Source organism: Gadus chalcogrammus, chromosome 6 (genome assembly GCF_026213295.1).
Source record: "Gadus chalcogrammus isolate NIFS_2021 chromosome 6, NIFS_Gcha_1.0, whole genome shotgun sequence".
In the NCBI taxonomy this organism is placed as follows: Eukaryota; Metazoa; Chordata; class Actinopteri; order Gadiformes; family Gadidae; genus Gadus; species Gadus chalcogrammus.
The window spans coordinates 12,145,932-12,217,388 of record NC_079417.1 but is presented as its reverse complement, the minus strand read 5'-3'; the positions used below and the strand labels follow the sequence as shown (position 1 = coordinate 12,217,388).

At 43.2% G+C, this 71,457-nt stretch overlaps 4 protein-coding genes across 10 annotated transcripts; 3 read left to right on the top strand and 1 right to left on the bottom strand.

Annotated features, from left to right (window-relative positions):
• The first annotated feature begins 42,762 nt into the window (after positions 1-42,762).
• LOC130384322 (glycerol-3-phosphate acyltransferase 2, mitochondrial-like) lies at positions 42,763-57,466 on the top strand. Its single transcript, XM_056592445.1, has 14 exons — positions 42,763-42,828; positions 44,048-44,115; positions 45,663-45,743; positions 47,099-47,217; positions 48,903-48,973; positions 49,333-49,493; positions 49,776-49,879; positions 50,681-50,865; positions 51,928-52,005; positions 52,602-52,724; positions 54,167-54,287; positions 54,493-54,558; positions 54,859-54,914; positions 56,658-57,466. Exons 1-14 carry the CDS (start codon positions 42,763-42,765, stop codon positions 56,772-56,774), a joined length of 1,416 nt encoding a protein of 471 aa, XP_056448420.1. The 3' UTR covers positions 56,775-57,466.
• fahd2a (fumarylacetoacetate hydrolase domain containing 2A) lies at positions 57,068-61,498 on the bottom strand. 7 transcript variants are annotated; one of them, XM_056591978.1, is made up of 9 exons: positions 61,238-61,332; positions 60,636-60,895; positions 60,318-60,534; positions 59,681-59,740; positions 59,407-59,569; positions 59,102-59,210; positions 58,938-59,025; positions 58,572-58,658; positions 57,068-57,343 (listed from the first exon to the last, which is right to left on the bottom strand). In XM_056591978.1, the coding sequence occupies exons 1-8, from the start codon at positions 61,247-61,249 to the stop codon at positions 58,596-58,598; spliced, it is 972 nt and encodes a 323-aa protein (XP_056447953.1). In that variant the 5' UTR covers positions 61,250-61,332; the 3' UTR covers positions 57,068-57,343; positions 58,572-58,595. The 7 variants fall into 7 exon arrangements, with proteins under 7 accessions (XP_056447953.1, XP_056447952.1, XP_056447957.1 ...); XM_056591977.1 differs by lacking the exon at positions 57,068-57,343 and having other exon boundaries at positions 57,362-58,658; XM_056591982.1 differs by lacking the exons at positions 57,068-57,343; positions 61,238-61,332 and adding an exon at positions 61,376-61,498 and having other exon boundaries at positions 57,363-58,658; positions 60,636-60,919.
• Positions 61,499-61,786: 288 nt separating this feature from the next.
• zgc:152830 (uncharacterized protein LOC767682 homolog) lies at positions 61,787-66,399 on the top strand. Its single transcript, XM_056591971.1, has 16 exons — positions 61,787-61,857; positions 62,364-62,405; positions 62,491-62,581; positions 62,853-63,001; positions 63,135-63,243; positions 63,366-63,493; positions 63,594-63,693; positions 63,815-63,890; positions 63,986-64,071; positions 64,249-64,353; positions 64,572-64,647; positions 64,788-64,906; positions 65,087-65,170; positions 65,346-65,403; positions 65,544-65,725; positions 65,910-66,399. Exons 1-16 carry the CDS (start codon positions 61,847-61,849, stop codon positions 66,036-66,038), a joined length of 1,545 nt encoding a protein of 514 aa, XP_056447946.1. The 5' UTR covers positions 61,787-61,846; the 3' UTR covers positions 66,039-66,399.
• Positions 66,400-66,970: 571 nt separating this feature from the next.
• pcna (proliferating cell nuclear antigen) lies at positions 66,971-70,000 on the top strand. The gene is made up of 6 exons (XM_056591988.1): positions 66,971-67,381; positions 68,225-68,322; positions 68,411-68,478; positions 68,657-68,851; positions 68,944-69,067; positions 69,177-70,000. Exons 1-6 carry the CDS (start codon positions 67,161-67,163, stop codon positions 69,251-69,253), a joined length of 783 nt encoding a protein of 260 aa, XP_056447963.1. The 5' UTR covers positions 66,971-67,160; the 3' UTR covers positions 69,254-70,000.
• The last annotated feature ends 1,457 nt before the right edge of the window (positions 70,001-71,457 follow it).

The window sequence follows — 71,457 nt, the reverse complement described above, 5'->3', positions numbered from 1 at the left end:
ACCTCACCGTTATCTCATGTGTTGCTCCTATCTTATCCATCCCATCATATTCTCATTTCCATGTCATCATTTTATATACTCTCAGTGGGTTTCTATGACTTTCCTCGTCTCCAGCTGTCATGCATTTGGTTTTACCGCGGCCTTCTAACTGTGTTTTTCCCGCCTTCCCCTTTTCGCTTTATTTCCTGTTTAGTTTTTCCCCTCCTTGTGTGGATTTCAGTAAACTGAGCTCAGATCTTCAGCTAGATTAGTCTCTTTGTACAGGATACCGCTCGTTTGCTTCTTCTTCCTCTTTGCCCACCCTCCCGCCCCACAGCTGTCACATTTATGTTTATATCCCGCTCCTACATTTTCCCTGAGGGTTTCTCTATTTCTTCCGCTGTCTGTTTAATGTTGCCTTTGGTGTGTTGCAACTGCCTTGCTGAGCCTTCTCCTCCCCCTTTTCTCTCCTTTCAAATGTTAAAGACTTTCATCCATCTTTCCAACATCGCAAGGGCTACAAAAGGAAGACTATAGGACTCGGAGTTGTTGAAGACTGTAAATCCTCAACCTGAGAAAGACCCTGTATTTCTGTATTCTGCAAAAGACCCCTCTGTTAAAAATGAAAATCGAACGCTTTGTTGAAAGACAGTGATGGTTACAGGCTTAGCTGAACTTTTTCAAAGATGAAATTAGATTATTTTGGTGGAGCTTGAATACATGTTCCATCGTTGGGGGTCTGCTCTCACTGGTGTCTTAGAAAGTTAAAAGATCTCTTTAGCTTTGGCAAGTGACCCCTCAGGGTAGGAATGGACCAGGGCTATTGATTTCAGAAACAAAGGGAGACCTTGCCTGCTTCACAACATCCCTCGCTACACCCACTTTGGGCAGATAAAGACCCCATGCCTGTATCATTATACCCACTCACAGCAGGAGACCTCCTGTGTTCAGCCCCCAAACAGCCGTGGGCGATATTGAATGATGGAGTGATTCATGTTTTTGATCCATACACGGATGCGGTGCCCTAAAGCCCTGTTCCCCATTTGCACGGGAAGGAGGAACTTTGTTTTCCAAATATTCTCCCTCCTCTGTCCAGACACTCATACACTCCAAAGGGATACTTCTGGAGTTTATGTAAGCAGATCCATCCTATAGCCAAGAGCCACACTTGATCTGGCTTGTTTATGTTCTCCATATATCTCGATAAGTAGTGCACTTTACATCAGACAAGTACAGCATACTATAGCCTCTTCTGGTTGCAGAGCACGGAAAAAATAATTGATACAATCTCATATAATAACCGCACCTCTACATGCTGGACAGCTATATCTCTTTAAACAGGTCAATTACTATTTCTAGAAAATACGAGATAAAAAATACTGTGTACAGAGATATGTAGCATAAGGGGATCAATGTTAAATCTACGACAAATTAAAAGATCGTTCGAGTTTTGCATAAATGTGATTGTCAGGGGAAAAGGTGCTCACATTGTGATCCTCGGTTTTATACATTATTGTTGGTTTTTCTCAGGTCAGAGATCCCTCAGGCCAATGAAACTATCCCAAATCCAGCTCTCCACAAATCCTGACTCCTTTAGAGATTTCACCCTCTTTCCCTGTCCAAAAACCAACCCTATTTAAATGCAGCTTTGTTATATATCTTCTGAACCCTCCCTTTCAAACAGTCAAACAGGGACGTTGGCATCATTGCTTTTGTTTTTCTGCTATAACTTTGGTCTGTGCAAGGGAAAGCATATCAAGAAAATGCCCATGACGTGTTAAATGTTGCAGGTTAAAAGATCTTCTACTTATTCAAAAGCATGTTATGTACTATTTGTGTTATCTCCAATTTAAATTTATAATTAGGCAGACACTTATCTGTGTTCTGACTGAGAATATGCCATGGTATTGTCATCCCCTTGAAGAGCACAACAGAGCTAAATTAACCAGAGTGCATCTCCTCGATAGAACCAACCTCTTCAAAACAAAGATATCAAGAAAAGAAACACTCAATTGTTGCTTGAGAGGTAGAGCTAGCTATTTCTACAATAATGTTGTCACACTACCGATTAGTCATTGGAGCAGTGTGAAAATCACCAAACTATGGATGTTTGTACATAAGCTTCAACAACCTATAATTTAAAATGTAAGACAGGGTAAGGCTTGAAAATAGGTAACTTGAAACCACACAATCCCCTGCATTGTGTTAACCAATTGCATGGTGGATGTTCCCTCCCCTGTTCCCTTTCCAGCGCTTGACAGTCTGTTTGATACTTGTGACTTTTCCCTGTTGTCGGTTGGATAAAGTTTACTCTGCTGTGACTCTGGGGCAGGGTGGCAGTGTTTCCACAACACACAGAGAAGACACAAACACTCTTGGTGAGAGAAAGAGCTTCTGTCTAAGTGGAGAACTCGTGCCCGTCCTCCACACGGCTCTAATTGCTTGTTTTCCATCTGTGCTATCTGGCAGTAACAGGGCTCTCTCTCATCTTTAACCTTTTCCCCCAATTTCTCTCCACTTTTCTGCCTGGCCAGACCTCAAACAGAAGCTTCTATTGGAATTGCAGATGTGGCACTTGAAGCGACCAATGGCCGGTCTTTAAGTGGTCACATCAGCTATATAAATAGCCAGCCAAGAGAAAGCTGAATGCTCCAGGCAAGACTTTTTAAGATGCCCTGGTTACATTAATTTGTGCTCTGTGCACTGGAAATAAGATTAACAGTCCTACATTGTGCTTGGATTCTAAATAAGTCATAGCTTCCTGTTAAAGATGTAAAGATTTAGCGCTTTTAACTTTGTAATGGTGTATATTAGCAAGTGTGTGGTGGCATTTGTCAAGGCAAGCATATCTGAAAGGGCTGCATTTTTTATGCATGAAAGAATTGTTATAATTCCTCACTTCAGTGGTGGTTTCAACATTTGAAAAAAAATTGTGCTAGCTCATCTACTAAAGTATTGGAATCCTTAATTTGCATTAATCAGTGAATCGTTTTTTACATTACACACATTCAATTCATCCTAGGGCAGGAAATATGTATACGTTTTAAGGCTGAATTAAAGAGTTATTCTTCATTCAAATAAATCGAATGCTCGAGCTGGGTTTAAAAGGAAGATCCTTGACATCAATAGAGTTTCTGTGCGAGTATTACACGTGCTCAACCTCTGGTTGTATTTAAACCCATAGCTATAATGTGGAAACCCCAGTCGATAAAAACAAATTTCTGAGCGCATAATATAACATTTGCCTATAATGTTACAAAGATAACATTTTGGTTCACCTATTACTCAATGAACCAAGCATAATAATTTTCTCTTTACGTTATGATGCAAGCATTTAAGGATATTTTTGCCACATTTGTATATCAGGAGATTCAACCCTGAGGGTGATTCACCCTTGATGCTTTACATGTATATTCGGACATCGATGACGTTCAGACCTCGGTAGAATCAACGGGGGGTTAAGGGGGGTCGGCTTGCAAGGTGCGGTAAATGACGTAGGGTCTAATTTTGCAAGAGGCGGGATAAGTGCGGCCGCTGTCACTGTAGCTTGTCTTGGTTTGACCGCAGACAGCACGGAGGCAGAAGGGGCAGAACTCATCGCGATCCTCTTCAATGTTGCTGCAACGATGCATCATATATTCCGTTGCATTCACAACATCCAAAGCATCGATCGGTGAAAGATTATAACTGAGAAATAATCTTCAGCTAATTGTCAATAATAATAACAAAAAAAACGTTCTATATACACGTGCAGCTGTGAACTCATGTATTGTAATTTATTGTATGATGTGTACTTTTAGGGTTATGTTGAGACCTATCGTTTAGCTTTCACAACGAATGACTCTGAAAAGCAGTGCCAACATTTAAATATTTTTCAACCATTCAGCGAACAAAAGGCAACAGGCTGATTATCATTTAGGTGGCGACTCAATGACATGCAATTGCAGACTGAAGCGTCATCAACACGAGACTGGCACGAGACATGGCAACTACTATATGTTAGTTGAAAATAATATTAAACAGCTTCTTATGAAACTGAAAATTTGGTTCATTTGTGTGCAGTAGCCTACATTCACACAAAGTCTACACACATTAAATAAAACATCTAAAACAGTCGGCAGGGGGGATATCAATAATGAGAAGAGTAATGTACAATTTTGAGCAACAAAGTGTGTAGACATTTCGGGATGCTCAAGGAGAAGAGTAATATTACCTTTTAGCAACAAAGTGTAGTCTTGTGGTGGACTCTGTAAACATAATTCCCCATACTGTGTTATTCACATGTTCTCGTTGTGTAATAGGGACGCTGTCTCTTTAAGAGATTGCGCATCTTTTTTGTTGAAATGCTGGTCGGCGTGATGTTTGAGCGGTTTTTATATGATGAAATGAACCTTAGGCCGTTGTGTTGTCGAATTGAGAAATTGCCTCTTCACTTCTTTTGTCGCAATTTCTGCAGTCTATAGACATAACGTCTCAGCTGGGAGAGTGTGTCGACGACGGGGCTGTTATCTCGATGTATCTCTTGTGTTTGCGGTGTGTGTGAGCGTGTGTGTTTGTGTGCGGTGTGTGTGTGTGTGCGATGTGCGTGCGTGCGCTGTATGTGTGCATTTGCGCGTGCTGTGTGTGTGAGCTGCAGGCTGCTTGGCACATGCGCATTGACCAACTTTCCGAGTAACTATTCCGACAGGCCTGCTATTATATAGTAGTAAGATATCTTATGGGATACCTTGAGCTATACTAAATAGATTATGTTTCTCATCAAGTTTCCTTTTAGTTATTGTGTTTTACCCATCTAATCCAGATATATGAAAGTGTTTTTCCTCATTCAATAGTGTAATTGTCCTCAGCTCTGTTAATGTCATCTTATTCATCACTGTAAAATTCAACATAATTTGGCTCGTCATTTTACTTTAAGAAATGCAGCCTTGCGCTGCTGGATCCAAAAGATGAAATCTCAAGACAATCATTTGACCTTTTGCACTGCATTGGCATAATGAAATAATTTCACTAAATGCTCTAATCCACTGACCATCATTAAAGTAAAGTACTTCATGTGGTTAAGTATATTGCAGCAAAGTGTAGCCAGAGAAAAGGGGGGGGAGGAGGAGGGGAGGTAGAGCTAGCTACATTATATTATTTAAAACAGACTATGAAGTGGCTCTTAGAGTATTGTCATTCTCCTGATTACTATTTTAGATATTATAGTGACGATATTTGCCGGATGTGCAGTAGATGCGTAACTCCATCGTATAATAATACATTTAATTTAGAGGCGCCTTTCAAGACACCCAAGGTCACCTTACAGAGCATATAGTCATCATAAATTGTTTAAAAAACAAGACATTGTGGAAAATAAAAAATAAAAAATAAATAAAACAAAAACAAGACAAAACAAAACAAACAAACAATCAAAACAGCCTACTGTGACTACATCTATTTCTGGCTCAGTTGAAGGAAATTTAACTGAAACACAGAAAATATGTGGCAAAGGTGAAATGAAAGACCGATAAGTGATCATCTAAATGCAATCTGAAATAAACTGTTCGACAGGACTTTTGGTTAGTATCTTGTAGGCCTGCAGCGGATTCGAATTGTATCCGAATCCGTTTCGGTTCGTTTACCACAGTTCGGAGCATTCTGGTGATCCGCGGATTTCGGTTTCATGAAGGCATTGCCTTATGTAGCGTATTTTGCCCTACTGTAGCCTACGTCCGATACAAAAGGGTGTTTAGGACCCAGCGGAATGCATTCCTTCTCCAGTGCTGCCCGAGCCAATGAGGTAGCTGTAATAGGTTGTTTTCTGAAGTTGAAGCGCACGATTCCTAAATTTAAAGAAAGTAATTGATACAATTATATTCTAAATATACGGGAGATAACATACAAACGGGTGATAGCGGGAAAACGGCCTTCGAGGTCGACCGGTTCGATGGAAATAATGGACAGGTAGAGGCAACTCTGGCTTCATGCTGCGCTCGTCGCCAGAGTTCTAAGCCTCGTCGGCCGTTATCCCTTACATTGTACAACTCAGTGCACCATGTTTTCAAATGCATTTAGGGGAACATTTATTGCACAAAAAAGCCTTGCAAGTTGTCTGATTGCAGTCCAATTAACACATTGCAAATAGCCTGTGGGTCTCATTCATTTTTGTGTTTCTCCCCCAAACCCTCCGTCAAAAAAAGTCTGCCTTTTTACTACCACGGACATGATCCTAATCCGAACCGTATCCGAAACCGAGGCCCAAAACGGTTATCTGAACCGAACCGTGGACACACTGATCCGTTTCACCCCCTAGTATCTTGGCATAATGGTATTGTTTTTTTGACATCAGTTTCCCTAATGAAGCAACTGGAGAGAAACTGATCCTGTTCCAATTGCTAATATTCTGTTTGCCCTCCTACGGATCTGGTTGAAAATAAACCATGGGCCTAGGAAAGCAGATATTAGATAGTTAATATCTATTAACCCTTTAAAGTGTATTTCACCCTCATTAAGCATCAATACATTCTCGTCTGCACGGTGAATTGGCCTCTATGTATCCAGCTGAACGTAGCAACTATGTTAACAAACTATAATCAAACCTGCTAAAGATAATTGTTGAATATATATAATAATTCTTTGAGTTCTGTGAAATTATGTTTTCCAAGAAGCGCTGCTATTGTACAGTTCCATTCTCCATGTCACTCTCACAAGTTGTGAAAGCGTACCCGCTCAGAAAGTTTGGTGCATGAAGCTTGTACTGTCCAACTCTCTTTGGCGCGGTATGACTTATCTGATTCCCTCTCAAGAATCGTGGCAGAAGAAGGACGATGGTCACTTGGAGTTTAATAGAGGTAGTTATATACCCATCATCTGCAGAGGGCTTTCAGTGAGCTCGAGATTGATAACTTTTTTATCACCGGCCACATCGTGTGCGTGGACGCCCGAGCGTTATGGGCTTACAGACCGCAGCTCTTCCTTTAGTCATAATGATGATGATGTATGGAAGGGGAAAAACTGCACCATTTGGACCAATGGCGATGAGGCTGGTATAAGCCAGTAGCATTATACCAGCCACTATGAATGACACTGGCGCAAATATGTTGAGGTCAACAGGGTTTCAGATATCCAGTTTTCAATATTTGTTTCTTGTGATGTACATATCAATCCCTTTATCGGTATACCATTTGATTCAAATGGCTTTTATCTTTCAGTTGTAAGCATCTGAAAACACCTGACTGAGTGTGACAAGTTAATAGGTAGCTAGGTAATAGGCAAGGCAAGTACAAATCTGCCATCGAGGGTAGACATTGAAGCAGTTACAAGTTGACTTTTACCTTTTGAAGTGGAAAACAGTAATATGTCATATGAAATGATGGTTGAATCTAAAGATAGTAGCAGTCTTAGTAAATGCATCTCTTAACTTCAACGCAACTCTCCTTTACGTACCTAATTTCTGCATTATCCAGGCAGTTAAATAATAGTTTTATCCCATCCATACAGAGCTCTGAGGAAAAGGAAAAGGAGTGATAACACACACCAGTTTAATCTCAGCCCTGAGTCTCATTCTGAACTATTTGTGTAGAGAACACAATTCATCACATACTATCATAACAGGTAGACTGTAAACTGTATGAAAGGGTGGTAGGTTTTGAAAAATGTTACAATGTACAGTAGTGAGGATGGGTCCGGTCGCGAACGATTCGGTCACTCAGAACGAACGAATCCCGAAGGTGACAACGAGAACTGATTCCCAAAACAAGAGAACTGATTCTCTTCTTCTTTTTTTTTGCATATAACAAAAATATGGTCAAGTAAATAAATATACAAGCGAACAGAGCTTCGTCTCCCCGTGACCTTATTATGTTGAGTCTAAAACGTTCTCATTGATTCAGCCAATGAGAGCAGGTAGCAATCGCGTTGCCATGGCCCATGGGTAAACAAATGATAAGGAACCACCAGTTAACACAAGTTAACTAACGATTGCTGTAGGCTTCAACATCATGCAAGCACTTTATGTTTTCTTTTTATTCTATTCTACATCACAATTGCATGATTTAATGCAGTATTGTTTTACCTACCATTATGAGTCTTGTTTGGTCTACTTGCTAACGTGCTTCGCTGCTTATTAGTGCTACTTGGAAGACGCCATTTAATTCTTACTGCACCCCATGATGTATTAAGGATATTTATGAAAAGAATAAAAAAATAAAAGTGCTTTATATCTATGCTTAATATTTACACTTAACATGGGTAATTTCGTCAGAACATTAGAAAGTAGTAGGCTACATGGATGTTGATTAACATTTATTCCATAATTTCCTATTCCCTGGCAAATGACGTAACAGACCATCTGACTTAACCAACGAAACAAACGAACGAATCTTGATAGTGAACGGAACTGAAAGAACTGATTTGTGGAAAATAATCGTTTTGCCCATCCCTTAATGTACAGTATATCAGGGTATTTCCCAGTTGGTTGCTCTCCACCTCACAACAATCTCGTGATGAAACAGGCGCTGTCCTTGATGAATGTACTTCTGCGATTTTTTTTTTTGTTGTTGCCGGTAATGGAGGTGGTGAATCAATTCTGTAATTAATCGGGAGATGTCACCATACTTTATTGAATCAATCAGGTGGATAATTGTATCACTTTATAGCCCAACATAGTTTATAGTAAGGTGCAGGACTACAGAAGCAGGTGAAAGAGCAGACTGTATAATCTAACTGCTAAACCACTTGTACTACACTAGTGCTTGTAGACATCTGTCTGACCTGTAAAAAGATACCTCCTAATATACTATTAATAATGAAACTTTCCAAAGCAGCATGGTGTACAGAAACTGATCAAAGTAAATTAGCATAACTAATAATTGCAAATGCTAAACACACTCACGCATGCACGCGCATGCAAGCGCACATACTCAGGCAGACACATGCACACACATAAACTGAACTGAACACTTCACTCAGAAGTAATAGAAAATCATGGGAATTAAATTAATTAAAATCTTCAGCTTTAGTTCCCAGGCCCACAGTAAAGTGTCCACTCAACAAGCAGCAGGATACAGGTTTTCAAATCACGAGTTGTATTGAAGAGACATAACATCAGATGTGCCAGAAAAACGCATTGTTCTCACTCACATGTGAAATTGGACATGCTGAAGAGCCCTCTGCCCACATTCAGTCAAACCTAAACGTAAACAATTGGAGTTGTATCCTCTAAGGGTGAAACACTCAATGCTACAGTATTGCATAACACAGTGCGCAAAATAATTTCGTTTTTCTTTAATCAGTAAAGGAAGACAGGCGGTGAACAAATGGAATTGAAGCCCTGATGCTGTTTCCAACCAAGTTTATCAGGGGTTGTGTTTTTGAGTTCCTCTCTGTAATCACATTAGCTTCCAGAGCACTAAAAGCTGGTTATTTTCATCCCAGGAAATTGCAAACATTTGCCCTCTAATGCATTCAATGGACTAAGATAAAGCAATGAACTTGAGTCAATCTTAGTACAAACAAAGGCATGGGAATTCCATTTGTGGTTACAGGGGTGACCGAGTGACGGGGGTAGATGTAAGACATACTGGAGAGGCACCAGGTGCAGAGATGCCCAGAGAAGGCCCTGGGCTCCGGTGACTCCCTCCCACTAGCCTTAAATGTGTGACTAATAACACTCACTGTTTCATTGTTGTTTAGTGCTGTGACTATTTGCCAGAGAGTGTATGTGAAAATTGTGCTCCATGGAATATTTTCAATGCTTTATTTTCTTACCATTCTATGAGAGCATTTGTGTGCACCTGAGCCTTTCTATAATCAGTGAACACAACCTCCCGCCGCCCGTGCAGATCTGCACTTTGCAAACACATCAGTACTGTGCAGAAAAACATTGTGCACCACTGTACAATATAACCCCTCAGTACCACTGCTGGAAAATCGTAGGGGAAACACTGCTTTCTATCAGTTTATCTATTGATGGCAAGTGTGTGTGTGTGTGTGTGTGGGGGGGGGGGGTTCTCTCAAATCTATTGACGGCTATTGTTTGTGTGTGCTTTAATCAGTGTGTGTGTCTGTCTCTCAAATCTGTGGCCATTCTTTCCCCCTCATTTCTGCCTTAAGCCCCACCCACACAGATCATGTTTCTAGGGCCACGCAAAAGCCAAATAGAATCGTACCGTTCTTAATGGAGAAAAGCACACTAAGGACTCTATTTCGGACACGGATATTAGGAAAAATAACATTATTTTGCGTTTCATCCTGACACAGCTGTGTGCTTTGGGCTTTAGCTTTTGCGACAATTCCAATCCTTCTTTCACGAGGGTGTGTGTATGTCTCAGTGTGAGACAATACAGTTGTGTGGATTGATTTGAAAGTCTATGTGTGTAAATGGTTTTGATAGATTGGTTATTCCCAGTGTGTGTTCGGGGCTGATAAAGCCCAAAGGGCCGCCTGGCGTTGCCAACAACCATGGAGGATGTGTAAATGGTCCAAGTAAGCCAGCAAGCTGTCATAGCCAAGGGGTACTGCTGGCACCAGCCCGGGCTGAGCTCCGGTAGCTTCTCCTCAACCAGCGAAGAACAGCAACTGTATGGAATCCCTTTAAATGACAGCCGGGATTCTCCCATTAGAAGTCTTCATTTTACACTGTTCGAGTAAACTTAAAAATAAATCATATGTTTGCAGAGCTATTAAAAATAATTTGAACAATTGTAGGTACCGGTACATTAAAATGAAAAAAAGTAATCATTGATTTCCTGCAAATGGCAAATTCTGGAACGTTTTTTATTTGAGCTTGGCTGAAATCCGGATTGGGAGGAGTCTCCAGGATTCTCCCCCTCACGGCTCATGGGTTAATTGCTGCCAATGCAATACATTGTGTTGGGATTTGACGTTATTAGCATATGCGTAAGTCTTTGACAACCATGTTTCAAGTCAGGGATGAAGGTCCACATTTATGGATTTATAGAAAGAAAGATCACTTTTCCCCAAACTTAATTTCTTTACTTTAGTTTAGAACAAGGCAGAGGACACCAGTACCATTGCTGTCGAGAAGTCTCTATTCAGGGCAGGGTCAGCTGGAAGTCTGCTGAATATTAATGACGCTTGACATAAATTATTGAGCGCAAAAACAGTTAAAGGCGACGGTTCTTGAAGGAAGGGTTGAGAGTGAAGGGCAGCATATATATTTCCTGTGCCAGCTGAGCCACAGGTGGCCTGTCTGTATTTGTGAGGCTTGAGTGATAGGGTTTGACAGAGATGAGGCTATAGGGAAATAAGTCAGGCTGCTACCTTTTTGTTACAAATATTAATATTGTTGGTTATCATTACTTTTATCTGGGATTAATTGTTAGTTAGACCAAGAAAGTATATCGGCAGTGAGTTGAGGTTTCCAAGGGAGTGTGTTGAGAGAAGACCAAGCAGATTAAATATTAAGTGAGGAGTGAGAAATTGATAAGCCAGCAGGGCTTGCCGCCTTCTGCTATGTTCTACAATGGTATGGGATTTTATGTTTTTTTTTTGGTAAACGAGATTCAGCTGTGGCTGCCTGCCACGTGTTGGTGGTGTCCATGTGTCCCTCTGTGTGCAGGTCGCCTTCAGCCATTCAAGTGTCCCGAAGCTTGATGTTATTTCTACCCTTTATTTCACCCAAATGTCACTCTAGCCTTCAAGGGAGTGGAATGCATCCCGATTGTGCACAGAGGAGGACAAACAGATTGCCTTCTGAAACCAAAAGAAACAAAAGCAGGAAAGGAGCAGTTCATGAACAGCCTCTTTATCAGTTTACCATGGGTTTGGCTTCACGACTGTAGAGTAATGGGAGCAACCAATTTTGGGAAAGAAAGATAGAATAATAAATACATTTAATGTCAGAGGTATTGTATTGTTGAAGTCCAAATAACCGCTGAGTTAATTAAGGCAGGTCTTCATGAATGTTTAGTGTCACCTTCGATGTACTTTCCTTTTTTATACCATCAGACAGCAGCAACCCTCATCTAATCTTAAAGAAATACGAAGCCTCCTCACAGGGGATGTTCCTGACATGAATCAATATATAGTGGATATGTACGGACTAGGCAAGAAATGATTCACCTTGTTTCAGTACGTGTGTTTCAACTCTCCCTACTTCAGGTAGTCAATATGGACTTAATGTGATGGAAACATTGACTTGGCGTAACACAAACATCTCTTCCACTTGAGGCGCTGGTGCTACAACCTAGCAAATTGTTGCCACCATGGTTGGATTATTCATTTTATCCATTGAAAATCTTTCAATGCATTTGCAATAATAATTTCCTTGCATGGACATAATGATGATTCACAATTCATCTAATCAAGGCTAAATTTGGTAAGTCTATTAAAAATCATGATGATGCTGGTTGCATGTATAAACAGTGTTTAGAAAGATCTATATGTTCATTAAACTGTTTTATAATATGTAATCTGCAACCATTTTGTGTTGCTCCTCGTCCGGATTGTTTTACTTAAAATCCTTGCGGGTTCGATTTCAGACCCAAACTATTTATAAACCTGCCTGGCTTCTCTTAGTATCTTATCTCCAGAGAGTGTAATTGGTTTAAGTCTCTGCAGTATCTAGCACACACTACTCTCCTGGGCAGCCACATCAAGGCTGCCTATAAATGTCCATTCATCCTGAATTCGGTTTCATTGTCTCCCACCAAGCGGTGGCGACACATGCATGTATTTCATGTGCTTTCCATAAACATTGGCTCTGTAGAAAATGCCGACATGCTCTGTAAGGCTTTATTTAAATAAATCACTGCTCTTGGTTCAGGTCCAATCACTGCTCTTGGTTGGAAAGCAAGGCTGTTGGTCTTGTTTCAACATCAAACAAACTGGTTGCCTCATACAACAAACTGCAGTACATTGGATGACGTAGGTACCTTCACTGAAAGCAAGAACTCATTGGAATTTTCAATACAGGTGGAGGTTATGCTATCACATATGCGGCTCTTGACTTGACTTTTGAGTGCATTGAATTTGCAATGAAGAGGGAAGCTTTGTGCGTTGTCTGCGGATAATGTGCCATAGCTGCCCAAGAGGCAGAGCAACCTGTGTTTATGTCTGTTGACTTAAGCTGCTTAATTAATCCTTATTGCTTTTGCATTTGGTTTAAAAATAGGGACCTCCTTGACATGCTCATGTTGTATGACGTTTTCATCCTCCTGTGTAATCAGCCTGTTATGCTGCAGGTGTAAAACACTGCACTCCTGGCCTGAATACATGAGCAATTAATCTTGCGATCAAGCAGCACCAGTGTATGGTTGTGTATGAGTTAGTCACACAGCTCCATTGTGCCACTTTGTGTTAAAAAAAAAAGCCATTCAACTCGGAAACAAACTCAATCATTAGAGCGAGAAGTTTGGTCTGCACAGGCTAGTTTGTTGATGCAGAGGTTGTCAAAAAGCCACTGCATGTTTCAATGTCATATGCCTGTCAAAGAACTTCAGATGGAATATGACGGCCACTGTTTGCTTTCATCCCTCTTTATCTCCTATCAGCCGTAGCTTCCTGGTGCTTTATCCTCTAGCTGCCATTGACATTAAAGATCACTTGTTCAGGACCCCAAGAGGACATCCATATAAAGGCTGTGTTCACATTTATATATTAAATTACTTACTACTTAGACAGTAGTAGTTAGGACTGTATTTAACTACTAACTACTTATTAATATATCTGTATTTAAAGAAGACATATGTATCACAAAGCAGTTAGTAGTTTAATATAGCATTGTGTAGGTTTAAAGCATATATGTGTGCTATGAGGTAGAGAGAATACCCAGCCTCTTGAGCCGTAGGGACGGTGATCATCCTGAGCGTTAGTGTTGATTCTACCCCGGTCCTCCATACCTGCTATACCTCTTTAACTCCTGCCCGCTGGTGTCTTCCTGTCCTGACTGTAAACGGTGCCCTGGTGATAAACTGACTGATACAATTTTTCATCAGCCCTGGCCGTGGGGACTTGTACTATGGGCAGTGGGCACTGAAAGTGGGGGGATGGGTTACCTTTCGACGCGCATCACGACAAGTCATAGCCATAAGAAACACAAGCAATTGCTGACCGACTGATCATAAAGTGCAAAAAGTGTTCCACGATGAAAAGGTCCATGCCTTCAGGTGCGCAATTTGGAAAACTGAGAATAGAGGAGCAGGAAAGCAAAGCCCATAATGAAGGGAAGCTTCATTACTTTGCTTGTATTAGGCTCACTTTTTCTACTCTATAACTGTCCAAATGGAAATATCTGCAGAACCCCCCAGCTGTTGGAGAAGGGACATCTGATCTGCCATCTTCAACACTCTCTGAAGCATGTAAAGTTAGCCAGTTATTTAATGTCTACAGCCGAGTGAGGGCTAAGCTTCCACAAGTTTAAAGCCATGATGTGTTGCACATTTCAAATAAGACATCGCTCACTATAACACTCATACACAATGACGGTGCTATAAAAGTATCACAAGGTTGCTGGGGGTTGTAACCATGGGGATAACACGCCCCTTCTCCTTCCTAGAACTGTCAGATCAAAACGATTTATTTTTAATCTCATAGTGTTCGAATTTCAGCTGAAACAGTAGGGTACTGGCTCTTCAACAATTCCTTTATTCTCACAGCAGCCACATATTTTACCTACTAGTAGTACTACTACTACTACTAGGGTTTGAGTTTATCAAATCTCAGTCTATCTCTACCACACTCTCTCTACCCTACTCTGTGTCCCTCTCTCTTTATTACTGCCTCTCTCTGTTTCACTCACACTGCAACAAAGGTGTCTTATTTGAAGATTAGATTTTTCTTACCATTTACGCTTTTGTTTACATATTTGTTAATAACTGTGTTTGTTCTTTCAAGACTTGCCTTCTGCTTGATGCCTGAATTTATATACGGGTCACGTCAAAAAATATAAATGAAAGTAGATAGTTAATACAGGATTTGTTGGGAGGATTAGATCATTGCAAGAAGTGATTATTCAGCTTTAATTATTTACTACCCATTTTGTATCAAGGCATACAAAACCAAATAGAGCAATAGTGGTATTGGTATTGGGAGTATAAATTGAGTTAATTAGTATTAATATTATTATGGTATTAATATATGTTTAGAATTGAATAAGTAAGGGCGCCTCGGTGGCTCACCGGGTAGAGCGCGTACCATATAGGCTCAGTCCTTAAACGCATCGACCCGGGTTGGAGTCATGCCCGTGGTCATTTGCTGCATGTCCTCCCCTCTATCTCACTCTATAATGAAGCATTAAAATGCAAAAAAGAAAAAAAGAAAAAAAAGAATTGAATTGTAGTAATTGGTTGAGGGTTAGGGACACTGAAAATAAGTGTAGTAAATAGCTAATGCACATGCTTTATTGCTTACACTGTAACCACAGTATACTTGTGTGGAGATTAAGCAAGTTAGGACATAGCTTTGGGGAAAAACTCAAGCTGTGATGCTGAAAATCGAATTTATTTGTAATATACCTCTCCGATGACTAGGGGTGTAACGGTACACAAAAGTCACGGTTCGGTACGTACCTCGGTTTTTAAGTCACGGTACGGTACGATACGGTACGGTTAATAGTTAAGGGGAATTAAAAAAAAAAAAAAAAAGCAGCACTGAAAACACCAATAAACTTTTATGGCATTTCCGTTTCTGAATTCCCAGTGAGCTGGGTTTGTACAGCTCGCTTTTTTTTTTCACAGCAACGGTGATAGTAACACCTGGATGGCGCCTTTTCAAATGCGTGTGCATGTTAAAGTGCTGTAAGTAGACACAGGGAGCCCTATCCATAGCCGGACAGCCTGTCGGAGACCCTCTCCGTAGCTTACGTGCACATCCAATATTTTTAACTATGCGTCGAAACCATGGACCTATTGGTCGACGCAACGGAGACGGCAAGGGCTGTGATTGGTCCTCTAACAAATCATTTCCTGAATCACTTCTTCGGTTTGACTTTGTACCTTAATTACTTTGTACATTGTTTACTTTGCACCAGGACCAATAAAACACCAAATAAGATTTGAAAAGCTTTGGAAGTGTATTTACAACACTGCTTAAATGGTTTCTAATTGTTCGGTTTGTAAATACACTGTACAAGATAGATCGGGCGGCCAATTGCATTGCGTATCCGACATCCCGACTGAGAGCTGCTGATCTTATATTTTATACACTGTATAAGATAGATCGGGCGGCCAATTGCATTGCGTATCCGACATCCCGACTGAGAGCTGCTGATCTTATATTTTATACACTGTATAAGATAGATCGGGCGGCCAATTGCATTGCGTATCCGACATCCCGACTGAGAGCTGCTGATCTTATATTTTATACACTGTATAAGATAGATCGGGCGGCCAATTGCATTGCGTATCCGACATCCCGACTGAGAGCTGCTGAAGGGATTACGGAGTCGGAGTAGCCGACTCGCCGAGCACAGCAGGACCGAGAAAAAATAAATAAATAATAGTTTCACTTCTGACACCAATGTAGTGACCTCGCCGGTGACATAATGATGTCGATTCATTAGTAGTTGAAGGTAGTTTTAATGAACCAAAACCAGGTCACTGAAACCCGTAACGACATAACCAACGGCAGAAAACCGACCCAAAACAAACCCCGGTTACCCCGGCAACCCCCAACACGGTCTCACTCGTGTGCAGGCCCCCACCCTCCTGTTCTTCCAAAGCCCTCCCCCAGCTGACCTAATGATTCGCCCCCACGCTGATTGACAAGAAGAACATTACAATACATGCACATAGAACAACTGGCATAACGGACAACGAAATATAATGCAACACATAACACAAACTATTTAACTGTCCCAGGGTCGCTACATTACTTTGGCTAAACGGTTCGGGTGGAACTCCGACTTCAAGTTTTAAATTCCGTATTGCAAAACAAGCCTTTACATTCACCATATTAACGCTATGTACGCCACATTTACGAACCGCGGTACACCTCTGTAACCGCACCGAAGTGCCTGTACCGTGACGGTTCGGTACAAATACGTGTACCGTTACACCCCTACCGATGACCACAACTGCCTTTTTGATGCTCCGTTAGCTTGTTTATTTTTTATCTGCGTTTCAACAGTTCCTGCTTGCTATAAATACTGTCACTTAAGGCAACCATTTTCTGGCTGTAGTCAGTTTATCACACATTTGACATTTTAAGAAGTTGAACAGCTCCAAGTCAACTGCCAAATATCGCCACTCTTTCTGCACTAACTTTTTTCCTGACGTATGACTCAAGCAGTGACACCTCAAAATGACTGAGGTTGATTTTCCTCAGTAACTATAGCAGGCATAAGTGTTTGCCTACTTTTCCACAGTTGCCCGTCTTATGTCATGCAATAATTCATTACATAGGTGCGAACAGTAATGGGGTTTTAAGGCTGTCCCATCTGGCTTTCTATGTCTTTCAAAGGTGAAATAAGATGTTCCCATGTTATAATTGATTAACAACGTTCTGTGAGTTAGCCCCCTGGTCCGCTTTTATAGAAGCTGGAGAAACTGGAGCAGATGAAACATGTGAGTGGAAAGGGGTAGAAATGGGTCGATGAACAGATGGGATTCTGTGTACAGGTATCTGCTGCCCGTCTCGGTGGAGGACTCTGAGGCTCAGTGTAACTAATTATGCATGGTGTTGGCAGACAGTAGATATAAATTGATTCCTCCACCAACAACATGTAATAATTATAGGATAGACAAACAATATAAAATCGGGAGAATCTTTACCTTAAAGAAGAGTGAGAACGAAACCCCAGGCATAGGTCTACCTCCCCAAAGGAAAAGGGCCAGGGACAGGACTACTCTCACTAATGTACCAATGCTTGTAACGTCTCTAAAGCCCAAGCCACACAGGCTTGTTGGGACAGATGGGAAGTCTGATTTTTTTTTTTTGTTTCGGTCAAAAACAAACTTAAGTCCTATTCAAAGAAAGGGGAAATAAATAGCCCTGCTACCATCACACTCAGTGTGCTTTGCTACATTAAAACAATATGCAGGGCTCCAGACTTACTTTTTTCACTAGAAGCACTGTGGCCCCTAACTGAAAATGTTAGGGGCGCAACCAGAAATGTTAGGGGCAAACACCATAAATCAACATGCCAACCAAATATTCACATTTCTAAAATTTTTCACTGTATTACTCATAAATATATTTATAATAGCTGCAGCTATTACAATGTGCCGTTTTAAATTCAGTGTCACATTTTATTGTGATTCTCATCCATCCCAACGGTTACCATGTGTGTGCGCATGCGTTCGACGAGCACGGAAACGACAGTTTCCCTGGAGTGCGCCTGCTTGTGGTGCCGTTTGACAAGGGTGCCTGCATTAGCAGGCGCGTCAAACGCCTCCCGTGTGATAAGCCCTTTATGGCACCTGAAGCAGAGTCCAGCACGGGTTCGGGTATCCGGCCCGCACAATTTGGATGAAACGGGTGAAAAATTGGTCTATGTTGGAAACGGGTGCGGGTTGGCTCGGAGGCCTGAACAGCGCGGGTCGGTCGCGGCCTGTTCTGTGATTTTGAGTGAGACCTCTCCGGTGCTTGATATGTTATTCAGGAGCGGTGGAGTCAACTAAAACCGTCAACAGTGGATGATGAGCTCTTTTGCACAGCAATCTTAAGCACCACGCCAAACACCAGATAGTGTAATTCCCTGGCATTCCATCTAGTGTCTAATTTTCTTTCGGTGCGGGTCGGGCGTAAATATCATTTTATAGCGGGTCTGGACGGGTGCGGAATGAAAATCGCGCCACTGTCTGAACATGCGTCGGATGCAGTTTAAGAGGTGACATCCTAAAAACACATTGAGAAAGACCTTGGGTAAGCCGATTACAGGGATTTAGTATGAAATCTAACAAATGTGCCAAAAAGCTAACTAAAAAGTTGTATATCTTTATCAATAACCTGGGTAGCACTAAAGAGATTGATTGTAAAGACAGTTTTCAACAAATGTTTCCAATTGGAATTGTTGCATTCTAACATGTCAAGTCTACATGATGATCTATCTTAGTCAGTCTATTTACAACCCACCCTTGTTGTTGTCGTAAAATCATTGAGCTTTGTCAGCAGGGTATTTTTCAACTAACAAGTCTCCTCTTTGGGCGCCATTCATAATTATAGGAGTCACTGTCTATGGCGCCCTTTAAGCTCCAATAGCATTGCGTTTATATTCATCTTTCATCATTCACAGCTGAGACGCCAGACAATAAAACCTGCATTCCTGCGAAGTATCCAAACATTCCTGTCTTGGTTCATTCAGGGGGGAAGATGGTTCTAAAGTGTGGATGAAAGCCAATCGCAGATACACTTGTGCGTTTCCCCTCCAGATTCACTTTCTTGGTGGGTCAGCGATAGGACACTGCCGCCAGCCCTTACCCAGATGCTTTGGGTCAGCCTCCACAGTAGTTACTGGTTTCTCCTAAATGAGCAGGTGATAGAATTATTGGTCAAATCAATCTGAGTCTACAGTGGTTAGTGCTGCTGTCTGCCTGCAGGCTAAAGAAGGGCTTTATGATATTGTTATTCAATTTGAGAGGTTTCAGGACTCGCATGTGCACACACAAAGGCACACAGACACACATGGATACATTCATATGCATGAGGACCAATTGCACAAACGCTTCGACCCACAGACACATATTCCTCTGATCAGAAAGATAAAGGTTTTGTGATTTATGGATTGGCATGCTATCTACTGCGGTGCAGTAGAAGGTACGATGTACGATTCTTTCAACTTTGATTTAGCCCTAATTCTGCTAATAACGGCAACAAAAACAAGGTTGTGATAATGATTTAGAAATGGCTCATTTTAAAAATATATTTTTTGCTGCATACCTCAAGTCTTTATCTCCTGGTTAACTTCCTGAGGTTGATATGTTTACGACTTTGTGTATATTAATCTGGATTATGTCATTACGACCATCAATTACCGTATTTTCCGGACTATACGTCGCTCCCGAGTATTAGTCGCATCAGTCAAAAATGCTCCATGACGAGGAAAAAAAAAACATATATACGTCGCATCGGTGTATAAGTCGCATTTGTTTTTAAACATTTAAACAAGAACGTTTAGTCTGGAGAGACTGAATAAAATTGCAATAGCAATAGGTGTGTCGGTCCCACTAGTAGTTCTGAGAGTATACCGAATTCAGTGACACCGGGATTCCACCGGACGCGTATGCGCCGCGGTCCTAAACCTGAGCGCACGATCGGGAGGTGGAAGATGCCTTCACAAGTCCAGCGGAGGGCTCCAGTTTTCGCCGGCCAAGTCATGCGCTGTGATATGTGTGACAGCTATGTTGCACAACATTGCAGCTAAGGCTGGGGTAGCTTTGGTTGAACCGGAGGACATTGAGGACGATGACGACGAGAATATAATTTATTCGGTGGTGCAGTAGGCTTGCAGCGTTCAGTTGTAGGCCTAATGAATGACGGTGCCATCTTGCGGCCGAAGATTATGTACGCACAATTTCGGCATATAAGTCGCTTCGAAATATAAGTCGCAGGGCAAGCCAAACTACAAAAAAAACGCGACTTATATTCCGGAAAATACGGTACACATTCAGTTACCCTTAATAAACAGAAATGTACAGTTCACATGCTGGACACTGTTTTGAGGATAATGAATGACGACATGATTTGTGGAAAGTGCCGAGTGTTCTCATATATAATAGTCTGATTAAACACCAGCTGTACAGAAAGGCCTTAATGGACTGAGTAATGGACCTGGATTTGGTCTTTGACAACCACATTGGTGTGAGAATAATGCTAATTAGAAACATGGTAGATGGCCCACAGCGATGTTTAGCATTCTAATGGAAGAACATTGGTATTGGTATAGTGGTCACTGTAATCCATTTGTTAAAAGCGACCGTATGAGGTATTCACAACCAAATGGCACTTAAAATTAAAAGCAGTCTAGAACTGTGAGGCTATTTCATATACTCACTTGATCTTTGATCTCGCTTTCTCTCTCATGCGTTCTCTTTGTATAATGAATATATATATATTTATATATGGAAAATGGAAATGTCCCTTTATGCTCTCGTATTACCCTATACTCATATATTTAACACTTCAATGATTCATTTAGTTGCTGAGACAGATGGTTAATGCTTCTAGTGAGCCTGAGCATAAAGTAATTGCACTTCATTTGATGAGGATCCGATGAGTGAATGTGCTGAGACTAGAGAATTAGAACACCACAGCATTGCATCTTCTGTCCAAATCTACTACTGCCAGTCAGCTTTTTTTTGTGTGTGTGTGTGTGTGTGCCTGTATCTGGGCTGATGCTTGACTGCGCTGAATATAGACCTGGGCAAATTGGGTTTAATTTAATATAAAAACGAATCTGATGCATTAGACAGAAATGAATAGGTCTTATTCTTAAATTACAGTTTTTAATAGATCTTGCATAGATTTTGTTCCATTAGGTGTATGTGTGTATGTGTGAGACAGAGAGATTTCTAGTTTGTTTGCCCATCTGTGCACGCAAGGTGGATGAGAGAAGGGAACTCTGAGATATTTCCCTCCATTAAGTTATATCAGCACCTCCTGATTATGCGGCTCTGCTTCATTTGCGTCATTCTTTTTATTGCCATTGTTAAAAGGGTGGCCGGTTTCCCCCGCACTCTAATGCAGAAGAGATGAGAGGATCAATCACGGGGAGATTGGATCCCGGCGGTGAAATAACCTGCTGGAGACAGTGAACAGTGAGTGAGAAAGAGAGCTGGAGATTGACTCATATGTTGGAATCAGAGGCGGAAAGTGAAAAAGTAAATAACAATTAATAAGTTTGATGCCAGGTCAAACTTATTTCAATGGTCCCTAACCAGGGAAAAAACACAGTGTCTTCTCCCTGGTTAGGGCAGTGACAAGACAACACCGTTGGTTAGGGACAGTGACAAGACCCGACTGGTACTGGTTTGGGATGGTCATAGGGAACGGGGCTTAGAGAACGGCCAAAAACAGATCATAGGCTGTCCTTTATCTGCCTTACTTAGCACATAAAAGTGATTTAAATTTAGTTGAAAGGTACATGGGTGAGAAGAAAAGGGGTTGAGCGGAAGCGTGAATAAAGGAGTGAGAAATGGGAACAGCGAGCGTGAGGGTGTACAAAGAGGAGGGATGCATTCCCTCCTCTTTGATATTATACAAAAGCACTTTTAATGCTGCCCCGAGAATCTCTGTCGTCTCATGCAGACTGGTCACAAACACGTTATTTCTTGCCCTGCCCATTTTCTTCATTGGAGAAAGATCCAGATGCAGTTTGATTCTCTTGACTACAGCCCACAGTAGGGGCGGTATTTCAATATTATTGTTTGTTATATATGTCTCGGGATGGTTACTCATAAGAATTTCTAATATAAAAAGATACTATGCATCTAGTCATAAAAATACTTTTTATTATTCATAACCATATAGCCTGTAGGAATATGATTGTGAGCAAATAATAAAATGTCTGTAATGAGTATCTGTTCTTTGGACCCCCTAGGAAACTAGATGGCTCATCTTAAGGGGTTATTCTTCTAATAATGTTGAGATAACATTTATTTGGACATTTACACAATAATGCCAACAGGCTACTTACATTTAACTAACTTAGCATTCGGTTATAGAAAGGATTATTATGACAGTTTCCTATCTCATGATTCCCATATGAGGAGAGGAACGGGTTATACATTAATATATCATGTGTGAGTTAGGTTCATGGGAGGCTACATTACATTATTTATTGGTCACTTAGAAGACGCTTTTCTCCACCAACAAGTTAGGGTGAGAACAATCAAAGTGAAAATTAGAGTGGCTAAAATGTTGCAGTGATGTGCAACCTACTTCAAAAAACATATACTGGAGTGACTGCAAAGTAGCCATGGAAATCAGAAATGTGTATTTATTGGTAATCCTTTAGAGGCTTTATTCTATCAAAAAATCAACAAGACATCCTTTACAGACCTGTTTACCATTAATCAATAAGAGAAGGATACTGATATAGGATATAGCTGAAAAAAGATTTTTAATGAGTTTCAGTCAAATGGTTACCTGCAAGCAACCTGGCCACCTCATATCATTGGAGTAACCTTTTTACATTGATCTTGAACAAAACACTATTACCATTCCGGATCAAGAAATTTGTTTGGAGATTAATGTTTTCTTGACTATCAAGACAGGTCGATTTTCAATGCAGGGATCAATAACAAATTATTATTACCATATTAGCTTACTTTTACTGCATCTGAGAAGGCATATTGATTTTCTTCTGAAAATGCTTATACCTTCACTTTTCTTGCTCATCGATCAACTTGTCTTGATTACAAAGTATTTTGAAACTTTATAAAAATTTCCCTCAGAAGCTGTACCAGATCAATATGAACTGCCCTTGGTCTCCTTGAATCTTTAAAGAGGAACCGTGACACTAGGCTGTTTGCTAATATACCAGGGCACTGCTTCATGCACGTGTTACAATGCGTTTCATGGTCGAATTCATTTCCACGAAAAGTAATGTTGGAAAGTTGAACAATTGACCTCATTCTACTGTGATTTGTGTTCTCCGTTGGTCTGATTCAAGGAAAAAGACGTAAACGGTCCAACTATTTAAAAGAAAATGAGTCAATTGTTTCACTACATGGGTGAATGAGATAGTACGCTTTATTTATTAAAAAAAAAGCGTGAACAGTCCCCTGTTAGTCAGGGGATTGAATGGGTCCACTAGTGGACAGAAAAAGTTCAGTATCAATGGACGTGGAGGGCTACTTATTATAGGGGGTTATTGTCGGGGCCAAAATCCCAAAGATTTGCACCAATTTCGGTTAACCTTTCAGTAAAAGAGAACCCCTCACTGGGCTTGGTTTCATTCAATTATATTCAACTTGTCCTTTCAATAGAGGGATCAGATGTGAAAAATGTAACAATAGGTTCTTGAGATATACATCTGTTTCGTCGTTTTTGCATTGGATTATTTTCTATTTGGAGAATTCACCTCATCCTACCTCTACTAAAACCTCCATCCTTGCTCTCCTTCACTTCATTGGCATCACACATTGACCCAGATACTCATCAAATGTGATGCTATGGCCAAGATGTTAAGTAGAGCTATCAAGTAATAAAGCACAAGGCAGTGCTTTATTACTTGATTACATTTTTCTCTATTTACTTTGGGTATGTTCTTTATGGCAGTAATCGAAGAGAGAGGCCTATTGATGAAGACTTGAATAACGGTTCCTTCAGTACAAAAAACACTATTGGACTATATTGGAGCATGCACCGTTTATTGTTACAAATTAGGTCTTCTTGATAAAGGGGAACACTGTAGTTTATAATGAGAAGAGAATATTATAAATAACAATGTAAGAGCTGCCTAATAATTGGAGAAAACTAGGGAATACAGGAGGTGATTGGTGGGAGGAGAGCTGGCATTACTTGCAGATGAGTCAGATAAGCAGCACAAAAGAGGGGGAAAAAAAATAAATGTTTCTTTCAATGGGTCTTCTGTTAAAAAGCCAGGAAAGGGGAAGGTCATAACACCAAATGCACACAGAAAGGGAGCTAAATGGAGTTCTAGAGGAGGAGGAATAGGCGGAAGCAGAGGACGTCAACAGCGGAGCACAGTAAGCAGAAGTCACTGCAGTGTTTTTGTGAAGTCATTACCTGCGCCCACTCGTGAGCCCCGTTATGAGCTGTTTCGGGAGTACGGCTGGCCAACACTTCAACACGCTGTTGTTTATAGCTACACATGGTTAAGAGTGGGAAGGGCAGAGTGTAAATGACGAGTGCTGTTTGAATAAGACAAAAAACAGTGTGGGAGGTTTTTGTCTACCCCTTCGTGTGTGTTTATCTTTGTCTTTACCTAAAGGTATTTGGGTGCTGGCCCTTGACAATGTGCCCAAATCAGGCTTTGTATCCCTCGGCCAAAGGTTCAAACATTTTAAGCCGCCATCCCTGATCGCTGACCTCGCAAAGCGGCAGCATTCCTTTTTTCATAGCTTAATGTCGAAGGAGCTCAGCAGTACACAGTAAGAAATATTATAACACGGTGTGCTCTTCATTGGCACTGGCAAAATGATGTTCTTCATTATCTCCGTTCCCTGTTGTGGTTCTTTGTGCAGACTCTCTTTAGCTCTCTGCATAGAGTATGTGTAATGCGCCGGTGCCCCCACTCACTCCAAGTGCTTGGGGCCTCGTAGATTAGCCCCACAGCATCTAAGACCTTCAAAGCTGCAATCCAGGAAACCCAGGAGGTCTGTTAGAATACAATCCTGTTAAGTTTTCAATACCAACCTCCAATGCATTGTCATGGTTTTTTTTGTTTGCAAAATGTGGTTTATGGTGTGGGAGCGTGAACAGCCGCTGAGTTTATTCTTCCTTGGAATTGCTTGGGCATCCCGTCCTGGGGTATTTGACCTCCCGATATTGTTCAACTGCTGACCCAGCAGTACTAGCGAAGCTGCAAATTGTATTGTCTCCCTAGTTTGTGCTGTTGTAAGGTTTTGAATTTTTAGTAGGGTGGAAGATTTGGAGAGAATGATGTGTGTGATCTATTTGGGCAGAATGAAGGAGCTGAGATATTAAGGGTCGCAGAGATGAGTATTGAAGAGGAGCTAAATGCATTCGGAGCAAGCCCACCATTGAAGAAGACCCCCACAGAGTTTTCATGCACTCTGCTCATCTCTTCTCCGTTTAATGTTGCGGTCAGTTCTGGGGGACTTTTGAGGCCCAAACTATTTCCCATGCAAGGATGATATTTGACAATATCTTATTTTATTCAGGAAGAACTCGTGATGGGAAGTGTGAGATTTATGCTGCTTAAATCCATTAAATAATGAATAAATAAGGAAGTTTATCTGTTAAATTTCTCATTTCCGTTTCAATTTTTTATTTAAAAACAATGCTTAAGCAATTATTATATATGCTCTATTAACGTGCCATCACTTTATTGTCATGAATTCTGAAGACTTTTCAATGTGATTATTTCACCATTTCATGAACACATACATTACACAGATGAGGTTGAGTTTAAATATGTAATCAGTGTAAGCTTGAACACACCATTCTTAATGGATTGATTGCGTTCAAATTGTGTCTCTGTTGATTGACAAAAAAATAAATAATTTGAAGGCCGTTCAGCAAAGTCACAACTTTTCTCGGTTTTTGGACCTCAGTGGTGGAATGAGCTCCCTGCCGTTCTCAGGAGTGCAGAGTCGCTCACTATCTCAAGACTCAAAACTCACCTGTTCAGAGTCCACCTCGACTCTGCATAGCCACCCTCCCCCTTCTGGCCACCATTATACACTGTATTGTATTGTATTGTGTTGTATTGTATTGTATTGTATTATAGTACTTAACTGTGTAGCAAGTTAGCAACTGCAGTAGCTGCTATCATTGCTGTAACACGGGGAATTGGTTAGCCTAGCGATTGTTGTACTTGCACTTGGTTCTATGAACATGCTTTCTGTACCGAAAGCGATATATTGTTGCACTTATTATGACAAATGTACTTATTGTAAGTCGCTTTGGATAAAAGCGTCTGCTAAATTCCCTAAATGTAAATGTAAATGTAAAGATAATCAAAAATGTAATATTGCTGTCAAAGGTCAGTTCATCACTGTTGAGCAATCGTTTTTACATTCCCAGGCCCCCTTCGCTCCCCATCCTGTTATATCCATCCTGTCAACGTTTCGCAGATGGAGTGTGTAAAAGTTAAAGCCCTCAATCACTAAAAAGCGTGAAATTGTACTAATTCAGAGAAGTTCTGAATAGGATAAAAAACGTGTAATCTCTCTGAAGTCAAATGTCCAAAAAGTGCTCTGAAGCTTTTGAACCATGTTCTCAAGAAAAATGTTTCAAAACCATTTACCAAACCTGGTTTTGGCTTGATAAGCTTATTCCTTTCTTTTCATTCTAGTTTATTGGATTTATTGGGCGTGGGTGCAGGAATGTTCTGAATTACGTGGTATTCAGCAAACAGGAATATGGCTTCAAGACACCTTGACACAGAATTGGTATTTCTAGACTTGATAGCTTATCTCTCCAAATCAGACACACAAACTTGGAAATTTGCCATAGCAAAAAGGCAAGTATGTCAATTCTGTTTCATTTTTCATGAAATTTATTTAGATGCTGTGACCTTGTGTTTTTCATACGGAAAATTGAATCCCCGGAAGCCTAAATGGCACAGTGACATTTAATTTTGATCATTGATTTGAATGTGGCATACAATCTGTTAAGTTTAGATAAGCATTGCATGGTCCGTGTGAGAGCAAGTTCCTCCAGATTTCGATTTTCAAGGGGAAAGCCAAAGAAAGGAGCAAAACGCCTCACACAGCCGGTATATTATTTTGCAATAGGCCTGCATACATAGAGAGGGAATGAGAGAAGAACACTCCCACACACACACACACACCCACAGGCTTATTATTGGGCATACCAAGTGATCCTCACATGTCTTCATTCACACACTCACATAAAACCACAGAACCCTTAGACTTGATTGTATTAGATTGATCTTTTATAGTTAGTGATCATAAGACTTTTATAAAGTGGCTTCTTTATACTTGCATAAAGTAGCAACCCTGGTTCCATTCCAGCCTGTGGCCATTTGCTACATCCTTCCCTACTTCTCTCTCGCTCTCACTCATGCTCTCTCTATCTACCTCTCTCTCCCCCCCTTCTCCCTCAGTTTACATTAGCACCCACACTTTACACTTGACGGCCTAAAGTTTTATAAAAGCGTGCTATAAAAGAGATAATGGTGCAAAAAATCCCTAGGATTTCAACAGGGTGACCACTTATAAGGTTCCACTTCACTCTTCTTTGACAGACAACCCCTTTGTAGTCGCATTACACACCAAATGATGGTTCCCACAGATATGATCAAATATGAGGTGTGTATAAAGTATGATTTTGTTAGAATTTATTATTTTGATCCCTCTGGGAAATAATGTTAGCAAACGCTTAATGGAAGGTATTCATATTGTTCTCGCAGCACTAGTTAAACCATGCACGTCAACAACCAGCTCATCAGGGGTTGGGGGGAAGGGGTGTACCAAACTAGCATTGCGTGATGTGCTTGACCCTATAGAATAACAGAGCACCTGATTACATTCAAGGACTTGCTGGGGACGTATTCTGGTGGAGCTGAACCCTCCTGGGCAGGGATCCTCATGCATAGGTAATATCTCACGGTTCAGTTCTCAAGGGGTGGTCTCCTTCGATCCGTCACGAGCCCAAGCCTGTTAAATATGAAATGGATCGGATCTAAAGTGCCGTGGCTCACCTGCTCTCTGCCCGGACAGGCTATCCATGGTTTATTGTTTTAATGGTCAAGTTGAAGGGGATAAAAGTCTTTTGGCCATCAACACACTCATACATATTAATTGCATGTATCCCTGAGCTATCTCATTATTCATCTGCAGGATATCATTGAAAATCATATTCTCTCTATCCTCTCGGTCTCCCTCTCTCTCTCTCTCTCTCTCCTCTCTCCTCTCACTCTCTCTCTCTCTCTCCTCTCTCTCGCTCTCTCTCTCCTCCCTCCTCCTCTGCTCTCATCTCTCCTCTCATCTCTCATCTTCTCTCATCTCCCTCTCTTCTCCTCCTCTCTCTTGCTCTCTCTCTCTCTCTGTGTCTCTCTCTCTCTCTCTTACTCTCTCACTCTCTATCCTGTGACAAATGCAACGGCTTTCCAACTGAACTCAGATATCAATCATTGGCTCACAGACTAGTTTTCAGCACTCAGCTGAAGCACTTGTTGTGTGTTCATGTGCAGTAGCCCCACTAGGTATTTTTTGCTTGTACCACTGGAAGTGGTGGACTATTACATCCAGGCATGTCCTCTAATCAAGCACGTACCACTTGTTGTTGACCAATATGATTTCCTTTGATTGAGTCGTGCACAGCAACCTTCAATGTGACTTGTGGGTCCAATATCGTGATAAGAGTCCCCAGTGATGTATGACCATAGAGAGAGGGCAGACATACAAAATAAGTGTGTAACATGCTTGTCTTATGCCAACCCAAACTCAATATGTCATTTATTGTCCTTAAAATAAGTGGCCACACATTTAAGATTTATACATATAATGCAAAACACTTGACTACATACAGCCTGATTATTGCGGGCAGGGATGGCAGAACGGACAGATGGTTTGCTAAAACGGGCCCTTATGCATCAGAGGATTGTGAGTCTGCGACTAGAGGGAAGGAAGGTGAGGTGTTGGGGAGTTGTGGCTCTGGGTCATGTAAGATTATGTGTGCCCTTTTGGGTCGGAATGGAGGTGAAAGGTTGGGAGTAGTGGGTCCAATTATTTAGACTTGCTGAGTGAGGGACTTTTAAAGGGCCATTTTCCATTTACTACTGTTAGCATGTTGTAAAAGCTGAAGGATCCATAAAGAGTAACTGTCTCAACCAAACTCTGATAGAGGAGCAGCGAGCTGTTATTTAATCTCCTCATTTGCCAACACAAAGCCAGCATGCACACACGAACAAAAGCGCTGATCCTACATGCACACCCACATGGATGCGCACACACCCATGTGGGTGCGGATACACATTTTGTCTGTCTTTCCCATGCTCGAATCCCAGTCCTGCATCTTTTTTCTTCTGCATATTTCAGTTTTTTTATAATTATGTCATCATGATGCGCGATTGTTTATGTAGTTATTTGCCCCTCTCCTCGGAAATGCATTTTTTTCAATGGTGTAGTGGGCTTAGGTAAGAGTCTGGTTATTAAGAGTATATGATTCAGCCAACAGCTTCTATAGCATTTATTCTGAGCTGCTCCTACCACCTCAGCTGCATTCAAGCTGAGGCCCATAAATGCTGTTTAGGCTCGGTAGTCTGTCATGCTCAGAATTGGATCATAAATTGGAGCACACACGTTTGGTATTCACGTGATGCACAGCCTGTTAGTATCACGACGCATCAGACCTGGCCCTCGGTGGAAGATGAATTCAGACGTTTGTTTACTGTACGAATTGAAATATTACGTAAATAGTGTAATATTGGCCCAGTGTGTTGTGGCCCAGTGGTTCAGTAGTGATCATACAAACTATTTGTTTAGTATCAATGCCAATTGAGAGAACCATCATGTTTGAAATGGTTCAATGAGCCAAAGTAGATCATGTTTACATTTTATGTTTCCTCTTTTCGGATGTTGATGTTGAATGGTCTATTCTGTATTGCCAATACTGTTACCTTAGGTTAAATACATGGTTTGTTTGCTGTGTACAAGGTCCTGAATGCCGTGTGTTTAATTGCTTATTTTATGCATGCGTGCTTCTGCATGGGACCCGATTTCAAAGTGCAAAATCTGCACAATAATATCCGGCCTCTCGGTAATTTTACTTTCAAACCATTACACCCAGGCCTGGGCGCTCAGGTGAATATGTATTCCGCGGTATTTAATAAAACATCATTGCTGTCCGGCAAAACAACTTCAGGGAGCCAGAGTTGAAGTTTCTGATTTGAATTGGGAAACACCCCAGGTAAATTGTTCATCCATTCAATTATTCATACTGGGATTCTCATTATTTTATGTGCACGTTTGATTCTGAACTCAACCTAACTGAATTCAACGCCAGCAACATTGCATTTTACTATTGGTCTCCAGTTGCCATTTTTAGGGCTCCAAGCCAACAGGTTGGATCCCTATTGTTTTTGTAAGGATTGTTCTTATTATTCTAACCCCCCTAAAAGTGGTACCACAGCCCAAACCGTAAATGGTGCAGACACGCCAATAGCATGACTAGATCCAGGTCCGTGAGGTCTACGCAGACGACAAACTCCAGACATGCCGGTCCCTAGGTGGCGCTATACCAAGGAAAAACGCGTTTGGGGCTATAACTCACACACCGAACCTCTCGCAGTCAAAATCTTTATATCCACAGGTTCACCGGTAGCGTTTTGAATACATGCTTTGCGTTGTGCCGGCGAAATGCACATCGCTTGGACCCCTGGATAACTGCTTGCAGTTCTAGTTTATATTTGTTCTTGCTTGCATACCTCTTGCTCACCCTTCCCCAGACACAAAACACACACACACACACACACACACACACACCACACACACACACACACACACACCACACACACACACACACACACACACAACACACACCACACGCACTATCTTGGTCTATCTCTTTGAATAACCTTATGTTCTCCTCTGTCCCGATGCTCTCTCTTGAGACAATGGTGCCAGCAGAAGGTTAGCAGCAGCCTCTGAGACAATGGTTTAGGCAGAAGGTTAGCTACAGCCTGGGGCTAACTATGTCAGGCCGCATCAGAGACATCCTGTCAAACAAGCCTATCGATACAAATAGCCAATGATACAAGACTGCATTGCACAACTGGAGAAAGTCCCTACCACTCTCCACTGAAAATTCATATTAGGGCTTTGACTTTTGCCCAAAAATCATATTCGAAGTTTGTTTGTTTATTAATATTAATATTCGAATATATTCGAATATTTATTACAAATATTTTGACCATAAAATGCCTTCAGTAAGACCTGGATTGGGCTTCGCAAGATTTGTTTACCCGTTGCTATGGTTACCGGTCTTCGTGTTCCAACGGTAATTAGGTTTCTAATTAATCGCTGTCTAATCAATACTTCATTGACTGCCTCTTCCGTGGTCAGAACAATAATATGAATAGACTGCGTCGGGTTCTCCGACGTCTCTCCCTCTTGGCCTGCCCATAACAGGTTCGAATATTAAGGGCTGCCTAATATTCGTTCGAATTTTGATTTATTTTTTGATATTCAAATTATATTCGAATAACGAGGTTCGGAGTCAAAGCCCTAAATCATAGGCATAGTGTGTTGCTCCGATATGCCATACCTTGTGACTTCTCTTGGAATCAAGCTGTGCCAGGATTATGCTTTTAATGGCTTTTTTGTGAGAAGATCGGTTGAAATGTACTCAAAAGTAACCAAACAGCATGTCTGACAGCTGGGTTGAGGTGCTGCAGTTTATTGCCTACACCCTTATGGTTATGGATGTGTTTTATATGGTGATATTGCCTGTAAATGATTTTCAGCCCCACTAGCCATGCGTGGATTGCTTTGTCAGTAGCACTTCGGTCATTGATGCTCTGACACGGAGGCCTTGACACTCTGAACGCAAATTATTTAACGCACACTCCAAGTAATAAGACATTCACAATCATAGCTTTGATGATGCGGTCAAAGTGGACATATGAAGTATTAATCATAGAACATTTATTCACATTTATTCTGGCCTAAGGCTCATACAGGTCTAGGCTAAACACTAGGTTTGTTAAAGAGGCAGTTACAGGCAAAAACCAACCAAACTATGCCATGTTATTAAAAGAAAACCAAACACTATCTGTATTCACCTGTTCCAAAGCGCTGAGACTTTTTGGACTCACCTCCGTTGAAAGTGAAACCAAACCAAAGTGCTTTGAAATTAGGTTCTATCATGTCTGTTGCCTGTCATGAGGGGAACACATACAATGTGCCAATTGTTCCGCGTATACCAAGCTAAATGTGTGAGCAAATGTGTGAACACATGTAATCATGGTAAGTTATGGGTGTGAGGAACCACGCACCTCCTCCTAGGGACCACTACTTAGGGACTGTTGGTTTCAGTTGGTGTAGGAAGAGGACCAACAGTTGATCAAACAAAGTGAGAATAAAGAGAAATAATTTTATAGAGAGACATTGTAAAAGCAATCCCAGCGGATCGTGATGCCTACTAAATTAGACTTATGAGAATGACTGTTGAATTCATGCTGTTCGTGCTAAAGGAATCACTTACAGATTTTAAAGCTAGGAGATTGTGGATATGAACCTAGTGGTCTTACCTACCTAAATCCCAGGATTTTCAGGGCTGTACTCGGATTGTTCTACTGCAGGCCTTGTACAAGTGATGTGGTCGAGGACAGATGGGGATAATAGTATATAAGGGAACAGATCAAAGATTTTGCTCTGATAGTGTGTGTGTGTGTGTGTGTGTGTGTGTGTGTGTGTGTGTGTGTGTGTGTGTGTGTGTGGGTGTGGCTGCATGCGTGCGAGTCAGTGTTTACAAGTGTAGGTTGGGTCATTCCATTGTGTGTGTGTGTGTTTGACAGGCCCACTGCGTCATTATTGGGCCCTCTGCGTCATCACCTGATTAAAATTCCCCAGAAAGGCTGTGATTGTGGTACTCCTGTAAGTACGGACCATCACACCTGTCCATTGGGCTTTATCTATGCGTGTGCTCAGCACAATGCGTGCTCCCAGTTCGGGCCCACTCAGAATTCTCATTTGCATGTCAAAGATGCAATGTAAACACTTTCAGGCTGATAAATAACGCCATATTTTCCTATTTTGAAAACATTTTGTTACCTTGATGCTGGGTTGATTAAATATATTCATATATTCTGTTGTCAACAAGAGCGTACTTTTCTACCATCTCCAAGTCGTCTGTCATGGTTATAGCTGTGGCAAACTAGGAATGTTTTAAATCCCCACAAAAAAATGTATGACATGTTTATTGTTGTAATCAAAGGTCACCCACAAAAAGAGTTGACCTATGGGGATGTGGAGAACTCTCAGGGTGTAGGCGAGACAAGCCTTTGAATCACAATGTGTATGTGTTTGCAGTGTGCGAATCAGTATGGCGTTCCCCTAGCCACACGTCTCTATAGATCCATCAGGTGGATTTATTTTCACGCACCTCAATAAAGAAATCGAAACATACACTCTAACAGATATTAAAGTGCTGCTGTGAAGTTGACTTGGGTTTAATTTGACTTGGCGGTTCCTAATCACAACAGATGCTGGTACTGTCGTAGGGTTGTCCCATATAACACATTGATATGATCTGGCATCGTAATTAAAGACTTTTGATTAATAAGTTATTTACTGGGGACTTGCAAGCAGCACAGGGGCCCATCCTTGAACCACAGACATTGACTTGAATTCACTCTCTAGAGGGGCGTGTGTCTGTGTGGGAGGGGACCTGTTATGCAAAGTGTGTGTATAGTGTGCGATTACAATTTTGGCATTTGAGTCCTGGCCTACATACGCTGTATGAGCCATCTTCAGCCTTTTCTACGTGATGTGCTGTTCCCGGTGGGGCCGCTTACATAAACCCCCGTCAGGGCGTTTCCTGCATAGGTGCTGATTCCCAATCCTTTTAAGCTTCTAATTACCAGCCTTTACCTCCCATTTGGCTTCCCTTACCTTCCCCGTCACCCTTTGCTGCTGCCAGGCTCCACGCAGCCCAGGGAGCCTCTAATCGATGACTGTGACCCCACTGGAGTCGGTAATGATTGTGGGAACCCAAGCCAGTCGAAACAGAACGCGTCCCTATAGGGAATTGTAGGATTTGAATTAGCCCCGTTAGTAGGCCAGGGCAGGCGGGTGTACGGTGGTGTAGAGTTTGGGGGTGGGGTCGGGGGATGCCTTCACCATCCAACCAGAAAATCGGATGACTTAAATGCTAAAGCTAGGCGGAATGAAAAAGGTGACACTTTGGAATGGTTCTGCCGAGTGAGAGTATTTGTTTGTACTTAACCTTTAGTGGAACAAATATATTTACTAGAGAGTCCCGGGCAGCATGCAGCACTAAACAATAAACAGTCACACCTGCCCGGTGTGTGATTGAAAAAACAATCTAACACCGGGCAGGAACATAACCTATTACAGTATGCAGAATAAGCTCCATCTCCTTCAGGGTTGAAACCTGATTGACAAGACAACTCTATAGTGTCTAGTCCTCTTCATAGGGCTGGGCAATATGGGAATACATCACAATCATCATGGGGAACTGCACACAATGTCGATAAATATAACAATACTCTTGTGAATTCCAAATATCAATCTAAGCAGTCTAACGAAGGTCATCATTAACATTGAGTTTGATAAGGATTTATTAAACTAACCTGTAACCTCTCTTGTACGTTATCACCCTGATATTTTGTTAATTGGCACCATATTTATCCAATACTGTTTGACAATATATTTTGGGTATCACTATACGTCGATACCTTAATTTCAGACAATAAACAATAATACATGATTATTGCCCAGCACTAGTCCCCTCGCCCATTCCTACCCTATGTCACGTGATGCAATCACATAACGTTTTGATAACGCATTGGATGCATGTGGATTACACCTGAAAGAGGCGATACCTTGTGGAGATCCTGCTGGGTATTAATAGCTAACTCTTTACTCTTTAGGTGCCTGGGTGGATGGCAGGGATGGGTTAGATGTGTTGTGCCGGTGCAGCGTGTCGCTTCAGCCCAGTGTTTTCTGTAGCTGTGAAATGAAGCATGGCGCAACACTCACCAAAGTGGTCTGTGAGTTCGACAACGTCGGTCCCCTACTTGATATTAAATGTTTCCCTCCGATTTACTTTGGATGGGAAAATAACCCTAAGGTATTCGTAACTCTATCTCCCACATGCATACACGATACCGCACGCACACCCAAATCCAATAATCTTTTGAGACAAGGATTGGCAAGCTAGTGTATTAGGTGAAGGTAACGTTCTGTAATTAACTGAATAGTCTAAAGGGGATAGGCGGGAGTTGATAATAAAGAAGAAGATGTGCGACCAGGGAAGAGGGTGAGAACCTAGGTGTGAGCATAAGGTGCAATTGTAGCTAATTGTATCAATTCATGCTACCCTCGCTTTAAAGCACCACGGCTTGTCTTTAAGAGCAAACACCAAATGGGTGTGTGTGTGGGTGTGGGGGTGTGTGTGTGTGTTGTGTGTGGTGTGTGTGTGTGTGTGTGGTGTGTTGTGTTTGTGTGTGGGTTGTGTGGTGGGTGTTGTGTGTTGTGTGTGTTTGGTTTACTTTAATTGGGAGGGCTCAAGCCCACTCTCTGAAATTGGTGTCATAACCCTGAGTTAAAAATACTAAACCACACACTCACGCATTGCATACAGCTGCACTTACACGCATGGAACTGCTGTCAAACATCAGGGGTGGGTGGGGGGGGATTGCCCCTTTACAGTTACCTCAAGCTTCCGGTTGTTTCCGTACGTTTGTAGGTAGGCCAGTGAGAGAGGCAGACCTGCTGAAGAGCAGCCCAGGAATGGGGCTGGACGCAGGACGCCCACCTCAACGATAGGTGTGTCCTTTCTCCGGCTCTCCAAAACAAACCTGCGGTAAGACGGTGAAAAAAAATAACAAAACGGACAGCCTCCTACACGGTCCCCTCTCTGTCCCAAGCGCCTACCTCCTCATTCAGGCACACAGTGTTACCCTTGTTCCTATCTCCCGCTAGAGTATAAATCAACATCACAGTGATCTTTATTCTAGTCCTGGGGATGTGCGCCGGGCTCGCTACGCCCTCGCCGAGCATCCTCGTCCAAAAGGCACTGAAGCACTCGCCCCCCGTGCTCCCGATCATTAACTGACTGAGTCAATGGACAAAGTTGGTTGCACCATTTTGCTGGCTGACTGTAATCATTTGTTTTAGCTTATGTTCCGATATAGATACATTTCTTTCACGCGTTAAGAGACAAGAGGCTAGAGGTATGCCTTATAGAGGTGCCGCAAAAGGGTTAAGATACAGCCCCAGGCACCCAGTATGCTGAGATTTTCCCTTGATTTGATTATTGCAGAAAAACAGTTGCTCACAGGTAACAACCCCGGTGAATATCAAATGGGCTGCTTGTGGATTGAAACGTTAATCGAGTTGAATCCATTGATTTACGTTGATGTGGATTAATGGTTAAGGCCTATTCCTCAGATAATCTGAAAACCTTCAGTTAAACGTATGGGGTGTGTGTGATCAACTTGCTCAGCTCTGACAGAAATTATCGATGATCAAACTCTAGCCTTGTTTTTATGGTAATGTTTTGTTGAAAATTACCTTTTGTTAGTCATGTATGGTATTTCATTTAACCCACTCTTGTTACGCGTTATTAATCATGTCCCATTCAACTGTGAAGTAAACTGTCTCTGATGTGAGGAGTTCATGAGCCTAATTCAGACCTAGCTATGATAATCAATCTGGCATCCAAATGCAACACCCCCCCCCCCTCCATGTCAAGCATAGGTAGAGTAATATCACTCTTCAAGCCTAACACATGCGCACAAAAAGAAGCACAGTGAGCTCACTGACGGCCACTATTTTAAATTATAGTTTTTCAGGATCATATTTACATTCGGCTGTGACTGACTTGGCAGCCGGAGGGATTCATTGCTCACTGGAGAACTTCCAACCCAGACACTCTGTGTAGGTTTGCCGCGCTAACCCCTTTTTGTGTCTGACAGTGTGTGTACTGTTTTGTTTCTTCCCTGCCTTGTTAGTCTTCCTGGGGAGTGAAGGTCAGGAGAGGCTGAAGATTGGCACTCCCTACCTGGGCAAGTTTCAGAACCCCCACCGTGGGCAGTGTCTTCCATCAGTGCACCCCAGACAGTCTGTGAGCAAGCATCTTATGCAAAGCCAGAACCCCAGAAGGACAGAGGATTGGGGGGGGATGAGGAGTTAGTTTTATCTGAGCACTGCAAGCAAACAATGTTTGATGTTTTTTTCTACTGTGGTGATCGATTGGGCTAATCAAAGTTGGTCTTTGTGACCCACACCGTGGCGTAAGGAGATTGGGCCGTAATGATCTTCCTTCCATCATTCCCCAGTAAATGCTCTCCGCCCCCGCATTGCTCTGTATCAGCTGTTTGTTTGTGTATTCCCCCGCGTCTCCCTCCTTGCTCCACGCCAAGGTTTGTTCGGAAGCGAAGAACTTCAAAAATAGCCTTTTAACATTTGAGATGTGTGCCAAACGCTCCTTTGTTTAAGCCTTCAGAAAACATGCCTGTGCGCTCGGTCAATGTCGTTTCACAGAAGGGAGTTTCAGGTCGCGACCGAGGTAGAGATGAGTAAGGTCGAAATGAAAAAGAGGCAGGATATTGATGTTGGTTTTCTCCATCTCACAATGTCCCCTCCTGAAGAGCCTCACCAGTCACATGATCCATTAAACATACAACAAGTTAAACAAGTTGGTGATAGAAGATGACCTTAGAGGCCACTGACCTGACCGCACAGAGTGAATACAGTAAACCCATGGGCACCTCAATAGATTGCCTTGTTGTTATGCCCTCCTTCAGGGGACTCTTGATGTTCTCAAGGAGTTTCTTTAACGTGATATAGGGGGTTTATTTTCCACTGCGTTTGGTATGGGTTGCATCACTGCCTTAGTCAGACAGTCACGTCTGTGTGTTTGTCCTCCGCATTCATCTTCCCTGGTCAATGGCTTAGGGCAAGACACTAGACAGAGACTGCCTCTCTGGTTTCCAGAATGTCCTGGCTGTTGATGAGACACAAATCAGGTGGATTTTAGTTTACATGAAAATCTATACAGCCTGTAGTCTGTGAACCCACTTTTAGACATTTTTGATACTTTTTGGTTTAGCTGTGGTCTACATTTGAGTTCAGCTTACTTGTATTAAATGTTTATTTTATTCCATTGTTACTTTTTATAACTATTGTATTTACGATGCGATAAGATTTACGAATAACCTTAATTTCTCCTCTTGACGATTAAAGTACCTGTTCTACACCCATCTACGTTTCCTAAAATGCCTGTGCTTTTGTAAACCAAAGGTACCGTGGATGGCTGGTCCGCAGAGTTTGCTGTGTCCTGTTTGTGTCTGGGTGCAGTGTCTCCCCGAGTCCAGCCGGAGATAGGCTCGATCGAGTCCGTCAGAGCATCAGTACCGCAGATGGGGAAAGAGATGCCAGAGAAGAGCAAACAAGAGATAGGCGGAGGCAGAGAAAATGAAATGCGTTCCTGGCTGTCTGGAGAGAGAGTATGAGAAGGGAGAAAAGGGGAGGATGATAAGAGATGGAGACAGATATAGAAAATAAAGGCAACATCGGCTCTGCACAGGGGTGGATACACGGGAAGAGGATGATTTTGGTACGTCCGTCAGACCCGATCTGTGTCAGTGGGTATTCAGTTAGTATCTGTTGTTCTCCTCTCCCGCGGACGTAATTGAGTTTGACCTTATGTAACCTCCTTATTTAAAAGGATGTTGTTGTCTTACTGGAAGGTGGGTGTTAATGTTTGTCCTATGTGCTGCACAAAGGTGGCCTTTGTTCCGGGATAACCCCTCTGTCCTGTGACTCCTCGTCTCAGAGTGCAAGAGGCTCTCTGTGAGGAACACGCAGCCCCTCCAGGGCCGTGCCCCAGGGGGAGAGCAGCCGCCTACCCCCCTACCTCTCCTTCCCTCATCAACACCTGCATCTCCCCCGGCTTTCTACGTGGTGGTGGGTTTGTGTGTGTTTGTGTGTGTGGGTGTGTTTGTGTGTGTGTGTGTGTGTGTGTGTGTGTGTGTGGTGTGTGTGGTGTGTGTGTGTGTGGTGTGTGTGTGTGTTGATAATGCATTTCTTACATGAATAGTCATACAAGTATGAGAACACTGATATTAATACGTAGAAACCATAGCATCATATGATAAATACAACATATGAACACAAGTAAAACAGAAATGGTCCAAATTAGCCGATTGGCCTATGCAGTAGCCATTTCAATTATCCCAATCAGCACAGTATATAAGACCTAACTAACCCTCGGGATATGCATAGGGCCAACATACTGGACCCCATGTACACTACATTAGACAGCTGTGAACATGTCTGTTCTCCAGTTGTGTTTTCTCTGTGTCATTTCAAATGAATGTGGAATTGTTCTGGCATGTGGTTCTGCGTAAGCGACAGCTAAATGTTTTTCGTCATGGCGCAGTGAGAAGGGAACCAACCAGTCTTTATCGGTGCAGTGTGTAGGATTTAGTGGCATCTAGCGGTGATGCTGCAGATTACAACCAATTGAACGCCCCCACCCCTAAGCCCTCCCCTTTCTGATAAAAGAATGCCAATTGACGTCATCGTCTACAACAGCATCATGTGGCCAAGTGTCAAGTGATGGGGTTCCTTCATTCGATTTACAAATTGCATTTTGATTTTAAGTCGGTAAATCTATAGGTTGTTTGTCCATTCTGGGCCACTGAGCGTCCATGTTGCAGCAACATGGCGGGCCCCAAGGAAGACGACCTGCTCCCTATGGAGATATAAAGGGGCCATTCTAAGAGACAGGGTTAGACGTGGATTATAAATAAATTAAAAATACATCCAAACAAAAAGCCTGCTCTAAGTATTGGCTTGTCTTCCATCTCTCCAGTTCTTATCTTGTGTCAATCTCACAGCACTTCTCCCCGTAGTATTTTTATTGCTATGTGTTTTCCTTGATTGAAATCTCCATAGTGATTTATTTATTCCATTCCTCCACTTTAATCGGTGTCATCTGTGAATCTCATTAACCATCGCTCTCTGACTCTCATCCTTTTGTTTGCCGTAGCTCTTTCCAAACCAGCCAGGGGTGTTGGGACACCATCTTAGATTCATATCATCATTGCTTTTAAATGACTCAGTGTCTCTATTCATGGACCCTTTCTTATCCACCAGCCATTCATGACTCCTCATTTCCTGCTTAGTTTGGGTGCTGGGCCCTGTGCCTGAAGACCCTTGGATCGGTGTTCAGCAGCAATCCAGGTCACCTCAACCATGTGGCCCGCGCTTTCACCGGGCGTCACAACAGGTGCACTCCAACACACACACACTTGATTACGGCAAGTAATGCAGCTTTCCTCAGACTAATGTCGTCGGTAAAGTTGGTGGGATGATGAGTTTATTCCTCTCCATTTATGAAACCGGTGTTTGTGATTAGGCCTGTATCACCAAGTACTCTCTGCTGTGGACGATCAAGAAATTAAGGGTTTCTAAAAGGGCCAGAGAAGCCCCCAAGATGCACCTGGCCCAGAGATTTGGTTCTTGCGATGTTTCAGATTGATTGAGAGAGCATCTTTTTGATCATCATATGCATATTATAGTCATATATAATAATCTAATATAAAAAAAATGCATGTAAATCCTTACTTTGTATGATAGTATCTGGATTTTGCACCCAAAGAAGACGCAAGTATCCTAATAATATTCTGACCGACGGGGATAAGTTCCATGGCAAAGGTCGATAACAACCATCAGGCCTCTTTTAACTTTTGGACCGTGTTCCACGTTTTTTTCCTCCTAACTCAGGGCTCCCCGTTGGTGTACGTGTTTATATGCGTCAGAGCAGCCGTTGACTTCGTCCTGATTCCCCTGCTGCTCTTCACTCAAAACCTTAAAGTCCCTTACACACTTCTGTCCCCAGCAGATGAACTGCTCCTGGCTTCCGGTAAAAAGAACCCCACACAATCACTGACCACACACACAACCCCACACTACCAACCAAGCCAACCCCTCACCCACACACAGACAAAGAAATCCAACAGAAGGCGATTCTACCCTGCAGTCAAGCTGTTCTTTCTTATCCGAACCCCCTCATAGGTCAATCCTACAGAAAGTGGGCGTGGTCTTCCTACCTCCTAATGTGCCGACCTGAAGACGATGCTGAGTTTGACGATTTGTACTCTCCACCAAGGACAGCTGTGAGTAACTGGGGTACAAACTCCAATGATAATAATGATAGATCTAACGACTCACTCCTCTCGCTCACTCTCACCTCATATCGATCCTTATCATGATCAGTATCTTCTAGATATTGTGTTGATACATTTATTATTAGGGGACAAAGCTTGGTTTTACATGGTTGGTTGTTGTATTTTCTATTTTGTGTTACTGTGTTATTGGCTAGCACACAGGGGAGAAGCAGTCTGTGTCTGCTTATATTCCTATTAGTTCACAGGAAAACAAGCAAACCAAAAAAAAAAAAAAATAATCACTATTACCCTGAAAACCAAAAACACCAATGATGCATTTTGACGAATCATCGAACGTGGAAAGTAGACCTAATGTCAATATCCAGCCTTGATTTCCCCCAAAATAAAATAATGGAAGTGATCCAAGAAGGTAGAATATTCTTACGGATTTGCAGTGTGTGGGGGCAGTCGATTCCATCTCCCACATTTCATTTGTCTGTCCTCATTATAACTCACGTAATTTCATCATCATCATGAGTTCCATTTTACATAAATTATACATTCCCCTCGTTAATCCTGATTCATTAGGATTTGCCTGATTCCCCTGGTAGAATGTTTCAGTACCACCCACTTCTGGTTTCCAAGCCAAAAGCATGCTGTCAGAAAAACACAAGACATGTGCAGTCTAATCGGTGGCAGCTCCACACTCACACACACACACACACACACACACACACACACACACACACACACACACACAACACACACACACACACACACACACACACACATACACACACAGCGGCTCCGAGCTCTCCCAATACCCACTATTAGAATGGCATTTTCACAGGCTGCTCCTCTCATCAAAATGCACCGTATTACTCTTGTCACCTTTTCCCCAGCCTCATCTTCCCGCTGACAGCCCCTCACCATCTCTCTCCACAAATTACCAACCGTCAGGAGTTTTGTTATAGGCCCAGGCCCCGTCGAGTGGCCTGGAAGGAGCAAGGGAAAGAATGAGAGGGGGAAAAGTGGGTGTGTGTGAGAGAGAGGTAGAGGTAGATGGTGAATGTGTTCTGCCCGTCCTTCAGCTATTCATCCCATTTCGTCAACGTTCGGTTCCTGTGCTCGGCGACATCCACTCTCCCGTTAATCACGGCATCATTTTGTTCCCACGTTTCCGCGGCAAAGACGCCACGCGCCCTTTTGGAATCCGGGTGGAGAGCTCCCTCCCCTACACATCTATCTGCCAAATTAAGTGCTTTTCTTTTGGAGAAGTTACCGCATTTAATCAGATCAATGTTGTCCTATATGGCACCATAAAATAGCTCATGCTGACATTAGTATAAAAAGACCTAGCCACAATGGAGCACGAGCAGGTGTTTATGTGCGAGGCTGGGACACAGGATTTCCGTACATCGACCATTTATGTGAGTTAGCCATATTGGATGCGACGGGGAAGGCAGGGGTGCTGGTTGGCTGTATTTTCAATGTTAATAGACCTTTATTGCTGATTGAGTGTAGGCTTGCTCAGCTGCCGTTCAATACAAATTGAATTCCCCTCCTTCCATCCGAAGGAGTGCGCACTTGAGGCAGTAACATCTATCCTGGGGATTGTCTGAGTTTCAGCTCTGTTCTGTTTGGACTTGGCCTTGCCACTTGTTTCTGAGCACCGTTGTCCCAACACCCCCTCCTTCCCCACATAGAGCCGCTTCTATTTAATGCTTGTGTTTTGTTCTCTACTGCAGTGCTGGCCTGTATTACTGGCTTTATTTTTCAAATGCACAAAGGCTCTTTAAGTAATTACGTGCTCCCATACTCCCACAACTTTTAAGCCTTTATCTTTTCCATTGTGGTCCTCCATTCCCCTCTCTGTCGCCGCACCCTCTGGTTATTCAATTCAGTCGAGTAGCCTAATTGGCAGTGAATAATGCGCCTGCAATGCCAATCAGTTGGCGAATAAACAAAACAAAGAGAGGTAATCATGAAACAAATCAAAACCACACGTACAATAGCAGCATGTAATATTCCAATTTCCAAATTTTTGAATGGTTTGGAAGACAAACCATTCACATTATTAGGTTTTAAGTGTTCATGACCCCCAATGTGAACACTAAACCTTTTAGTAATGTTTTTGCCCTGAGAGTTCTAGGAAGGAGACAGGGGATGTTATATATATAAGTATGGTATATTGTTGAAATTTGTCGAGGGTTATTTAAGCTAGTAATGTTGTTGAGGTATGAGCGTAATAACGAACAAGGTTGTATATAAAATGCACTCTGTGCTGTAATACTTCCAAGTATCCGAGAAGCTGAAACCTCTCTTGGACAGTCCGTCAACATTAACCGCTGCCACGCAGAGTTCCGCACCCATCATGGACTTAGCCTCTCGGCAACAAACACCAAAGAATGTTCAAAACCAATTGGCGGAGACTCGCAGAAACATGGGACACATTTTTTGGCGAATTCAACTACGGTATTATCTTAGCCACAGCGTGAAATAGCATATCTTTCTATGTTGAAGATCATAGGAAAAAAATACAAAGAGTTGAAAAAAACCAAAAGGAATTTTCTTTGGCTCCACTGAGGACTTTAAATATGTTCTCTCACTGCACTCAACCGCTCCCTCCCTCCCTCCCTCTTTCTCTAGCTGCTGCGTGAGCTGCTCTGCGAGGGCCAGGCATTAAGTGTCAGCGTGTGCAGGGAGACCGGACGCGGGTGGCCAGTGGCTGGCGCGCATCAGGCAGATCATCAAAGAGGGAAGTGGTGCCTGATGTCAGCCTGGTCCCCGTGGGCATCTCCTACGACAGCATCCCAAACACAGGCACACCGGGTGTGTTTCAATAAAGGACACCAGACATGCGTACAAACACCATGCATACACACACACACAGACGTCCCCAACGCACCCATGAAGGCACATGCATGCATGCACAGATGTGGAAGCAAACATGCTCACATTCATATGGACAGGCACAGAACTGACACCCATCAATACACACACACACAAACTACCAAATGCGTAGACATAAACAAACTCGAGTTTGCATTAGATGGAAACAGACACCCATGAATGCACGCACATCACACACACACCACACACGCATGCGTAAACAAAATAACGTGCATACACATTGATGAAAAAAGACAAAATGCCACACAACACTACCCCAAACAAATGTAAACAGATCAAGCACACACACACACCGAGACATGCAGCTCTTATTATTGGCTACCATCTGTATTGCTAATGTCCTATGGGTCATAAGAGAACATTCAGAATAGCAGAAGGCTTAAAAATAGCCAATGAACAGTCAAGCTTCAGATGTGAGGCTTGAAGCATCTTCGTGGGGACTGTAGCAGGTAATCACGTGTGCCCTTTTGTATTAGTAAGCTGATTGTGCTCTGTGGGGGGGCTGGGGAAGAGAAGGTGTTGTTTGGTGTTTGTTATAATACTAAAATAAGGTCCTCTTAAGGAGCCAAAACCCCAGCAGGGTATTACTCACTCACACACACAGCACACATGCTCTCTGGAGCAGGCTGTTGGGAGGTGTTACTCATTGGTGAATCCTGCTCATCATGACAGTGTTGTAATGGACCTTCTTACTGACAGCTTCTCATTACGTTATTACAACTTTACCCGTTGATTATGTAAACTGCATGTGCTTATTAAGTCTGTGTGTGTGTGTGTGTGTGTGTGTGTGTGTGTGTGTGTGTGTGTGTGTGTGTGTGTGTGTGTGTGTGTGTGTGTGTGTGTGTGTGTGTGTGTGTGCGCTACTCTACAGGTTGGCCTTGGTTCTTTATTCAGACGCCTTTGGGCTGCTCTCTGGTCCCAGCCGAGCAGCAGTTTGAGGGTTCACTTTGCCCAACCCTTCTCTCTCAAGGTACGTGGGGAACCAAGCATTGTGTCCAGTAATATGCATACTAATCAGGGTGAATGCTGACCACTCTCAGCGTTTTGACATTACCCGGACAGTTTAAACGCATGTCAAACTAAACCGTCACAAAGTGTGGGATGTTGACTTGAAGTTACCGTCAGCGCTTGATAGCCGCTGAGGAGGCTAGGCAGTGTTACCCACGCAAAGTGGTTGTGTGTTTCTTTTAATTTCCCTGATCAGTTAAAACTGTTCACTCACGTATTATTATAATTTTATCATTGAACGTTTTGCTGGAGCACTGATGAACTTCACTGAACAACCTGTGTAAGTGCCTGCACGCGTTTAACCAGCATAAATGTGTCTGATTGGCTGTGTGCCCCCTCACAGGAGACGTGCGCCACAGGAGATGCCGGGTGGATGGATGGCGCCCCTCCAGGAACTGCTTCTGCCCGCTGTTCTCTACGGCAGGTAGCCAATCAGGCCAGTGTGTCTGCATATGTGTGCGCTTGCTTGTTTCTGCACCTTACTACATGGGGGTGGGGGGGGGGGGGGGGGGGGCAGGCTTGTTTGTGTCTAATACCTGTGAAATTGAAAAGTTTTCTCTCTTGTAAACTTTTGATGTAAAGTTCACTCTTAAGCTTAGATCTGGCACAGCAGCGAGTTGCCTCCAAGCCTTCATCCTCTTAGACCCGCTCTAATTGCCACCAAAGATACTCTGCCAGCCAGTGGAAAAGATAACAACATTTTTTATCATCTCTGCTCAATCTTGGTTGAAATCTTTTTTTTTTTTGTGTGCGTATTTAAATTGTTGTGTTAGAGACGTAGGCGGCAACCGTAACACAAAAGACAACGAATATAAGAGCTGTAACGACACAGTGATGGAGTGGGACGCAAATTCTTATCAGCGTTTGAGAAATCGTTGAGGTTTTTGGAGTTATTAAAAAGCTTCCGTTCTGTTCCATTTCGCATCTGCCACACTCAGATTTCCCCTTTTCCTCTGGTGGTTTCACAAATTACAAATGCACAGCCGTGGAGTGCTGCAATGCTGCAAATATTGAAACACCTACTCACATGCATCTATTAGTGTTTTTAAAGAGTACGTATACAGGTGTACACACATTTTTTGTTTGTGGTTGAAATTGACAATGTCAATCCTAATAGCATTTTATTGTTGGAGACAAATTGTCATGTTGCCGTCTCTCTAATACCTTTACACACAGACACACAGACAGACAGACAGACAGACAGACACACAGACACACACACACACACACACACACACACACACACACACACACACACACACACACACACACACACACACACACACACACACACACACACACACACACACACACACGTTCACATTCACATACACTCAGTTCAGCGCATACATCTCATTCACCCACAGTATTGCTTTAGTTCGATATGAGGAAGCCAACACTAGGGCTACACTATACATCACATTGTCTTAAACACTGGTAGAAAATGTATCATTGTGACTTACAGCGTATTCTCCCCTTATCATGGAGAATCAATCATGGCTATCGATAATGTGTTAGTCTGAATTGATTGCAGATAATACAGTTGCCATTTGTTGGACATTATTCCTCACCATGTGATTGAATCTTGGTTTTATTGAGTGTTCTTATCAATCTATTAAAATAAACGCAATTTGATTAAATGCACGACCACTACACGAAAGCATGTAATTGAGTTGTTATGGTTTTCCCACAACGCTTGCTTGTTCTGGGACAGTGCTAAACGATCGTCAAATACAAAGGTTTTCCTTATCACCCTATTGGCCTCCCCCCCCCCCCAAGGACGGAGGAGATAGTGGGGCAAAGGAAGATGTCCTGGATCCTGCCGTCACATTACACTCCTGAACTGGTCCAGTCCGAAAGGGACCTCAGCACAGCCCTCACCCTCCACCTCATCTACTGTAGCTATAACACCCTCCACCCCACCTACTGTAGCTATAACACTCTCCACCTCATCTACTGTAGCTATAACACCACCCACCCCACCTACTGTAGCTATAACACTCTCCACCTCATCTACTGTAGCTATAACACCCTCCACCCCACCTACTGTAGCTATAACACCCTCCACCCCACCTACTGTAGCTATAACACTCTCCACCTCATCTACTGTAGCTATAACACCCTCCACCCCACCTACTGTAGCTATAACACTCTCCACCTCATCTACTGTAGCTATAACACCACCCACCCCACCTACTGTAGCTATAACACTCTCCACCTCATCTACTGTAGCTATAACACCCTCCACCCCACCTACTGTAGCTATAACACCCTCCACCCCACCTACTGTAGCTATAACACTCTCCACCTCATCTACTGTAGCTATAACACCACCCACCCCACCTACTGTAGCTATAACACTCTCCACCTCATCTACTGTAGCTATAACACCACCCACCCCACCTACTGTAGCTATAACACTCTCCACCTCATCTACTGTAGCTATAACACCACCCACCCCACCTACTGTAGCTATAACACCCTCCACCCCACCTACTGTAGCTATAACACCACCCACCTCATCTACTGTAGCTATAACACCACCCACCCCACCTACTGTAGCTATAACACCCTCCACCTCATCTACTGTAGCTATAACACCACCCAGCCCACCTACTGTAGCTATAACACCACCCACCCCACCTACTGTAGCTATAACACTACCCACCCCACCTACTGTAGCTATAACACCCTCCACCTCATCTACTGTAGCTATAACACCACCCACCCCACCTACTGTAGCTATAACACCACCCACCCCACCTACTGTAGCTTTAACACCCTCCACCTCATCTACTGTAGCTATAACACCCTCCACCCCACCTACTGTAGCTATAACACCACCCACCCCACCTACTGTAGCTATAACACCCTCCAACTCATTTACTGTAGCTATAACACCATCCACCCCACCTACTGTAGCTATAACACCACCCACCCCACCTACTGTAGCTATAACACTCTCCACCTCATCTACTGTAGCTATAACACCCTCCACCCCACCTACTGTAGCTATAACACCACCCAGCCCACCTACTGTAGCTATAACACCACCCACCCCACCTACTGTAGCTTTAACACCCTCCACCTCATCTACTGTAGCTATAACACCACCCACCCCACCTACTGTAGCTATAACACCCTCCACCCCACCTACTGTAGCTATAACACCACCCACCTCATCTACTGTAGCTATAACACCACCCACCCCACCTACTGTAGCTATAACACCACCCACCCCATCTACAGTAGCTATAACACTCTCCACCTCATCTACTGTAGCTATAACACCACCCACCCCACCTACTGTAGCTATAACACCACCCACCCCATCTACTGTAGCTATAACACCACCCACCCCACCTACTGTAGCTATAACACCGTCCACCTCACCTACTGGAGATGTATAACCTTTCACCCTAAACCGATCATAGTTGTATGCTGCTCACATATGCTTACATACACTCATCCTCACCTAGGGTCGGTCATGTGTCTCTCATTTGTATCTTTACATCCTAACATGCAAATCGCCCCTCAATGCCCCCTTGTTACACTCAATTATTATCGTTCTCCTCGTGTTCAGCTACGACCTCTTGTATGGCTGTGATGTCCACCAGTCTGGTAGCCACTCTTATGCTGCATAGACACCGCAAGGTATGTGTACTGTGTGTGTGTGTTTGTGTGTTTGTGTTTGCAACTGCATGTGCTTGTTTTATGATATTCTGACTGCTTGGCAACATTTCCATTGCCGATGTTAATGATTTTATTCTTTTGGTACACCCTTGGACCCCCTCCAGTAAGTCCTGGTGGTGCGTCATAGTGCCACCGGGTTTGGCTGAGTCATGCTCGCTAGGCTCTGTCTAAGCTGTGTTATTGAAGGGGGGGGGTTGCTGGCTAATGTTTCTCCTTCATTGCGACCATTTAGCTGGTAAAAAAACAGCAAACGTTCATTTTGGGTTGGCTTCATCGTTCGCCTCATGCGTGATTATTTTGCGTTTATCTCTGCTCCCCAGGGAGTGCATGCGTCTGCTCTGTGTCGTGATGTTGCCTGGCTGACAGAGGAGCTTCTGTTCAGGAACAAAGACGTGGGCTTTGGGGGCAGCTTGCCTGAGGTGGTATGCTACGCTCTAGCGCTGCTTGGCCCTCACCTCACCATCATCTCTAACGCCTCCAGGTTGTCCCTCTGTGTGCTTCTTTGGTTGAACGTTTCTTTGGTTTTTATTGGTTACGACCAATAAGAACACGCTATGACTGATGTGTGATGTCCAGCTGGTATGATGTATATGACATATATATATGTTAATGTACTGTATATGTATGTAGTTACACATCAGTCAGAGCTTACAATCTGTCATCTGCTTGATTTTTTTTGTGCAAGAATAATGTGTCAATATCACTGTGTATCTATACACTCAAAATGTCTGTCTTTCTCCTCAACACCCCGTTCTCTTATTAGGAAAGATATCTTCGTTGTTCCAAGGCCCTCCGTGGACGCCATCACCAGCCTTTCCATCCCCACACAGATTGTCACCCACTCCTTCATAGCGGAAGCGGTCGGGGGTGAGTTGTTTATGCCTTGGTGTCGGCAACTTAATTTTTGAGCGTGTCGGCCAACTGTCTTTCTCTGGGGTGCCGTCATATGTTCCTGGTTCTGTGGCCGTCTGGGTTCGGCTGGGGTTAGCTCCTCTACCGCTGCAGAGCCCGGTGGGCGGGTTGCCTCATTGCTCATACCATGTTAAGTTTCATTTTAATTATTTCCAATTGCAGTCAGTCATTTTCTGATGATGTCTTGTCCTATTTCCAAAACCACACGATCAAAGTTTGATCAAACTGTGTCTATGCATAATTTTTAAGCTCATTTCCGAGTCCAACATCCCCCATCTTAAATGTCATATTTATATTCCGTCTAAACGGGCTTCAGAAGCCCTCTTTCAAACGAAATTTGAAGACAGCCCTAAGCAGGCAAATAATAAACCCATAAACAACGTGTCTAAAGGTGAAAAGTTCTGAAATAACTGTAAATAAATGAATAATGTCCGAAGTCTCTCAATCGTGTTGATCTGTGTCTAGCATTGATGTCGGCAAACTGACATATTTTGACATAATCTATCGGGCGTGCCGTGCTGTGCCGTGGACGGGGAATTCCCCGTCTGCCTTCAAGACCCATTGAAAGCAGGAACCCATCAGACCCGAGAGTCCTTAACCAAGCGGCAGAAGCCCAGACGGTCGTCTCTGGGTCCAGGCTGTTCTGCGGGTAGAGATCTCTCCGGCCAGTCTGCTAAGTGGCGACAGCAGGGGTCACGCACTCAGACAGGGGTCGGCCGCATGGTGTGAGCATTGTGTTGTTGTTTTTGTGTGCAGCGTGCGCAGTGTCGGCCATGCTGAGCGAGGTGGCGTCCAGCGGCGTCAGCCACCGAGTCAGGAGTGGCGGGCAGCGCGGCGAGGAGGTCAGGGGCGACATGGAGTTTGACGTGGCGCTCTGTGAGACGCAGCTGACTCAACGGAGCCTGCAGCTCTACCATCTCTTGCCCCCGGGCTTCATCCCGGTGAGTTGGTGTTCTGATCACGTCCCGCGTGGGCCCGTCGCCACCGCTGACCCGCTCACGCGCCCCCTATCAAGCGCTTGGCATCCAGTGGAGGGTTAAATGGAGCAGAACAACCCCTGCTCCTAGTGTGTGTAGGTGGGTGGGTGGGTTGGGGTGCGTGTGTGTGGATTTGTGTTGCAATGCGGTGCATCTGTTTGTGTGTGTGGGTTTGTGTGTCTGTGCTGGAGTGCGTGGATTTCTGTTTGTGTGGGAATGTGGTGTGAGTGTGTGTGTTTCAACCCACATCCAGTATCTCCTGATCCTTCCCATAAAGACTACCTCCTTTTCTCTGAGCTCACCAAGCTCTAATAATCACTGACCTGTCTCTTTTAACAGTCTCTCTCTCTCTCTCTCTCTCTCTCTCTCTCTCTCTCTCTCTCACTCTCTCACTCTCTCACTCTCTCACTCTCTCACTCTCTCACACACACACACACACACACACACACCAAATAACATCTGTCTTCCCTCTAGTTCCCCCCTGGCTGGCCTCTCCCTCTCTGATCTTAACAACATCTCTGGAAAACACTTGATGTTGTCCGACCCGTCCCCCCCCCCGCACTAACTAGATATGTGAGGTGTTGAAACTAGCCTTATAACATCACGTCTCTTTCCCCGCCGAGGCAAGAAAGAGCTGAGTGATGGGATGGGGCTCATCCAATCTCCTTACTGTCTCTCCTCGCTACTCCCACCTATCTTCATCCTTATCACTGTTCATCCCATTTTCTCACTGTCGTCCTTCTCTCCCTGTCTGTCGCCCTACTCTCTGCTCTGTCTGTCTCCTTGCCACTCTCTTGCTTTCTTCCCATGATTCTCCCACCTACTCTTCCTCAATATCAATTGCCTTTCGCTTTACAACTCTCTCTCTCTCTCTCTCTCTCTCTCTCTCTCTCTCTCTCTCTCTCTCTCTCTCTCTCTCTCTCTCCTCTCTCTCTCTCTCTCTCTCTCTCTCTCTCTCTCTCTCTCTCTCTCTCTCAGTGTGTCTCTCTCTCTCTCATTAATGCTCTACCTCTCTCTACCCTCCAGCCCTGCCAGTCATCCCAAAGTTTTGCCCTGGAGGCGGTGGACAGTCTGGTGCGCTGTGGTCTCCTCGTCATGGAGGAGGTAAGGGAGTAAGCCGCTACGCTAGGGCTCACGAAGACCTCTAATCATCCGCCTCGTTGTCACCCATCCCTTCAATGTGCTATTCCAAGGGAATCACGTTGTAATTAGCACTTATTTTGGTGAAATCCTGTCGTTATCACCAATGCCTTTAATGAGACATTGGTCCCTTTGTAATCCGTACCCACATTATCCCTTGCACGCCTCGTTGACACATGTGGAGTCATATGATCCTTATAGCCCCTCAAAGCAGCAATTTCTACCATGTTATTCAGCGCCGGAGCTGCCCTTACAATCAAACCCTTTCAGTTGAACGGTGGAAGGATGTACCCTTCCTAGTTGATAATTGTTACAATGAATTCCCCTTGGGGATGAAGAAAGTACCTATCCAACTATCTTGGTAAGCTTAGCTAACCCCTTTTGCGATTTATAACCTATCCAGGACAATGGCTACCATTGGCCCAAGTTTTTGAAAGCACAATTGTACTGTAACATATGGAATACTTGCAATTAGGGACAAGAATACGTGATTGAACATGCTCTGGTATATTAACATCAGTAGTAATCTGGCTCTTTTGTACTCTTCTGGTTCTGTTCAGATAACAAGGGACACCCCCGTATGTGATAGCTGGAAGAGGCGCGTAGGTCAGTCCTGGCGCACCATGGATGATCTGTACAACAGCGACTCTGACTGTGAGGAGCCTGAAGCCAGGTCTTACAAGGTAACCGCTAGTCACTCCCATACAAACTTTTCCGGAGTTTTTTTTACTCGCTGTGCTTGACGGCCTCCATTGATAATGGGTTGACGAAATTAACTTGCCGTGGCCTGGCCTGAGGTCAGATGTAGGTTTAGCTTTTGTCACTATGTAACTTTATTCTTTGGTTTGAGTGCGTACTTCCTGCCTCACCCCTTATTTTTCCTTAACTGAGCCAGTGTTGTTCTCAAGTCTCCTGTCTCCTCCCATAGCTGAGCCAGTCTTGTTCTCACAGTGTTTACATGACACTCAAGAAAGTCTGACTAAAATCGAATCGAGTTACTCATATTCGAATTAAGACCCCTAGATTATTCGATTGTTAGCCGAATTAAGCGTGCATCTATACGGTAAATCGGATTGGAATTGGATTATGCGTTCTGCACATGCTCGAGATAATCAACATGCATCAACTATAAGATCATCACAACATGCATTCAATACACACTACGCTTCTGCTGCGAGAGTAGCGTATGTGTGCCCGCGAGAATGGCAGTGTGTATGTGAGTGACTTCAGCGAGTGAGTGGACGAGCGAGGAGAGCAAGCGGTTGCGTGTGTCAGTTTAGTGAATGAACGAGTTTGGTTGTGTCTGTGCAAACATGTACTGTTAAGTCATTGGAACTTCAAATAAGGTACCCAGCCTGTCAATAATCGGTGGCCGCTTAATTCTGACCTATAAGCAGACCCACTGCCGGTCAAAGTGAAGGGTGTTACCCCCGAGAGAACATCGGCCCTGGAGGGAACATCTCTCCTGTGCTCCTCGACTATGGTCTGGGAGCCGACAGCAGGAAAGGTGTAACACTTCGATTTCAGCCAAGGCTGAATTAAAAGTACATAATCTTTCTGAATGTTGGTCTTCAACGAGGTTGTAAAGTAGTAACTTCACCTCGTAGTTAGGGTTATCTCGGCCATGGTGGAGAAGGAATTGGAGGGAAGGAATTAGGGGAAAGGAACTTTGGCTTGACTCTTTGAAGTCCAGATTGAAACGCTACATGGAGGAGAAAGGGATTGTTGCCGTTTGCGGACTCCCAGAGTAGCTGCTCCGCCGCCGCCGGAGGAGTCTGCATACGACCGAGAGGTCGGAACAATGGAGCGTCGGAGAAATGACATGGACCCGAAATAGTCTTGACAGCCGTCTACTGAAAACATCTTTCTCAAAGGCCGCCTGAGTTTGTGGTTGCTAGAGACGTAAAGAGGTCAACAAGTGGTTCCATACCACCAGTTGAAATGGGTACAGCGCCACCTATCGTAGCGCGGTATGAAATGCTTCGGCCAATGAATCGATTTTCTCACCGCCATGTATAATCGGACAATTGCAGTTGTCCGATTGTGGAGCATAGTCGATCTATGGCTTTAATCGGATTAAGCTGTGCATGTAAACGTCCTGACTGTCTCTTGTCTTCTCCCATAGCTGAGCCAGCCGTCTCAGTGTCCAGAGATGCTCTTCTTCCTCTGCAGTATGCTAGCTGGCCACCTAAGGGCGCTCTGTTGGGCCACTGAAGGGGTCCAATACCTGACCACACCTATGCCGGGTACGTCTGCTGGTGCGGGCATGCGACACCCCTATTAATATATTCACTGAGTGGTTTGTAGACGAGCCATCAAGCTGTGTGATGTCATGCAATCTCAAAACAAAAAATTTGAAAATCCTAATTCGGTTGCTTCTCACAGCGTTCCATTGATTTTGCCGTCTATTATCAGTCAATTATCAATTGTCTTTGTTCTTTCGCCCAGCAGTGGCTCAATGTGAAGCTGTGATACACTTGCATTTGTGCAGCAGGGCTAACCAGGACAAACAATATGGTGAGCAGAACCCCATGCCTCATAAAACCTTCTTTTACACACACACACACACACACACACACACACACACACACACACACACACACACACACACACACACACACACACACACACACACACACACACACATATATGTTAATACCCTAATTGCTGAGCTTAACGAGCCCTGTAAAAGCTCCCTTTGAATAGCTCTAGAAGCCTTATAAACGTCATTAAGGCCATCCTGGACTCTTCGTGGCTTCCCGTTTGTTTTGTTAGGAATGTTGGATTGATAAACAGTGCCTCTTGTTCTTGACGCAGAGAGCTGCACTGAGGAGGCGGCACGCATAGCAGTACGAACCTTGACAGACCTCGGGGTGAGTAACTCTGCGTGTGTGTCTGCGTACCTGCGTGTGTGCTTCAGGAATCCCTAAAGATGCGATTGCTTTGCAGAGTGGGGAGTGTTGGAGTCTGTGTGGCTCCAGATACCTCCTGCTAAGATGTATTTGTGATCAAGTGCTTGTATCTGATATCTCTGATTAACATCTTCAAGCTGAATCTGAAATACAAGCCAACCTTAATAAAGTTAGCAGGTGGAAAAAAAGTACTCGGTACGGTACTCATACTCATTGGTCATGATGTAACATTACACATCATCAACGTCAGACTTTGGTCCAGAAACCACTATAATTATTTAATATGAATGGCGTTGTGTGGTTTGTCTCGCCGTGGTGTCTCCCACTCCACATTCTCAGAACCGTAGCATCTGAGGCCAGGTGTGAGGAGCTGAAGGAATTTCCTTGGCTATCTTTTATGCACTCGGAATACTAAAAAGAGTAATGGGATTTTATCAAATCAGACACACACTCCTGGCAGCTAATAATTTCAGAGAGCGAATAAATGAATAAGTAAATGGTGGAACATATTTTGGACAGGCCGCGGTTGGCTCTTTATCCGTCCTCATCAGTTGGCTGTCAGAGCCCATCTCACTGGATCTCAGTGGGCTCCCGTCAAGGCTGCAGTGCCCAATTTTGCATGAAATACCCCATAATAAAACACATTTACTGCTGTACAGTGAGGGTCAGAACCCTTAATATGAAGGTACTCACAGTTGCTTTGTTGTTTTTTTAACCATCATGCCGTGCCAGAATATAAGGCTACCCACATCCCACAGTGTTTAAAGTGGATACAAAAAGTTGTTTTATCATGCTTTTATCAAGATGACCATGGGACAACAACGTGCTGCTTCTCATTCGTCTTGTCATCCAAGTGATGACCTTACCCTATTTTGACCTATGTTTATTTTAAATGGATCAGAACACTGCCAAAAGTGTCTGTCAATTCGTAAATAATTGACTTTTCTTTACCAATAGTGCATTGGGTTAAATACAAAATCTGGTCCTGAATATATTAAACCTTGAGGAAAGTCAGCAGGTTTTGTTGGATAAGATGATGATTTACAGTAAAGCTGGATGGCGGATAAGACCCAAATGTTGCATACTTAAAAAAGGGGGGGGTTCCATTAGAATCGGAGAAGCTTGGGTAAGGCGACTTTCTTCGAAGATTTGGCAATAGTGATAGAATTAATTAGATCAAAGATCCCACTAATGATTTAGATTTAAACAACTGACCTGCTATTTCTGGCTCTCTGGTTCCTTGTTTTGTTTCTACTGCACGTTACTATTTATTTGTCCTTGTACAAAGACTCCTACTAAAGGGACCGGCTCAGAAGCTCCACTATCAGAATGAATTCCCTTTTAGATAAACCTAATACCTCAAAGTCTCGTTTTCCTCTTGAACCATTTTTCAAGTCATTTCCCAAGCAGAGAAGATAACATTGGTACAAGAGGTCAAATAATCTTCCTATTTTGTGCCTCTTCCTTCCATCCCGACTCTACTTTTAAACTGCATAGTCAGAGCGCATTGCGCTTTCCTTTCACGTTTCATTTCTGACCATACTTCCTCATCTCCATGTGAAGGAAAGCGTCTGGTGCAGACATCGATTAAAAACCTTGACCTTGTATTCATGGGCATCAGGCAGTATGTTAATCAGGTTTCCCACTAAGGTGAACCGGTCAGGACAGCCCCAGTGGTGATGCAGGTCTGGTGTGTCTCCTCAGGTGCTGGTGGAGGAGCCGCTGGGTAACGGGACCAACCTCGCCGTCAGTCCCCTCTTCCTGCTGCCAGACAACACACAGAAGCTGCAACGCTTTATCACCCAGTACATCTACAGCTGAGGGCCCAGCGCCAACCATAAGGCTGGGCGTTAGCGGTCCCCCCATCGTCCCCACGAGCAGAGGCCTGTTTTATACAGTTGAAGGGTCGTTGTTTATGAACGATTTTGAAAGGTTGGCCATTGAGTTTTGTTCAGCTTCAGTAATAGTATTTTTTTGTGCTGGGTGACATGGAGATGTTGTAGGAACGTTTGAGGTTTCATTAACATTGATCTATAATTTGTAAAAAAAAAAAAAAAAAAATACGTTTCAATTTGTGTTGTATGTGTTTTTGATGTGATATACTTATTTAGTAAACGCTGCTTAACGTACAACATTGTTTATTTTGGCCTTTGAAGAGCTTGTGTTCTATTTATCTGTTAAGTTGTATTTCTCAGAATTTGTCAGCATTAAAATTCTAATCGCATATCAACACATTTATTTTTTTCACATAGTTTGTGTTGCGTGTCTGCTATACAGTAACTTTGAACAATATTTACAGCAGTGTTGTTTAGCAGTCTGAACAGCTCCCTATCTGCCCCAAGTCTTGGATTTGCTGAGTTGGTCCTCCGGAGACTTATTTGCCTTCGACCCTGTGGTTGAGAGGAAGAAATCAATGTTGGGGCCGGGGGTCAAGACAGATTTCTCTATAAGCATTAAATATGTGGGGATTCTGGTTGGGTTGTGTTGTTTGTTGCTAGCCTTCCTATCCGGTCTCCACAACACATCAACCAGAATAATCATTTATTTATCTCTGTATAACTATAAAGAAACACTAGAGCCATCTAGTGGTTGTGCTAGTGAATTGCATATGCAACATTGTAGTCCAACTTAATATATCGTTTTCATTTAGACAATTGATAATAATCAAAAAAAGAGGAATTCAGTATGGAGCTTTAGCCCAACTAACTTCTTTCACATTATTAAATACTGTAAATATTATCTGAAATATAATATCTGTTGAACCATATATATCAGGATTTTGTTTATCACACTTTAGAGAGGGGAACTTCCATAGGAAATACTCATTGTGAAATCACCTCCACCCATTTCAACCACTGGAGAATGTAGAAATTCGTGGTTTGGAACACTTTTGCTTCCCTTTTAATAAATCATAGAATAAAATATTATACATTACAATGCATTTTATACCCATACCCAATTTATTAACTTTACTCAATTGAATGTATGATCCAAAACGAAAAAGCATAACGTGAATTTGCAAGTATTAATAATTTTTTTTGCAATGTGGATGGATTTGTCATCCCTTCAAATTGCATCTAATAACATGATGACCATCCCGAACTTGATGAAATATAGTCAACGGGTCCGTATTATTTGGCTGGGTGGCTCTGGTAAATAGCTATTCAAGAGGTGTAGGCTGGAAGTGGAAAAGGGTGACAAAAGGAACACGTTTTCACTCCCATGGTGAGTCATATAATTGTATCCTTCAAAAAGATAAATTCTTGTCCGGTCACAAAAACTATGACTGAATTGTCATAAAGCATCCATCCATGATGCCCCTTCAGATGAATGCAACACCAATGATAGTTGAAAGATGAATGGAGTCAAATTATGATTCAGGTGCCTTATGTGAAAAGAAAAGTTTGAATGTGCAGTAATTGGTTACAAAATACATTTAAACCTGTCATAAAACAACACAAATTTGATAAACACCCATTAGGTCATCACTAGCTAATAATATGTTGTGCAAATGTTCTATATCTAGAGACAACTTCCATCTAATCAACTGAAACATGATATGTCTGTTTGGGTTTGCATTGTCAAGAAACTTGAGGTATCGAGAACAGTTGTAGGGACCTTCTTGTGGTTGACATCTTGTCGTTAGACCACCTTGTTGACTATAGACCCTATCTGGTCTATCTGACACTCCACCACATCTCCTTTCTGGAAAAGAAAGGGAAAACACCTGCTCAAAACACTTAAGGCCACACAGAATGCCCATACACCGCGTCTTATGGTTTTTACTTAGTCTTATGGGCACTACATCTGATTACAATATGTCAATGCAGGTAAAAGGGCAGGTGTCATGGTTAATTCAAATATCAGATAAAAAATATATAAAAGTCCACCCTCACTAAAAACAACACCCCTGGTGGTAAAATGGGTTCTGGATTAAGATTTGAGGGGCAAATAAAATCGACAATGACTTGTTTTGACTGTTACCTTGAGATAAACGGCTGGTTTTCTGAAAACTCCAACGCCTGGTGGCGTTCCCGTCAGGAACACGTCTCCTGGAGTTAAAGTCACAAACCTAAAAAGCAACAAACTACATCAGATGCCCGAGGAGGTACCAAACATGAGCCAAACCTCAAGAGTTAGAGACTTACTGAGAGACCCATGCTATTATTTGTTCTGTCTTGAAGATCATCTGGTCAGTGTTACTGCTCTGGACTTCGTCTCCGTTGACAAGACAGCGAATGCCGAGGTTGTGTGGATCTAGAAGCAGGATAACATGGACTTGACATTTAGTCCATTAGCAGCCGGTTGATGCTTCGGAAAATCTCAGCATGAGATCAATGTTGGGAGTTACAAAAAAAAAAAAAAAAGATGGATGGCAATTAGATTTTTTAAAAGTTAGCAATATAGATTGTTCTCCCTCGCTCCGTTCATAATAGGTATAATAGGCGCTCACCCTTCACTGCATCGGTAGTTACTAAGGCAGGGCCAAGAGGACAGAAGGTGTCAAATGTTTTCCCAAGCAACCACTGCTTTCCGTTGCGTTTCATCTGCCAATCCCGTGCACTGACATCATTGGCCACAGTGAACCCTGCTACATATGACAGAGCATCTTCCTCCTGCCAAAAAAAAAGATAGAGTGGATCTTTTCTGAGTATGGGTTCATCAATAGGCTAAAATGAAAGGTTAAATGAAAAATCAACCACCATGTGTGGGTGGCAATCAGTCACCTTGATGTGTTTTCCACTGCGTCCAATCACAAAGGCCAACTCCACTTCCCAGTCCACCTCCTGAAAGACCAAATGAACAGGCAACAAATGATTATTTTTTACCCTGTTGGCTTATTTGCTCTCAATTGAGGAAACCAGTTTTGGAGGTTGTGATGATCATGTCCCCCACTAGCACTCATCAAACCCTGGAGGAGCCATACACATCCCTCCACCGTCTTTAGTGTCGAGTGTCACCCTCATATCCTGTTTTAATGGAAGTGAGTAATATCACAAAAGCAAAGATATTCTTTCAGTCGGTTTTCAAGATGTGACAGGAGCTATTGAGATAAAGTCCGCAAGGGTAATCATTCTAAGCTTGTTTTAGGATAATATATATAATGTAAACATTTCAATGTGAAATGCAACAGTACAACGCAAACACTCGGTTGCCCAAATCGTCCAAAGAAACAAATAAAATATATTTAATAATTATTTTACCTAAAATGCATTATAATCGTAGTTGTCTCCTAGTTGTTCCTTGTTTCATGTTCCTGCTTGACTCTTCCCGGGCTGTTTATTAACACCACCAAATGTAGGCTACTCTTTTGTACTACTTAAGTAAGTCGGTAGGAAGACTGTTTTCTGAGAACCGTTTCACCTGGCTCTCGGAAGGCAGGATGATGTCATCATATGGGCCCGTAATCACATTGGGAAACTTGTTGAAGATGATAGGCTCACTAGGGATGGGTGCGTTTTGTTCCAGGCAATGATCCCGGTAGTTCATGCCCACACAAACCACCTTCTCTGGGGCAAGAATGGGAGAAAGCAGCTTGATGTCTGACCTATTCAACACGCATTGACCAGATGATAAGGCTCTGGAAGACAGATGAAGAACAAAATGTAATGTAGCTAATAAGTCTAACACCGCCAACAACGACAATGAAATATATTGTTGCTTGTGGTGATTTTGCATTACCTCTGGGCACACTCTATTCCCTTTTCACCAAGCTCCAGAAGCCCTCTCATCGTAGTAGGCATAGAAGGGTCAAAGGTCTTGAGGTCAACCACACCGAGTCCCTCAGCCTGTTCGACTCCCACTCTTATCGCACCTTCATCGCAGTGGCGATGAAACTGCACCAGTCGCATGGCTGCCCCACACAGGCCTCTGGCTTGGTTTCTCACTAGAGTAGAATAGAAAGTCTTCGACAGAGGGAACGAGTGGAGAGCAAGTCTCATCTATTGATGAAAAAAGGTGACATACTGTCAGAAGATAGTTAGGGAATAGTAAAAACAAAACAAAAAAAAACAGAAATGTAAAGGAGGGAGGAAAAATACAAAGACAATCAGACAATGTTAAACTCTTATCAGACTCCCACTTAATGAGTCGGCTAAATAATAGTATCGTTAGTTCAGGTACATGGACACAAGTTGCATGGTTTAACAGTTCTCTACTTACACGCTTGGAGGCAACTAGTTGGAACGTGCACAAATAGTTATCTTTGTATAATTACGTACAACTCAAGATAACCATGACACAGTTACTAGCTTGAACTGGACTTTAGACTCTCGGTAACTCACGTTTTCTGTCATGTAAACTGTGCAGCTCGTCCTATGTCTTGACTGACAAATAGGTCAACTAACTTCCGGGTTTGTGTGTCTAGGCTATTATTCCTGTCAATATGGAGACCATTATTCAATGTACAGATGCCCACGTACCATGATGCTAGTAAATGTGGTTTTAAAAAGCGATGTTCAAAGCATACCAAAAAGTATTCCTTGTTAAGTTTTGGAAGTAATCTTTAAAATAAAAAACTACAGCTCCCAGAAAATCGCGTGGACAGCAGAGGGAGAGGAGAGGACGTGCTTTCTGCTCGACGCTCAATCCGGGTTTAATAATTGTAGTCCTGTCATCCATAAACAATAATGTTAAAACCGGTACTAACTAGTGCGCATTCAATATTTATGTATTTATTGTGGACTGAAAATAAATACATTTAAGTCATGCAAAAAATACCATAACGTTATTGTTCTTTTTAATGATTCTTGAATAAGAAAATACAAAAGAACTACAACTCCCGGCTTCCAGCCAGAATATCACGTGATCCGCATGTTAGCAGATGAAAGGTAGGGAGCGATCAGTGTCTCACGTCCCTCTTCTACAGAAGACGTCGGAGCAGAAAGGCTGCAATGTGTACCAGGTATGGTTCTAGCTGTGTTTGCTAGCCAATTGATGTTTAACTACATATTTGTACTGTAAGCTTGCCAGCAGGTCAAACTATTTAGATGTATGTGTGTGTCATTAGGACTATATGGTTCGCTTACTTTAGACTCATTATTCATAATCGGCTTGTCTTTCACTTTCTGTTTATAAATATTTCTAAGTGCAAATGGCTTATGCGGACAAAAAAGCCGTATATTTGTGTGCGTGAAGAAACGTTATTAAACGTAATGTTAGTCTTGTCGTCTGGGGAATAACAGGAAAGCCCAAATCCCTGTTGAAGATTAATTAAAACGAGGTTAATGGCGCTTGTAGAGTTCCAGACTTTGACCTACTGTACTGTTCACCCATTGTATAGTTCTAGATAAAGAACAAAGGGAATAGGGTTAATATTCCGACAATATTGGTCTTTATCATGTTCCGTCTATTAAAAACCCCAATTGATGATGGATATAAGATGTTTATTAATTTATTTTTCATTTGCAGAATCCAACCAATCGAGTTGATCACAGACTGCAAGAACCAGAAGTGAGTTTTGACGGATCTCAGATTCTCTGTAAGCTAGTTCATGTTTTCCATGGCTCACTAATGATTTCTTCTCTTTATTTTCTAGTTTTGATGGCATCGTCCTGGTGACTCAGAGCATTAAAACTCTGCCTGAAGAGCTACAATGGCTGAAGTCCCCTCTGGAGGACTACAGCTCGGTGTGTTTCTCCCTTTTACTTTACTACGTCTCCTTAGCTTCTCCATCACACACTCACACACTCACACAGCCATAAGGGGGAGAGGGGAGGAAGTGAATGCCTCTGAAGGGGAAATGTAACTGTGATGTGTTGTAAGTGTTTGTATTTCTCCTTTTTGACTCGCGCGCAACAACACATGGGGTCACATGATCAGATAAATGTATTCTTGCTCGTAGACTGTCTGACTTTGTTGCTTGCTGAGCACTTGCCTGACCTGTGGTCCTCCCTGCAGGTGGACCGTGCCTTGGGCGAGGAGGCTGTCGTCCTCCAGGTCCCTGGTTGCCCTGGCAACCGGCTCCTGTTTGCTTCCACTGGCCCGGTGAACCGTGACTACGATGACGTCAGGCGCTACAGCGATGCGGCTATCTGTGGCATCAAGCGGTGGGTTCTGTGAAGGGAGGCCGGGGGAAACGGTGGTTGTCTTGCCATTGTTACTGTTTTAAAAGTGCTTTAGCGATGCAATGAATTATTATTAGCACGCAACTCTCAACCTTCTCCAATTTCTCTTTTACAGGGCCATGAAGGCTGGTATGCAGCGCCCCCTGCTGGTGTGTCCTCCACACAAAGACTATGAGACGAGCACACTGGTGGCTGCCCTGGGGGCTCTTCATGCTCTTTACATGGTGCGAAACGCGTTTCACTGTGTGAACAGGATTTATGTGTGTTCTCTCTGCCTCGCTGGTCCCCAAGTCATGTGTTAAACATTCAGTGTGATCTTATATTGGTGTTTCACCCTCTGCTGTAGCCCATTGAAGTGAGGGAAGCGAATGCGAACCCCACTCCATACAAGGTGTGTGTTCTGGGCCTGTGGGTTGCAAAGAAGGAGGAGGGAAAGAAAATTATTGATCTGGCCATTGCTCTTGAGAGTGGCAGGTGAGCGAGTTCAATCCCTTTCTTGGATGTATGTTTCTTTTTGGTTGTTTTCCTGCTCTGCTCATCGGCCAACACTTGCCGTCTTGTCCTGTCCTTTCAGACTGGTTTGCCGTGACATCGGTGGCTCAGACCCCGAGCGTATGGCGGCTCCCCGGGTGGCCGACTATGTGCAGGAGCTCTTCAAGGACAGCCCTGTGACGGTGGGCTTTATTCGATCAACAACCTTTTGTTTGTGTGGCTAAGGCTATTAATTATTATCTACGTGTGTGTGATGTCGGATTAAATATCATAGATGGGTATTGTGTGCTGCCCGTACTCTAGGTGGAGATAGTGAGTGACGTGAAGGTCCTGGAGAAGGAATACCCCTGTCTGGCCGCTGTAAACCGATGTGCCCACGGTAGGTCCCTTCATCAGCAGCCACCAGTCCGATGAGCAGCACTCTGAACACGTGCGTGGCGCTAACTGGCTGGGTTTCTGCTCCTTCTGATGCAGCCGTCCAGCGCCACCAGGCCAGAGTCATCAAGCTGCTGTACTGTGGAGAGGGACCCGTTACGACCACTCTGATGCTGGTGGGCAAGGTGAGAGGCCCCCCCGCCTTCTGACATGGGACATGTTGGCATCAGAGAAAGAGTTTAACGGAGCGTGAAGAGACCATAGCTCATAGCGTCATTAGATGAATTATATCTTGACATGCTGTGATGATACTATTGATTTTATGATTTAAAAACAATGTAATTCCTTGTTTTCTCTTCCAGGGTATCACCTACGACACAGGTGGCGCCGACATCAAAGCTGGAGGCTTCATGGCAGGCATGCACAGGGACAAGTGTGGAGCCGCTGCTGTCGCTGGCTTCTTCCAGGTGAACAGAGCCCTGATCATATTGGTTTGAAAAGCAAGCGTATGGTTGTCCCGTGGTAGTCCCGGGCTCGGATCACTGTGGAGGGGTTACATTTGATTAGAATGGAATCCTAGGTTTACACATGGTGGAGAAGGTAGAGTAACATCCTGTCTGGCATGACTTCAGAACATCCTGCACTGGCTGTTGTGTTTCCAACTGTCCCTCCCTGTGTCGTTTAGACTCTGGCCAAGTTGAAGCCCAAGCATCTAAAGGTGATGGGTTCCATGGCGATGGTGAGGAACAGCGTAGGCTCAGGTGAGGTGAAGCCATTCTGGTCTGGTCCTGATGCTCTTTACCACTATACATCTGTGCAGGCGTAGTATCGGATACACAGTCACCATTAGCATTGACCCGTGCTCTGTCACTGACATGCTCCTCTCCGTGGCGGCTGGTAGACTGCTACGTGGCCGACGAGCTGATTGTGTCCCGCGCCGGACGACGGGTGAGGGTTGGAAACACTGACGCCGAGGGACGCATGGTCATGGTGGACCTGCTCTGTGAGATGAAGGAGAAGGTGAGAACCTCAACTTTACCGTCTACACACCTCACGCGTACGTTTATTCGTTTACTAAACAACTTTCCAGTTTAAAGTTGTATCAATGAATCATCTCAATTACAATCATCTCAGCTTTCCGAGCTTGCTGTGGTAGATCTTTGTTTACGTGTATTCTTCTGCTTGTATTCCCTCCCTTAGGCTGTGCGTGAGGTGTCTCCACAGCTGTTTACTATTGCCACGCTGACCGGCCATGCCATCAGGGCCATGGGACCAAACTACTCTGTAAGTGTAGCCGCAAAATGAGTTTCAGTCGATATATCTGCATGAATATTGATCCTAGTCTTGCACAATCGATATATCTGCATGAATATTGATCCTAGTCTTGGGTAAGGATTGACAACAGTATAAGGGAATGCTTGCTGAGTTCTGTATTTATTTGTATTAATTTATTCTATAGATCATCATGGATAATGGTCCAGCCCATCGTGCTGGAAATGCTTCCAAGTGGCAGAAAGGTAGGACTAATTTCATCAGATTTCAATATGGTCATCTCTTCGTATTTACGTGTAGTTGTGAGAGTTCCTGATTTGAAGTTCACCTCCTCCGTCTAACAGTTTCTCTCTCTCGTTCCTTTTTTTTTCCCCTTCCTGGGCAGCCGGGGATGTCTTGGGGGATGTCTTTGAGATCTCCAGCATCAGGCGTGAGGACTACGAGTTCCACAAGGGCCAGTCTGAATACGAGGACATCCTACAGAGCAACAACCTGCCTTCCTCAGCCACTCCGAGAGGACACCAGGCACCGGCTGCCTTCCTCATCATGGCCTCAGGGCTGGACCAGGTACAGAGTCACTCCTCCATTACTACTATTACTGTTCAGTTGTGTAGCAGACGCTTTTATTGAAAGCGAGGCACACTTAATGTCATTGGAGGTGCTGAAGATTGACCAATAGTCAATTCCCTGCCCATGTTTCTACCCTTTTTGTTTCCTAACCCATTGGTACTGTGTTGGTTCCCCAAAACAGTTCGGTGTGGACTCGGACAAGCCCCTGCCGTACTCCCACATCGACATCGCCGGCTCCAGTGGCCCCTTCCCCGGGATCCCAACAGGAGCCCCCATTCTCGCCATGGCAACCCACTATATCAATCTGTAATACGCTTGTTCCGAGCTCAACACCAGCCCATGAGCCAATCAAACGGAGGGAAATCAGTCTACAGTAGTTTGTGTCCAACATGGACTACTGCTCTGATCAAACATGAATCTGAGTTGTGTTTGTGTCTTCTCCTTCCTTTGAAGGTGCACCCTTTTCTCAGTTTGTGCCTATGTTCCCCATTCTTAACATAAGTGGCCTATATCCATGTACTCGGGTGCGGGGACACAGCACTACACAAATACCATTTTTATTTTTTTTATTGTGTGTTTTGTTACTGTGCGTCAAGGGAACGGCCGTTTGATTAGATCTAAACTGCCATAACAAGTACTCCACTCAATAAAAAAATGAAATGTAATCTCGTTTTCTGAATCCATTTATTGGGGAGTTGTTGGAGATTTCTTAGATTAGATTAAGTCCTTTATTTTGTGTGTGTATTATGAGTAGTTAAATTATTAATTATTTAACTTTTAGTGTATTTTGCAGACAAGCACAGAGGTTTAGCTACTGTAACGTTGAACTGACTTCGTATTGAGGTATAACCCTGTGTATCTCCACACAGTCGTTTTGCTTTAGAATATCCAATGTTTTTTAGAAGCCTGAGGTTCTCAACAAAGTGTCTTCTACAAGATAAGAAAAGCCACCCACAGACATGAGGTACTTTCCCATCTCAGTTATTCACAGCAAATTATATTATTTTAATAATAAATAGCATAACAGTCTTTTTAGTGTTTTTTAGCTCATTTATATAAGTGAACTAAATATATGAAGAGTTCACTGACACAAGGGAATAACACTCGCAAACGCATACAGATCTGAATCCGACCTCTTAAAAATGGCGCGCTTCATGTACTCCTTTTGGTCGAGGGAAGGGACGTTTGGCAACACGGAAATGACGTTATTACGCAAGTCTTTAAAACTTTACGCTGGCGCGCGCTTTCCGAGCATTCTTTATCCACTGCTGTGTGATGCTGTAGCCTTAGCTGTTTTGCTCCACAAACAACCCATTATTACCGCCAAGGTTTGATCGACTGCCCTATCTCTTTGCCGGCTGTCTAAATTCGACGACTAAGGTCGCAGCACGTTTTGATTCTTTAACTCACGCCAACAAATACAACTTTAAACATGTTCGAGGCACGCTTGGTCCAGGGCTCAATCCTGAAGAAAGTATTGGAGGCTCTGAAGGATCTCATCACAGAAGCGTGTTGGGATGTCAGCTCGTTCGGTATTTCGCTGCAGAGTATGGACTCCTCTCACGTCTCTCTGGTCCAGCTCACACTCCGAAGCGATGGGTTTGACTCCTACCGCTGCGACAGAAACCTCGCCATGGGAGTCAACCTCAGCAGGTGAGAACTCTAATCATGACACATCTGACCATGTGTGAAAGTGCCTCTTCAAGGATTGTATTTGTTCTTTAAACTGCCATACTGTTTCACTGTATATTATGTGACGGTGGTACTTGGCCTGCTTGTGAGTACCGTTAGCACAGTGCCTGGACTAATGCCTGGATAGTCTAGTTGGTAAAGACAAATGATGGGGATTTGTACTCACTCGCGCTATTTATATATTTACCAGCCTTAAGAGGTCGATAAATGCGAGCTAAATGTCCATGCGCTTTTATTATAAAGGCGTACGTAGATGGCTAGTTCCTAAAGCTTATGTCACAAAGAAGCCATCTTGCTTGGAGAGAGCTGCCCGAGCAAGCCTTTATGGTTGGAGCGTAAACGGGAGTTCTCGCCCATGATATCAAAGATCGTAGTTATATTTATTTTGTTTCTCGAATAGTTATATTGTCTTCCACACGATTTCTCAAGGTTGAAACAAATCCATTGTTGTGGTTCGAAACCTTAGGCGCGCTTCGAAGTCCTTATTCACTACGTCATTCGAGCGCCAAAGTCCTTTGGTGGATGGCGGGAAATATTGAACCCGGGAACTTCTCCTTCCGCTTCACATGTATGACAGCTTTAGCCGCTGAACTCTTTGTCCATATGGTTCACCATGCTGCAAGACCAAACGCACAGTTAAACTTCATTCGATCATTTGCCCCTTTTTTTTGTATTTCTGTCGATGACTAGCCATGTGCTCTAAACAACAACTCTGTTATGATCTTCATCCATAAGAATTCATTTTATAAAGTCATTCTAAAAGTATGTTGCACATTTCTGATTATTTTTTTGTTTTTCTCACAGTATGTCAAAGATCCTGAAGTGTGCTGGAAATGAAGATATCATCACCCTCAGAGCAGAAGACAATGCTGACACGCTCGTTCTTGTGTTTGAAACCATCAGTAAGTGTCAGCCTTTCAGCTGTGTATTTACCTTTACGTCACGTTCCCCAAAATACAATTGTTAAATGTTTCCATGTGCCAATTTCAGACCAGGAGAAAGTCTCAGACTATGAGATGAAGCTCATGGACCTTGATGTGGAGCAACTGGGGATCCCAGTAAGTGTTTGCTACATTAAGCTATTTAATATGCTTAAGATTCTGTTATGGAGGGGGGGAGGCACAAGCACATATTTCAAGGAAGAAAACATTTTTTTTGTATGTAAACACTACAGAGAAGCACCACTAGGTGGTACCCACGGGCTTGGTCTAACCGTGTGTCTGCTTGTGCTTCCAGGAGCAGGAGTACAGCTGTGTGGTGAAGATGCCGTCGGGGGAGTTTGCCCGTATCTGCCGGGACCTCTCCCAGATCGGAGACGCCGTCATGATCTCCTGTGCCAAGGACGGAGTCAAGTTCTCCGCCACCGGAGAGCTCGGCACCGGGAACGTCAAGCTGTCCCAGACCAGCAACGTTGACAAGGAGGACGAGGCTGTAAGTCCTTCTCTGTTCACCGTGAAGCCATGTGGGCTGGTTTTGGCCTCATAACCCGTTGTATTAAAACGCGTTTGTTTTCTGTGTTGTAGGTGACCATTGAGATGAACGAGCCGGTGCAGCTGATCTTCGCCCTGAACTACCTGAACTTTTTCACCAAAGCAACGCCGCTGTCCAAGACCGTCATTCTCAGCATGTCTGCAGATATCCCCCTAGGTCAGTGATGGAGATCATGTTTGCCAATTGGATCAGTTTATTCGTAATTCTTTTTACTACATGCATGTCCCCCCCATCTCGAACTAACCAAACTTATTTTTATTTCCAGTGGTCGAGTACAAAATCGCAGACATGGGTCACGTCAAATACTACCTGGCCCCCAAGATCGACGAGGAGGCCTCCTAAGCGCTCCTCCATTGGGAGTGGGGGTGAGGACAGGAGATCCAGAGGACTTGATGCACACAATGAGACTCACTCTTGGCCACATCCCATGGGTGAATCAAGGCCACTTCCGGACAGAGCTGCAGTGAAGAGTGTAGGCAAATACTGATTTACATGCATACAAATATGGTCTTGGCAGTTTAACATTCTTGCGATCCCTCTAGTGTGTATGAGTTGGAGAGCTGTATCGTCATCAAACCGGCCCTTAAGAAATCTTTGGCACTTCCATCACCCCCCTCCTCCAGTTTTCCCTCGTTCACTTAACTTTAATTTAGTGAAGCAAATCTCTCAGCAGCCCACCCTTTTCTTGTAGATATGCGACTGTAAATACTTACTGTGGTTTTATGTCAGCCAACCGAGACCACATTTTTTTTGTTTTTGTATTCAATGCCCAAATTATTAAAGTTGTTTTGAAAGTAATTCCATTTCCTCTCCTTTATGTTTTGCAATACGAGTTTTCCATACAAATAGCTGAGTCTTCACTATTTCAAAGCTTTGGCTTAGTCAGTTTTGTGTGCTTGTTGAACCTATTGCTTGCATAAACATAACGTAAATATCTTGCTTGATTCGATTGAAAGGGAATGAAATGGCACTTTCCTGAAGCTTCACTCCCAAGTAAAATGTATAGAATAAATATGAATGTAATCGTATGGTAATGAATTATCCAAACGATAATGGCCTGTTAATTGTTGAATAAAATAAGTAGTTCAGCCTCCTCAAACAAGTCTACATAGATATGTCAAGGTTCCCTTAAGCTACCAGCTAGTTGAAATGTTGTTACTTCAAAGTGATTTGTGTAACCCCCTCTATCCACACAAGCTTAACCTGTCTGCCCTACTTTATAACTGATCAATACATGGGGAGCTATTAGTTTGAGGACTGGCATCAGTTCAATGCACTCAGCTGAAGTAATTAAACTACCAGTATTCATGACAATCACAAACCTTATAAAGTCAGTAAAACCTGTGGACATTCATTATGGGATTAACCACAATTCATCTGACGCATGTGCCTGTGGACATATCAGGTGAATGGCCAAGGGCAGACATGCTGCACCAAATGTGCCTGTATTTGCTATTTCGTTACTCTGAGCTTGTATTATGAAGTCCCTGCCATGCCTTAATTCTGTCTGTTTATGGTTCAATACCTTATTTCCCTAAGAATATGCTATTTGGTTTGCAGCACCGCCTTAATTCAGGACACACAGGAATAATCAATGTGTAGTCATGAATGTTTGGAAATATCTTTCCCATCTTGGTTCCTCTGAGCCTGCCATAAGGCCACTGGCCCTCATCCTTGTAAATGTATCATTTAGATCGGGTTGATTTAGACAGTGTGCATTAGAAGTTCACCAGCAGCCCAGTGGTGTAGACGGAAGCAGATTATAACCTCGGAGTAGATTGGTTGTGTAATCCCAGGGGGGATTTTTTTTGGCGAAGGGCGTTATGTCAAATGAAGCTCGGGTCCAATTCTCTGAGCTGGACGGACAGAGGGCTCCATAAAGATAGAGGGAACAGATAAAACCACAATATGACAGCCAGATGGAGAGAGAGAGAGAGAGAAAGCGAGCGAAAGTGGGAGGGAGTATGAGGAGCCGAGAGACAGAGAGAGTGGGGGTGGCGGGGGGTGATTAGAAGAAGCACAAGAGAGGATGGTAGGATTAGAGAAACGAGAGAGAGAGGCAGGGAGAATAGGAAAAGAGGCCTGAGAGTAGAGGAAGAGGATGGGGAAAGGGACAGATGGGGGGATTGGGATTATTACATCCTGAAGGACAAAGACTTGCGATGAACCCACCGTCCAGGGTAGAGGACCAGGCCTGACTGCTAGAGGTCCACTCATGTACCCCCCCCCCCCCCCCAATAGAGGTAACTATTGGACAAACATCTTATAGAACAAGTGCTAAGCTCTTAAAATTTTGCTAGGTTAACCCGTTCCCCGTATACAACAAAGATAGCTAGGATAAGATGCTACACGATGCTACAAGAACTATTTAAGTCTCAGGACGTATAACATAAAATAACTGTAATTATGAAGAACCTCAAAGCATCACCATTCATCAATTCATTATGACAAACCTCTAAGCATTTATATTCACCACCTCCGAGCATTACCATCAATCGCTTTATTATGATGAACCTCTTGACATCACCATTAATTCCTTCATTGTG

Coding starts and splice junctions, on each gene's coding strand:
- pcna (XM_056591988.1), top strand. CDS start 67,161: ATGTTCGAGGCACGCTTGGTCCAGGGCTCAATCCTGAAGAAAGTATTG. Junction 68,479..68,656: donor TGGAGCAACTGGGGATCCCA/GTAAGTGTTTGC, acceptor TTGTGCTTCCAG/GAGCAGGAGTACAGCTGTGT. Junction 68,852..68,943: donor TTGACAAGGAGGACGAGGCT/GTAAGTCCTTCT, acceptor TCTGTGTTGTAG/GTGACCATTGAGATGAACGA.
- zgc:152830 (XM_056591971.1), top strand. Junction 63,002..63,134: donor GCTATCTGTGGCATCAAGCG/GTGGGTTCTGTG, acceptor TCTCTTTTACAG/GGCCATGAAGGCTGGTATGC. Junction 63,694..63,814: donor TCAAGGACAGCCCTGTGACG/GTGGGCTTTATT, acceptor CCCGTACTCTAG/GTGGAGATAGTGAGTGACGT.
- LOC130384322 (XM_056592445.1), top strand. CDS start 42,763: ATGGAGCACGAGCAGGTGTTTATGTGCGAGGCTGGGACACAGGATTTC. Junction 47,218..48,902: donor CACCCTCCACCTCATCTACT/GTAGCTATAACA, acceptor CCTCGTGTTCAG/CTACGACCTCTTGTATGGCT. Junction 54,559..54,858: donor TAACCAGGACAAACAATATG/GTGAGCAGAACC, acceptor TTCTTGACGCAG/AGAGCTGCACTGAGGAGGCG.
- fahd2a (XM_056591978.1), bottom strand. Junction 59,741..60,317: donor TCCTGCCTTCCGAGAGCCAG/GTGAAACGGTTC, acceptor TTGGTCTTTCAG/GAGGTGGACTGGGAAGTGGA. Junction 59,026..59,101: donor ATAATAGCATGGGTCTCTCA/GTAAGTCTCTAA, acceptor GTTGCTTTTTAG/GTTTGTGACTTTAACTCCAG.